Here is a 72089-nt window from a genome sequence, read left to right as displayed (position 1 = left end):
CAAGTGATACCTACAAGGACAGAGTATGCACAACACATGGCAGACTTCGTAATCAATCAAGTTGAAAATAAAATTGAAACAAGCCAGCAAGCAACAAGTCAAGTGATCTCAGATTCTCATGTTGATAACATATTTGTTGGACAAGTTTTTGCAAATAAAGAAACACTAAAAAATGCTGTCAGCCTACACTCCATAAGAAAAAACTAGCCCTTCAAGGTAAAGAGATCCTCCAAACTTGACTATAAGCTAATTTGCATCGCTGACAATTGCAAATGGAGTTTCTTGGCATCAAAACATGGGAAAACAAACATGTTCAAAATCAAAAAGATTCAACATTCTCATACATGCTCAATAGATGTCACATCTGTAGACCATCCTAATGCAACAAGCCACCTGATTGGGAGTGTAATAAGAACCAAATTTGTAAACCCAAAGAGAGACTATAGACCAAATGAAATAGTGGATGACATGACAGATAATTATAGTGTCTTCATATCTTACCAAAAAGCATGGAGGGCTAGAGAAAAAGCTATTGTAGATGCAAGACGCTGTCCACAATAATCGTACTCTGAAATACCAAGAATCTTATACATGATGGAAAAATTGGTTAGAAGACCAAAGGTAAACCCTAGCTTCCTTTATCTTTTTAGAATTGTAAGATAAAGTTAGTTTTGAGGTGTAAAATTCTAGGTTAAGTTCTCTATGAATTTGAGAGATTAAGAATTGTTTTTGGGGAGTTATTTATGGTTGATTTGTGTTGTTTTTGTTAGTTTATAACATTTGTTGTGTGAGCTAAGAAAGTTTGAGTTTAAGCACTCAAAGCTTGCTTAACAGTGTTATTTTTTATTCTAAAGTTTTGATGATGCAATTTTTGGTTGAATTATGTTCATTATGTTCTATATATGTGTTTTAAAAAAATTTATGTGATTTGGGGTAGATTTGAGTTAGAAAAATCGAGTTTTCGTATTTTTTGCTACGAAACAGTCTACTGTTTTTCTAGAAACTGTGAACCGTTTCCCTAGGCAAAATTCCAGGAAACGGTGAACCGTTTGGGGAACTGGTTACCCATATGGGGTATTTTTGGGTACCTTAATTTTTCGTATTTTCTCAATATTTAGGGTATTTCCATGCTATTTATAAATAAAAAAACTTCTTGTTTTAAGTTTAAGAATCCAAAAGTTAATTAGCGAGTCCCTTACCTATTTTGCATGATTGTGACTTAAGACCTCAGAATTGTTGAGTAGTATCTTCACTCAGATTTATTAGCACACCTAATTATGAAAGTGAGGTAAGATTAGTATAAATGATACACATATATACATGTTTGTCATGCATGTTTTGGGTAGTACGAACTAATTTTACCAACACTAGTACTTTCAGGATACTGAGTGCATGTGGTATAATGGTTGGTTGTGCTATCAGCAATTATGAACGAATCCAACCAACACTAGTACTTTTAGGGTACTGAGCATGTATGGCGATGGCTCGTGCTATTAATCCTACCAACACTAGTACTTTTGGGGTATTGAGTGCATATGGTATAGCGATTAGTCAGGTTACTAATCCTACCAACACTAGTACTTTTGGGATAATGAGTGCATATGGTATAGAGATTTGTTGTGCTACCTATCCTACCAACACTAGTACTTTCGAGGTACTTAGTGCATATGGTATAGCAATTGGTCGAGCAACCAACACTATCAACACTAGTACTTTTCGGGTACTAAGTGCATATGGTGTAACTGTTAGTTGTGCTTTGTCAAGAACTTCGAGACTCGTACTCATAGGATGTGGGTTGGGCTTGTGATTAGGTGTGTGGGCGCTAAAATTATAAGTCAGGTTACATGTTCATGATTTATGTTTTTCTTACTGATTTTGTCGATTCACAGTTATGTGCTTCATGTGTAGTTAAAGGCAAGACGAAAGCTAAGTAGCGGTGAGTCTAGAGCTCAATGAAGATTGCACATATCTAGATGGTTAGACTTGGAGTGTTTAGATCTTTTAAACATCATGGGCTTAGTTTTGTAAGTCGTTCAGCAACACTCTTGATACATTATATTTTGTTTGTATTTGAAAAATAGAACGGGATCTCGGAGTTTGTAAACTTTATATTTTGTATAGTTAGTAAAGTTTATATTTATGATAAAAGTTTTTGTTAATCACGTTTCTCATTAAATCTTTTGATTAGCAAAAGTTAACACAGTAATTTAGAAATTACTGTAGCACACCTAAGCTAGTAGAGCATTACGGTTAAGTTATTACATAAATAATTAACAGCAATAAAATTCATTACTTAGGTACTTTTATGTCACTAATTATTTTTCTTACATAAATTGAAAAATCGTGTTTTTGTAAATGTCAATTATATATACGAAAATATAAAACTGCATGCATCTGCAGAAGCAGAAAGTAATTCTGTTACTGCAGAAACCAGTTTTACAGTGACAAAACAGAACAGGCAGAATATAAACTATTTGCAGAAAAATAAATAACTTGACACAAGTGATTTATATGTGGTATCAGTGTTCTCCCAAACACTCCTAGTCCACGGGGTCACGCCCAGAGAATGAAATCAATTAATAAAGTATCAAAATTACAAAGACAATTGACTTAAACAAGTTTAGACTCCCTCTAAAGTATTGTCGCAATCCTTTGTAATCCACTTTATGAATCTGACTTCTTGAGACACCTTCAAGCCCGAACTCCCTTCGTCTTTGAAGTGTGAGTGCTTACTTCCTCCCGAAGTAAGGCTTCAACAAGTCTTCTCCCAAAGACCAAGTGCTTACTTCCTCCCGAAGTAAGGCTTTATCAAGTCTTCTCCCGAAGACCAATCTCTTGTTCAGTCAAGTAGTTCTTCACAACTTCTAGGACAGAGTAAGAACAGAAATAAACAACTAGAACCTAGATCAACAACTAGGCACTCACAAAACAAAGAAAACTCTCTTCTCTCAAATAAGATAAATGCAAAAAATGAATAATGGAAGAGCTGATTCGAATGGCTGCTCTCTAGGCTCTATTTATAGAATATAGAAGCCTTAGAGACAGTCACAAGATCGAATCTACAGCTGTACAAAAACTTTCCTAAGGAAACACGATCTGCAGCATCAGATTCGGATGCTGACGCAGCAGATCAGACCAGAAATGGGAAACTTGCTATAATCGGGTCCGATCCTCTATTAATGCTTGATTCTTGCCAAAAACAGATTAGATATTCTGATTGTCTCAAGATACAATCGAAATCAATAAGGAAAAGGAAATAATCAAAGTTTCCTTAAAAAAGATAACTTTCCATAAGAGAATTGCTTCTCTTACAAGAAGTTTCAAAACAAAGGAAAGTCCAGCTGAAAAGTGCAACTTTCCTAAGAAAGAAAAGAGCAACTACAAACCGAATAAACAAGGTAAGAAGGCGGTTATGAATGAAAAAGGATCTTACCATAAATAAAAAAATATTTTGTCAACTAACTTGACAAAAAAGGACTTTACAATCTCCCCCTTTGGCACTTTAGATGAACAAAATATTTTTTAACACAAAGTACCTGCAAGTTAAAGTTAGCAAGAGCAAATAACTATTCCCCTTGAGTAACACTGTCGAAAACCACAAATAACAAAATAATCAAGCTAACTTTCAAACCAAAGAAGGTCACAAGTACTAAACACAACTCCCCCTGGAAAAAGGGTCCAGAGTTGGTCCAAACAAGCAGTTAAAAATCAAAATATTACTCCCCCTTTTTGTTTATTTAAGGGCCAAAGATAAAAAAAAATAAGAAAATATAGTAATATGTCCAATCAAAAGCAAAGAAGAAAAAAAAAAGGAAAACTTAGTCTCTGTAAAGCTTGACCAAGGTGGACAACTGCTTTGACATCTCTTGCTGAATTTCCTCCATGGCAGCAAGACGATTGTTCACCAGCTGAACCTCATTCTTGACTTCTTGGATTTTTGCAGCAGCAGAACTCGAGCTTGCAGCAGCAGCAGCACCAATTGTAAGGACCGTCGGACACCATCTATTTCTCCATTGGAATGATATTGTCCGCTTTGGGCCAAGCCCTCATGGATTTGTTTTTGGGCACCTTCCCAAAATGCTTCTTTTGAAACACTCCATCAAAATACTCCGAGGGTTGGAATGTTGGTCCAGTGATTGAAGGCTCAAGTGTTTCATGAGATTGGGCCACATTTTTCTGAGAGGACAACACCTTTGTTGTCGAGTGAATTTCGCAACACCAAAATGTATTATTTAATTAATATAAAAGAGAGTTTTCAGGGAAATGACAAGTGCGAGTATTCGACCTAGAATGGCGAGTACTCGACTGGGAATGCAAGAACAAACAACAAGGCTGGAAAATGTAAATAAAACAAAGAATTATAGTGGTTCAGTCAGATTGTGATCTGCTTAGTCCACTGTAGCAAAGGATTCGTAGGTGCCATTTTCATGGTGGATCACCCCTTTATATACAAAGTAGGTGTCCAATCGGTTACACAAGGATTACATTCATTGTTAATCCATTATTTACATATTGAATGGCAATAATTAAACTCAAACAACGTTAACATCAATAAATGCGTAACAGTTACTAAGTTAATCAACGTATGCGTCTTCCGCATCTGCGAGTTGACTGTTCATGTTCCGCTTGTTGAGCTCGGGGGGTCGCCAGTACGTTTGGAACGTCTGCGCCCTTAGGTCGCCCCTCGTAGACATCGCATGTTTGAGCTGGTAGAACTTGGACATGCGAAATTATATCGGTTTGTTGGGGCTATTGGGTCGTTGGGACCAAATTGTATCATAGAGAGTTGGTCTCTATGTTTTCGCAGAAATATAGAGGGGATACTCGCACATGTTCTGACACACGCGAGTTGGATCTACCCTGCATAATGAGAATTACGATTATGCGATGCGACTTAGGTCGCACTCGCAGTATCTCGCTGGTTTTATCCTGGGCGAGGTCTAAAACTTCGAGAAGTCTCTCATGGACATTCCAGCTTTCATTGGAAATCTGAATACACGTGTCCTTTAAATAAGAGTCTGGTCTCGAGTTTCTAGGTGAGAAAAATCTCACTATAACACATGCCCCTAGTTTCGCGACGTGACAGGAGCGGTCACTGAGGGAAACTATTATTCGAGAGACAGGTGAAAGGTTGTCACGAGGAGGTGACCTTTTGGTTGTCCCATCGAGGGTTTCAAAAAATGACGGCTATAATTATTAGTAATTATTACCTTTATGGTGCCACGTCACGAAACTCTTCGGTTTTCGTGCAGGCGTGGCCATAGTTGGCCGTTAGATTGGGCGACCTTAGGCATATGGGCTGCCACGTGTCACAATCCCAATAAATAAGGGATATGGGTATTTAAACGCTTTGATACGAATCAAATTTCCCATTTTTCCCTCTTACTCTTAACTTCCCTCCATTACATACACTTCGAAAAATCCATTCCCAGATTTTCTACCATTTTCCACAACATCCTCAATCTCAGAGGTGATCGAAAGCAAACGCAGAAATCAGAACTAAAGGTTAGTTTCCAAATCACTGCATTTTCGTTTTCTGTTTTGGAGAAAATATGCTTTATTTTTTGGGTTTGGGTATTTTAAAGGCTTTTTTAGGAATGTATGCTAGTGGGTGTTTATAAGGCTATGTGTTTTAGGTAAGTAAACCTGGGTAAATTCATAGAATATGACCTGTAAACTGACACAACCGCACACAATTAATAGGCACTGTTTCACGTCTTGAATACTCGCGGATATTCGGATGAACAACTTGAATGTTCGTGGGTGTTTAGATGAACAGTTTGAATACTCGCATATTTCCAAGATTTATTTCCATTTGACTGTTAGCTAGATCTTTTAGGATTTTTATATGTCGCGGGCTGAGTTGCGAGGGTATTAATCGCTATTCCAAATGGTGGGTGTGTCACAGTATTCTAATGGCCATATACGCGGTTATATGCCCCTTGAGATACTGAGATACACCCAGCCATTTGTGACATGCGTTAATAGTCAGATGAGCGTACTCTTTGGTTGATAGGTAGTCTCGGAACGGTGGGGGTCTCCCAGTAACTTCAGGGTTATGCTCGAAAATGCATACCTCTTGAGTCACTGGGAAACTCCCAGCCGTTTCTGGAGGTATACTGCTTAGCCGAGGATGCGTGAATTACTTGCCCAAGATAGTTTTCTCTCTTCTCGCACATTGATGGGATGGTCAGTATTCGCAAGGAGGCTGACCATTCTGTCGAGTGCGATTTTATAATCTACTGCGGGTGAGATCACTTACTTTATTTTTCACACATCCATCACGCTGAAAAGATCTTCTATCTTTCAGATGAGCGATTTATCGGATAGCCAGCAGCTCGGCTCAGGAGGCCACGCATTTGACGGTGAGTCTGACCAGGAGAGGGACAGTTTTCTCCCCACGGATATTTCTGAAGTGGAGGCCGCTCAAATGGAATTGGGTCCGATGTCTTCTGTGGACATCGAGAGGATGGTGCAGGAACTCGCAGAACCTGGGACCATCGATATTCGGGACAGCAAGTCCACAGTTTCGGCACGCGACTATCTTATACATACGAGGCATGCTCCTGACATCGAGGTCGAGGAGATGGACGAGGAATGGACGACTCCAGCTCGCGAGTCTGGTGGGGAAGAGGAGGAGGCGGAAGGGAGTGGGACAGATTCGGTCAACGATTCCCAACTGAACGAGCCCTTCGCGTGCGAGGATTTAATCTCGAGGGTTGCCAAATCAGACTTCACCACCTTTGTGAGGTTGAATTTGCTGCGACTCGCGTTTCAGCGTCCTAAACCGTCTCAGAGAGCGCACCTTCCATTTACTAACCCTGCGATCATCCCCACGGAGGATGTGGTAGACCCATCCTTAGGTGTGGTGTATCAATCCCCTTTCACCCCTTCGTCGCGGCCATTCTCAGGCGATATGATGTGTCGCCCTTTCAGCTAACTCCCAACAGTTATCGCACTGTCCTAGCCTTCTATGCGATGTACATGGAGTACGTCCATAGGGCTCCCTCAGTAGAAAAATTCAGTTATTTCTACGACATAAAAAGCGTAGGTCTTCATAACGGCTTCTACTGCTTTAGCAAATGGGCGACTTCTGAAATCAACGGAGTTGAGGGAATGGTGTCGAACATGGGTGATTGGAAATCGAAGTGGTTTTACGTCTTTAAGGTTCCTGGGATTAGGACTGACTTTAATCGCAGACCCAGTATGTCGCGTATTTCTTGACTTAGACATTTTTTTTTTTTGCATTACTTTTGAAATCTTTCGCTTACTCGCTCTTTGTTGTCATCGCAGATAGACCAGCTCGACCAACCCTTGACGCGACTAGCAAGGAGACAGCTGAAATTCTCGGGAGTCTTCCGGTACAAGATCGCGACTGGCGATTATTGTGTACAACTGCAAAATTGCGAGAACATCAGCTGATTCCTGAGAACGCAAGTCTTCAAAGGGAACCAGTATACAAAGAACCATCCGAAAAGCAGCAAGAACGAATCGACAAGCGTCTTTCTAAACAAACTCCTCGACAAATTTCAGGTAATTCGTCTCTTGTTATAAACTAACAGGTAGGATTTTGACTTATACTTATCTTTCATTCATGTTCGCAGATATGACTTTTCTGAAGTCTGCCCCTGTCCTGAAGATCAAACCAAAGGGTGGAACAGCGACGACTTCGCCGGTTGTTGCCCAGAAGAGGAAGAGCGATGTAATGGCTTCACTTGTCGCAGACTCTTCCAAGAAGCTGGCCAAGACCACTCAGGACAAGGGGAAGAAAGTCGTCATTGATCCTCCTGTTCGAGCTCGCGACTTCCTGGCCATGCAGGAAAAGTTCCTGGCTGAGACCCCTTACGAGGATCTTGTTACGCGATCTGCTGAACTGGCCGCGCAGTCAATGGCTTTGTTCATAAAAGCTGCGGTGACTCCTTCGAAGGAAGCCGACTCGCTGAAGAGGCAGAACGCTCATTTTCAGGAGAATATAAAAAAGTTGAAGCAGGATGTGGCGAGAATGGAGAAAGAGCTCGAGGAACTCAGCAAGGCCAATGAGAAGAAGCTCGAAGAACTCAGCAGGGCGAAGGAACAGGCGGAGCACGAGGTCAAGAAGTCGCAGGCAATGATCGCGGAGATGGCTCGCGATTTGGAAGCTGAGAAAGAGAATGGGAAGAAGCAGTATGATCAGGCAGTGTCTGATTATATCTATACCACTCTTTCCAAAGTCCCAGACTTTGACTTCTCTCTTCTTGGAGCTGAAGCCGCTGAGATGGCCGAGGCTTTTTGCGCCATGTCGCCTACTCAGACTCAAGGTGGGGGAGGTAACCTTCTCGACGAGGTCGAGGGAGCACAAGCTGAAGAAGTCGAGAATGAGGTCATCAGCAAAGTCGCGGACGAGACTGCTCCGGATGAGACTACTCCTACTGCTCCAGATGCTTAGTTATCCTTATGTTGTTTCTTAATTTTACTTCTATCTCTTTTTTTTTTATATATGCGGTACAAGGGTACTCGCACTTATGTACTTGGACGAATTTACTTTTTGTTTTGGACAAATTTCTATCCTCGCGGGGATAGCTATCCTTTAATATTTACGCAGTACACGGGTACTCGCGATTTTTATATATATATTCGCGACTTTGATTACAGCTTGGTGTAATAAGTAGGAAAATTTGCAAAGCTCGTAAAATTTTTGAAAATTTAGCAAGTAATTTTATTCATATAATCAATAGTACATTCGGGCATATATCCCCCTATACTTAGGATTTTTCCTTGTTGAATGAAAAATATCTAAGTATAAGTACAAGAATGAACATAATCGAATAATGCGAATACTATTGATAATAAAATTTCAAGCTCTCGCTATTCAATGCTCGTGGAATCGCAGTTCCATCGAGTGTTGCGAGTCGATAAGTTGCATCACCAATTTGATCTGCGATAAGATATGGTCCTTCCCAATTATCCCCGAAAACCCCGTGCGACGGGATTTTGGTGTTTGGCATTACTCTTCTAAGGACCAAGTCTCCTGCTCGCAGGGCTTTTACCTTCACTTTGGAGTTAAAGTATCTTGCAGTTCGCTGTTGGTAAGCCGCATTTTGTAGGTGTGCTTTATCACGCTTTTCCTCCAAAAGGTCAAGGCAGAATAGTTGGTTCTCGTTGTTCTGCGAGATGTTAAAAATCTCCCTGCGAAGGGAACCTGCCCCAATTTCAACTGGCAACATGGCCTCGCACCCATAAGAAAGTGAGAAGGGTATTTTGCCAGTTGTAGACCAAGGGGTTGTATTATAAGACCATAGGACTTGCAATAACTCGTCTGGCCAAGCCCCTTTGCGATCTTCTAATTTTCCCTTTATGGTGTGTTTAATTATTTTATTAACGGCTTCAGTTTGTCCATTACTCTGCGGGTAAGCAACTGCGGAAAAGGCTTTTTTAATCCCCAAATCGTCGCATAGCTGTCGCATCTCTTTACAGTCAAACTGTTTTCCATTGTCTGAAATGAGTTTATGCGGAATGCCAAAACGACAAATGATGGAGGTGTAGACAAACTCGCGCAATTTCGTTGCAGTGATGGTTGCGAGTGCTTTGGCTTCAGCCCACTTTGTGAAGTAATCAACTGCGACTACAGCATATTTGACTCCGCCTTTTCCCTTGGGTAACTCGCCGATTAAATCAATTCCCCATATTGCAAAGGGCCAGGGACTTGTGATAGAATGGAGGTTACTCGGGGGCTGGTGTGTGTAAGTGGCTATTCGCTGACATCTATCACACCTTTTTACAAATGCGAGGGCATCTTGTCGCAATGTTGGCCAGTAATACCCTTGCCGCATAATTTTTAAGGCAAGGGAATTACCTCCGGTATGATTGCCACAAATCCCCTCGTGTACTTCACGCAGTATGTAACCGCAGTCTTCTCCACTGATACATTTGAGAAGTGGTTGGTTAAAGCTTCTGCGATACAACCTTTGATCATATATCACATATCGGGCTGCTCGCTGTCGCAATTTCCTCGCTTCTATTTTATCATCAGGTAGGAGCCCCCTTTCAAGGTATGCGAGGATAGGAGTCATCCAGGTAATCTCTTGAACATCATCGATCTCCATGATTGTTTTTCGATCTATGGTTGGGTGAGCCAATACATCAACCGGAATCACATCGAGTAATTCGGCTTCTCTAGTTGAGGCCAATCGGGCCAATGCGTCTGCGTGGGCATTTTGAGCACGCGGTACTCGAGACACAACTACATTTTTGAACTTCTGCATTATTTCACGAACGATGGCTAAGTATTTAACCAATCTTCCGCCTCTTGCTAGGTATTCTCCATTCACTTGGCATACCATGATTTGAGAGTCGCTAAAAGCCTGTAGATACTCGACTTTCATCTCGAGGGCCAGTTTCAAACCTGCGATTAAAGCCTCATACTCGGCTTCATTGTTAGATGCAGAGAATTCAAAACGTAAAGCAGCGTGTACCTTGAAATTATTGGGACTGATTAATAAGATCCCACTGCCAGAACCTTCGTTATTTGAGGCTCCATCGACGTACAATGTCCATACTTCTTTGTTTGCCATGACAATGTCATTTCTATCCTCTACAACCGCTACCTCGGTGCTTGGGAATTCAAGTATAAAATCTGCCAAGGCTTGCCCCTTGATCGCAGTTCTCGGTTTATACTTGATGTCGAACTGACTCAACTCCATCGCCCATTTTAACAATCTCCTCGATGCTTCTGGTTTCGCTAAGACCTGTCTTAAGGGGAAGTTTGTCAAAACTTCAATGCTGTGAGCCTGGAAATAAGGTCGCAATTTTCTTGAGGATATTATCAAGGCGAAGGCCAATTTTTCCATTTGAGGATAACGCGTCTCGGCGTCTAGTAATCGCTTACTAACGTAATATACCGGGTATTGGCGTCCTTGGTCCTCGCGTATTAGTACTGAACTAATCGCATATTCAGAGACGGCCAAATAGATAGACAAAACTTCTCCGGACAACGGCTTTGATAAGATTGGAGGTTGCCCCAAATGCGTTTTTAAAGCTTGGAAGGCCTGCTCGCATTTTTCGTTCCATTGAAACCTTTTGTTGCCTTTCAAAGTCTGGAAAAACTCTTTACACTTATCAGAGGATCTGGATATGAAGCGGTTTAAAGCCGCGACTTTACCTGTGAGGCTTTGAACCTCCTTAGGCTTAGTCGGTGATGGCATCTCTACCAATGCCCTGATCTTCACAGGATTGGCTTCTATTCCTCGCTGATTTACCATAAAACCAAGGAATTTCCCAGAGCCCACCCCAAAGACACATTTCAACGGATTTAGACGCATCTTGTATCGCCGCAATATGGCAAACATGGCCTGCAAGTGGGCAATATGATCCTCCGCATGTTGCGATTTTACGAGCATATCGTCAACATATACCTCCATTGTCTTTCCAATAAGATCTGCGAACATCATATTCACTAGCCTTTGATAAGTCGCACCTGCGTTTATTAAACCAAAAGGCATTACTTTATAACAGTATAATCCTCGATCAGTAATGAACGAGGTATGTTCTTGGTCTGGTTCATACATCGGGATTTGATTGTATCCCGAGTACGCATCCATGAAGCTCAAAAGCGCGTGACCTGCAGTGGCATCGACAAGCTGGTCAATGCTAGGAAGAGGAAAGCTGTCTGTGGGACAGGCTTTGTTTAGATCTGTAAAGTCAACGCATGTGCGCCATGAGCCATTAGGCTTTGGCACGAGTACTGGGTTAGCTAACCAGTTGGGGTAAAATGACTCCCGTATAAAGCCGCAGGCGAGGAGGCGGTCGACTTCTTCTTTCAGCGCTTGGTACCTCGCGGGGTCCATTTTGCGGCGCTTTTGTCGGACACCTCGCACTTTGGGGTCAATGTTCAAGCGATGACACATGACCTGTGGAGATATCCCGACCATATCTGAATGTTTCCAGGCAAAAATATCAAGATTTCTCTTTAGAAAGGTCGTTAATTGTTCTCGCAACTGTATGTTTAATTTAGAACCAATTTTTAAAACCTTGTTATTATCTATAGGATCTATAGGTACCTTGATTGTGTCTTCCGCGGCTTGGGCTGCGGCGGTGTGATCGAGGATTCTTGGATCCAAGTCTGGTTCGTCCATGTGCGGCACCTCCTCGATCCTGAGGATCTCCTGGCGAGGTGGTGGTGCATCCAAAAGGTGGATAACATTTACCGTCCTTTTTTCTGCAAGTTTGACAGCTGCGTTATAACATTCTCGAGAGTCGGATTGGACTCCCCGCACTGAACCTACTCCAGCGGGAGTAGGGAACTTCATCGTCAGATGATAGATCGAGGTTATGATCTTCATCTCCTTCAGAATTGGTCGACCAATTACGGCGTTATATGCTGAGTACTAGTCGATTACTGCGAAGTCGGCCATCGACTTGGGCATTCTTGGGGCGATTCCCAAAGTGATTGGGAGCTTGATCATTCCTTTAATTGCTATGACATCTCCCGAAAAGCCATAGATGCTTGATGTCATAGGTCGCAAATCCTTCTCTTGCAACCCCATTTGCTTGAAGGCTTGGAAATTCAGCAAATTCACTGAACTCCCATTGTCTACCAGTATACGATGGACATTGTCTCCACCAATATTGGCGACTATCACCAGTGCATCAGAGTGCGGGTGATGGACCCATCTCGCGTCGCTCTCCATAAAGATGATGTCGTCGCATTCTTTCTTAAAGAGCTTCTCAGGCCGTTCACCAAGATTGTTCACATTGGTTAACGGCCTTTCCTTGGCTTCTCTGGCATACCTTTCTTGCGATTTGCGAGAGTCGCCTGCGATGTGTGGTCCTCCGATTATAGTTAAGATATTGCGAGGTGTTCTGGAGCCACTCGCGTTTTGGGTTTCTCCTTTGCCATCCGCTTGGGGATGACCTTCCTCGCTTCTTTTATACTTGTCGAACTTCCCTCTTCGGATCAGTTCCTCTATTTCATCCTGCAAGACCCAACATTCAAGAGTAGTATGACCAATGTCCTTGTGGTACTTACAGAATTTTTTAGGATCCCTACGGTCGTGGTTTCCCCTAATGGGGGGCGGCTTCTTGAAGACCCCGTTTCTTTCCTCAATCGCATAGATATGGTCTCGAGGTACGGCAAGTTCAGTATAGTTGACGAAGCGAGGTCCTCCCTTCCTTTTCGGCGAGGACTCCTTCTTTGGGGGTGACTTAGCCAACTTCGGGCTTCGCTGTCTGCGCGGGCTACGTCTTCTCGGGCTTCGGCCCCTGGAATTCTTCCCTCGCGGGCTGCGAGAGCGTGACCGCGGTATGGGTGACCGACGTTTGTCCTTCCCCTTTTCTAACTCTGCTAGAGAGTTCTCGATTCTCTTGTGAGGTTCGGCCATGGCGAAGAACTCTACTAAGGACTCCGGCCTTCGAGCTTGTAGTTCCTTCCAGAAGTCGGTCCTTGGCAAAATACCTGTAATCAACATACAAACAAGCGAAGACTCGGGGGCCTTCTCGACCTTTGTTACTTCTGCGTTAAAACTCTTGAAATAGTCTTGTAAAGACTCACCAGGTTCTTGTTTGATGTTGGCCAAAGTCGTATAGGGTGGCCTATACGTCATTGTGGCCTGGAAATGTGTGAGGAATAAGTCGACGAAGTTTTCCCACGTCGATATCGATGCCTCAGGTAATTGGGTGAACCAATCATGAGCATTTTCCTCGAGTGTTGCCGCAAGAATGCGGCACTTCGCAAGTTGCGGTACCTGGTCCACTTCCATTATAGTATTGAACTTTTCTAAATAATCTATTGGGTTAGAAGTACCTTTATATTTGAGGGATTCGGATAAACGAAACCCTTTTGGAAGTTGGGCCTGTCGCACCTCTGCAGTAAAAGGCGAAGTGCCATGCAGCTTGTATATAGGCTTGCGCTGCTGCTCGAGCATCTTCAAAGCTTGCAGAAGCATGCTTTGGTTAATTCCTCCTGTCGCAGGGGCTGGAGTCGCTGCGACTGCGGGGCTCGCAACCACTGCGGCAAGGTTTGCTGGATATTAATCCCAGTAGTCGCGATCGGTGCGATAGGCGGGTTATTACCTGCGTTGACACCCTGATCATCCACATGGGGATCACGGAGCGTCTCAGTGTTATGTGGGCCGCGGGAGCGTGCCCTGAAAACTGCGTTAAGATGATCACGCAGGTCACCTCGGTGTACTTGATAACGTCCTCCCTGTTGTGTCTGTACAGAGCCGGACCTCGTATACCTGCTCGGAGTGCGGCCATGCGACGACGAAGAGGCTGACTCTGCGTCGTTGTCTCTCGATGGACGACTGCGAGGATTGCGGCGCTCAGGATCCTCGTCGATTTGTGCGCTCTGGTTAGGAAACCTTGCAGATTGATCTCTTGACATTGGGTGATTCAAGTCCAGAGCTTCAGTGTCAGCTCTTCGTTCCCTGCGTACACGGTTAGTATGACGTCTGGAAACTGTTACCTGAGGGTTTTCGTTGCGAATGGCAGGAACTCGAGGAGGGCGTCGAGCTCGACTCTGTCCGTCTACCTCGGCTTGTAGTGCCCGCAATTGATCCTGAATTGCAGCATATTGATCGGTGGTGAGCTGGACCATTCCCTCGGATACTACCGCCGGGGTGACGGGGGCAAAATGCATGGTTGCTGGTGGTGTGGACGTGTCTCCGACTTGAGGACCAGTCGTTTCTGGGAATAGGTTGAGAGGTCTGATGTTGCTCCTCCCTACTCCGCCATTGATGACATCTACAGGTGGCACTCCAGCTCCAGGCAGTGGTACACTCATCATTCCAATATTGATGGATCCGTTGTTAGCTCCGTTAGCGTGATTTCCAACCATGATGAATAGTGTTCTTTAAAGTGAATGAAATCTTTCAGTCGAATTCCCACAGACGGCGCCAAATGTTGTCGAGTGAATTTCGCAACACCAAAATGTATTATTTAATTAATATAAAAGAGAGTTTTCAGGGAAATGACAAGTGCGAGTATTCGACCTAGAATGGCGAGTACTCGACTGGGAATGCAAGAACAAACAACAAGGCTGGAAAATGTAAATAAAACAAAGAATTATAGTGGTTCAGTCAGATTGTGATCTGCTTAGTCCACTGTAGCAAAGGATTCGTAGGTGTCATTTTCATGGTGGATCACCCCTTTATATACAAAGTAGGTGTCCAATCGGTTACACAAGGATTACATTCATTGTTAATCCATTATTTACATATTGAATGGCAATAATTAAACTCAAACAACGTTAACATCAATAAATGCGTAACAGTTACTAAGTTAATCAACGTATGCGTCTTCCGCATCTGCGAGTTGACTGTTCATGTTCCGCTTGTTGAGCTCGGGGGGTCGCCAGTACGTTTGGAACGTCTGCGCCCTTAGGTAATCGCCCCTCGTAGACATCGCATGTTTGAGCTGGTAGAACTTGGACATGCGAAATTATATCGGTTTGTTGGGGCTATTGGGTCGTTGGGACCAAATTGTATCATAGAGAGTTGGTCTCTATGTTTTCGCGGAAATATAGAGGGGATACTCGCACATGTTCTGACACACGCGAGTTGGATCTACCCTGCATAATGAGAATTACGATTATGCAATGCGACTTAGGTCGCACTCGCAGTATCTCGCTGGTTTTATCCTGGGCGAGGTCTAAAACTTCGAGAAGTCTCTCATGGACATTCCAGCTTTCATTGGAAATCTGAATACACGTGTCCTTTAAATAAGAGTCTGGTCTCGAGTTTTTAGGTGAGAGAAATCTCACTATAACAACCTTAAAGATTAAATTTGGAAACACAAGCTTAAAAGTTGGCTTTTTACCTCTTCGAACTGAGACAATTTGGTTAAATGTGGGAGGCCAAGTCAGTGGATGCTCCAGAGGTGATACGGTATCTTGAGAGACCACAGTCTTGTTGGAGTTTGGAACCCAATTGCTAAGAGCAAATCGCATGAGAGATGCATGAGCAAAGGTAAGATGTGTAATTCGAAGACTCTCCCCCGATTTCAATTCAAACCGTGCACCAGTGATTTCAGAGAGCATCAATTCTCGATCCATAGACATAATGGCATTTGAGACATTCTTTGGAAGTTGCAAGGCTTGAGAAATGTCTTTTTCAGAAAAAGAAAACCAATGTCCCCTAACATACACTTTTCGAAAGAGTCTAGAATTCTCATCAAGAAAATCATCAGTGAGGTTAGCATAGAAATCTTTGACAATGTTTGCAATGTACCCATTGAAACCAGTGAGAGTGTTTTCCCATTGATGGAATTGAATGAACTTGACAATTCCATATACCCGATGAGCATGCAAATCGTAATTCCTCTCACTCTCAAACTTTCAGGTTGCATACAAATTCCAACCACGCTCATTATCACGATAGTAAAATTGAGGACAATAGGAAAGAGATGTAGGAATGTTACCATGAGATGATTCCTTCATGGGCTGCTTGCCTTTGGCAGCAGCAGAAGCCTTGGCTGCTGAAGAAGATCGAGCAGGAGTTGGAGCAGATTTGGTCAAAGGAGGCTCTGGCTCGAGTTCAGTTTCCTCACTGTCTGAGGAAACTCCAATGTCCTCTGGAATCTCCTTCTCAGAATGGAGAGAAACAGATTTGTCAGAGGAGACTTCCACTGGTTCTTCTTCCTCTGAGCTCAAAGAAACCGAAGGTGGATTCGTCTTAAGCTTCTTCTTGGCTGGAGGCGCTGGCTTGTCACGACTTCGAGATGATCAAAGTCCCTTCTCGACAGAAGCTTGCTGGGCACGAGTGCGAGTAGAAGGACCAGTTGGGGTAGAGGTAGGAACTGATGCAGCAGGTGGAGGAGATTCCTTCGAAGATGAAGACGATGAAGTCCAATTTTTGTACGGACGCACAGATTTTCGAGCTACTTGCTTAGGAAGTCGTTTTGGCTTCTCGGGCTGAGATTCACGCTGAGGAAGCGATGAATCTCCTGTTTTTGCAGCAGCAGGAGGCACGCTAGAAGCAGCAGGAGGTGCATTTGAAGGGGTTGCATCGGTTTCCACCATCTTTTTGGGATGCCCTAGGTTCTTTGTTCTCACCATTTTGATCTGAAAGAGACAAAGAACAGCAAACAAACAAGAGAGACAAAGAAATAGATTCGGGTAGGTGGTGAGAATAAATGACAAAAGTTGGTTTAAATAAACATGGGAGAATTGAGCAAAAAGGAAACCAATTTCAAAAAAATTGAGTAACCACCAGCCCACGACTACAAAAGGAAACCACCAACTCTCTTGCAATTCCTTTCCCCTTTTTTTTCAAAAAATAAAGGGAAACTAGAAATACCACATTATTTCTAAAAATAAGACAATCTTTCAAGATTCAAACTCATTACCATATAAAAGATCAATCTTTAAATGGAAACATATCAAAATAAATCAAGAAAGAATAAATATTGATACTTACTAATTAAGCACACAATTTCCTTAGCCCATGAATCAAGTCACCAACGCCTCCCTCTCTTTATTTTTTTTTTAAAGAACCGAAAATCAAATATGTACAATAAATATGAGGAATTCTAAATTAAGCAATTTAATCAAAAATCATTACAAATGACAAAAATACATGTTATGTTTCCAAAAGAGAAAATCTAATTAGTATCTCAAGAACAAATCATACTTAATTGATGTTGAGGAAAAAGATATGCATGTTACTAAAAGTTGTGAACCAGGATTTTTAATTTATTTTAGTAGAGGAGACTTACAAATTTGAACACACTTGTCAGACATAAGTGTGTGCAGTGAAAATAGGATCATTGTCCTTGGCAAGATTTTTCATTTTTGCCTTTTTCAAATTGATCCCACAACTGGATGCTATCACACCATACTGAAGGTAGCCCTTTTCTATGGTAGTGCATCCTCATCATAGTTGCTAATTACAATGTTCCAGCTTACTCAAAAGATGGCTTTCACACCTCAGTATGGGTAGCTCTATTCCAGCAAGGGGCCTGACAAGCAACTGAAACAAAAATCGCTCAACCCTGTATAGGATCATTATTTAATCCAGACACAAATAAAAAGTAACATGAACTTTTTAACTCAACTTCAAAAAGTATGATAAGAATGAGATCCTAACTAATTATAATCCAAAAGCATAAACATAATTTGTCAAATTAGAATGAAAGAAGATTAAATGCTAGTAAAGAAAAACTTAACAATATTGTACAAAAATATGAACAAGAGAGATTAGACAATGCAAACTCCCAAAGACTTTCTGAGGGAGTCAAAGCAACTTGAGTCTAGGGCCTTGGTGAAAATATCAGCTAATTGTTTTTCAGTATCAACATATTCTAATTGCAAAGATTTATTTTCAACAAGTTCCCTGATAAAGTGATGCCTTATATCAATGTGTTTTGTTCTAGAATGTTGAACAGGATTTTTGGAAATATTTATGGCACTAGTGTTATCACAAAAAATAGTTAAAACACCCAATTCAAATCCATAATCAATCAACATTTATTTTAACCATAGCAATTGAGTACAACAACTGCCAGCAGTAATTTACTCAGCTTCGGCTGTGGACAATGAAATGGAATTTTGTTTCTTGCTATGCCAAGATACTAGATTATTTCCAAGAAAGAAACAACCTCCACTTGTGCTCTTTCGATCATTAGCATTGCCTGCCCAATCTGCATCACTAAAACAAGCAAAGTTAGAATTAGTATCTTTAGAATACCAAATTCCTTAATCAAGAGTACTATTAACATATCGAATAATCCTTTTTACAGCTGATACATGAGATTCCATATGATTACTTTGATATCTAGCACAAACCCCCCACACTGTAACAAATATCTGGACGACTAGCAGTTACAATAGACTTCCAATCATACTACGATAAAGTGTAGTGTCTACCTTTACTCCATTCTCATCTTTTGTCAATTTCAATGTGGTGCTCATTGGAGTACTTACCTGCTTAGCCGACTCAAGACCAAACTTCTTGACAAGGTTCTTAGCATACTTACTTTGAGATACAAATGTACCTCCTTCCATTTGTCTAACTTGTAGACCCAAAAAGAAAGTAAGCTCACCAACCATGCTCATTTCAAATTCACTTTTCATTTGACCAACAAAAACATGCACTTCATGGTTAGATGTAGAACCAAAAACTATATCATCAACATAAATTTGAGCAATGATAAAATCAGATTTTATATGCTTGATGAAAAGAGTTTTATCTACACTACCTCTTTGATAATCATGAGAAAGTAAAAATTGAGTTAACCTTTCATACCAAGCACGAGGAGCTTGTTTCAGACCATACAAAGCTTTTTCAAGCTTGTACACATGGTCTGGAAATTGAGGATCTTCGAATCCTTTTGGTTGCTCAACATTAACTTCCTCACTCAAAATACCATTTAGGAATGCAGATTTTACATCCATTTGAAACAATTTGATATCCAAAATACAAGCAACACAAAAGTAAACGAATTGATTCTAATCTTGCAACAGGAGCAAAAGTTTCATCAAAATCAATACCTTCTACCTGTGTGTATCCTTGTGCCACCAATCTGGCCTTGTTTCTCACAATTGTAGCGAACTCATCACTTTTATTTTTAAAGATCCACTTTGCTCCAATTATATTGATACCTTTTGGTCTTCGGACCAAAATCCAAACCTTGTTGCGAACAAATTGGTTGAGTTCTTCTTGCATTGCATTGAGCCATTCTTCAAAAGTCATGGCTTCTTTCACATTTTTCGGTTCATATTGAGAAACAAAACAAAGAAAGCTAATCAAATTAACATACCTTCTTTGGGTTACCATGCTTTCTTCAAGATTTCCAAGAATGAGATCTTTTGGATGATTCAGTTTAACTATGGTGCTTGGTTCCTTCTGGATAGAATCAGTGATGATGTTTGGATGTGTCAAGATAGACGGTTCTGGTTCTCCAGTCTCAGTTGCAGCAGCAGATTCGTCATTTGCATCATCAGAATTGGGTTCTGCTACATCAGGATCTACTTTTGCTGCTTCTGGAGAAGTATCCATAAAACTATCTATCTTGGCTTCTGTAGAAAACTCTGAAAAATCTTTAAAATCATCAACAACCACATTAGCTGATTCCAAAACAGTTTGAGTTCTCATGTTGTAAACACTATAAGCTCTACTGTTTAAGGAATATCCAATAAAAACACCAACATCACTTTTAGCATCAAATTTACCAATATGCTCACGATCTCTATAAACATAGCACACACATCCAAAAACATGAAAATGACTTACATTGGGGCATTTACCTTTCCAGATTTCATAAGATGTATTTGAGGTACCTGGATGAATAAACACTCTATTATTATATAGCAAGTTGTGTTAATAGCTTCAGCCCATAAACGCTTTGTCAACTTCTTGCTATTTAACATCACCCTTGCCATTTCCTGCAATGTTCGATTCTTCCTCTCAACAACTCCATTTTGTTGAGGAGTTTTGGGAGCTGAAAATTCATGAGTTATACCTGTAGACTTACAAAAATCATCATACACAAAATTTTCAAACTCCTTACCATGATCACTTCATATTCGAACAATTTTCCCAATATTACAACCTTTTTCAACTCTTAATCTCAAACAAAGAGTTTTAAAAGCATCAAAAGTGTCAGACTTTTCTCTTAAAAAATCTACCCAAGTGAAACGAGAGAAATTATCAACACAAACAAAAATATATCGTTTACCATTTAAACTTTAAACTTGAATTGGACCCATAAGGTCCATGTGAAGCAATTCCAATACTTTTGAGGTATTGATATCAGACACAGGTTTGTGAGTGATTTTTAATTGCTTACCAAGTTGACATGGTTCACACTTACCAACACTTTCTTTACCAAGCTTGGGTAGGCCTCGAACAATACCTGCATTTGACAATTTTTTTAGGTTTTCATAATTAATATGCCCAAGCTTGGCATGCCATAAATCCGTGGTGTTGTTGATGGCTGAATGACAAGTAAACATAGGAGTTAGGGTATAACAGTTATCATTGGATCGAAATCCTTGCAAGATACATTCATTATCATCATTAAGTACATAATAATGATCACTGTCAAATGAGACAGTATACCCTTGATCACAAATTTGACTTATGCTAAGTAAATTAGCCCTTAGTCCTTCAACTAACATCACATTTTTCAGTTTAGGTAACCCTTCAAAATTTAGAGTTCCCATACCAACGACTTTTCCAGCTAAGCCATTGCCAAAAGTGACTTCTCCACATTGCATAGGCCAAATATTAGTCAAAAAGTCCTTGTCACCTGTCATATGTCTAGAGCAACCACTGTCAAAATACCACATTTGAGATGCAGCACTTTTATTAGAAAAATCAACTAGACAATTTTTCTTAACCCATATTTGTTTCAAACCTTTATGTTTCTTTTGTGATTTTTCCAAATTATCAAAATAATTGGTTTTAAACATATATTTTAACGTGAAACATTTAGATCTGATATGTCCTTTTCTACCACAGAAATGACAAATAGGAACAAATCGTTTTACCTGAGATCTTACTCTTTTTGTAAATCCTAGAGATTTTGCGGCAGCAGAAACTGTTTCTGCTACGACAGGTTGTGAGACTGTTGCAGCAGATTTCACATTTGTTGCATCAGGAAAATTCGTTGGAACACTAGATTTTACAAACTTCGTGATTCCAGAACTTTCCATACCATTTGATCCAATGCCAGCAAAACCTCTTTGTCCTGCATTCTGAGCTTTTTCAAAAATAGAAGATCCAGGGTTAAGCATTTGAACATTTTTCTTAAAATTTTCAAGTTCCTTCTTTAAGAGAATAATTTTTTCATCTTTAGCACAAAAATTTGTCTCATAATCTTTTATTTGTAATTCACACATTTCAATTTGATGAGACAATTTTTTATTCAATTTATTCAACTCTCTATTTTCAGAAGTAACCTGAATCCATTTTTCATACATGACTTTGTATGATTCAGCTAGAGACTCTTCACAGATCTCAGAATCATCAGAATCTGATTCTTCTTGTTTAGTGGTATTATTCAAACATACCAATCTAGCTTTCACCTGTGAATCACACAACACATTAGTCATAACAGAAGTTAGGGCAACATTCTCAGAATTATCTTCATCACTCTCGGTTTCATCATCACTCCAAGTAACATTGAAACTTTTCTTATTCTTTTTCAAAGTGTTTGCACACTCAGATTGAATATGCCCAAAACCTTCACATTCCCTGCACTGAATTCCCTTTTTGTTAGAAACAGATGGTTTAATAAGAGTATTGCCCTTTGAAAATTTCGAAATATTCTTTTTATTTCCCATCTTTTTCATATAATTCTGAAAATTCTTTGTTAATAAAGCAATTTCATCATCACATTCACTATCAGAATTTTCATTATCAACAACTTTTAAAGCGATACTTTTACCTTTATCAGCAATGGATTTGGGTTTGTCCTTTTGTTTAATTTATTGATTTAATTCAAAAGTACGCAAGGAACACATTAATTCTTCTACCTTCATTGTGCTAAAATCTTTAGCTTCCTCCATTGCCAAAAGCTTAGTATCGAACCTCTCTGGAAGAACTCTAACAATTTTTCTCACAAGACAAAATCATCAAGTTTTTCACCAAGAGCAAAATATTCATTAGCATATCAGATAATTTTTCATAGAATTCAGTTAAGGTTTCATTATCTGACATCCTAAGCTCATCAAATTTAGTTTGAAGCATAATAAATCTAGAGCGCTTAACATCAGAAGTTCCCTCAAACTGAGTTTGAAGGATCTCCCAAGCTTCTTTGGCAGAAACACAAGATGTTATAAGTTTAATATAACCTTCACCTACACCATTAAATATAGCATGCAAAGCTTTGCTATTGTAGGAAGAAAGTTTATCATCTTCAATAGACCATTCCAGTTCAGATTTTATAGTAGTATTACCTGAAGAATCTGTCTCAACTGGAAGAGACCAACCTGATAGAACCATCCTCCAAGCTTTCTCATCTTGAGATTTGATGAAGGCCCTCATTCTAACTTTCCAATAAGGATAGCTAGAATCATTAAGCAACGGTGGTCTAGAAATAGAACTTCCTTCTGCAAAAAATGACATTTTAATACAAAAACGTTATAGGACCACACTAAGAGTTTAGTGTCCCACTCTGATACCAAATGAAAAACCGTGTTTTTGCAAATGTCAATTATATATACGAAAATATAAAACTGTATGCATCTGCAGAAGCAGAAAGTAATTCTGTTACTGCAGATACCAGTTTTGCAGTGACAAAACAGAACATGCAGAATATAAAATATTTGCAGAAAAATAAATAACTTGACACAAGAGATTTATACGTGGTATCAGTGTTCTCCCGAACACTCCTAGTCCACGGGACCACGCCCAGAGAATGAAATCAATTAATAAAGTATCAAAATTACAAAGACAATTGACTTAAACAAGTTTAGACTCCCTCTAAAGTATTGTCGCAATCCTTTGTAATCCACTTTATGAATCTGACTTCTTGAAACACCTTCAAGCCCGAACTCCCTTCGTCTTTGAAGTGTGAATGCTTACTTCCTCCCAAAGTAAGGCTTCAACAAGTCTTCTCCCGAAGACCAAGTGCTTACTTCCTCCCGAAGTAAGGCTTTATCAAGTCTTCTCCCGAAGACCAATCTCTTGTTCAGTCAAGTAGTTCTTCACAACCTCTAGGATAGAGTAAGAACAGAAATAAACAACTAGAACCTAGATCAACAATAGGCTCTCACAAAACAAAGAAAACTCTCTTCTCTCAAATAAGATAAATGCAAAAAATGAATAATGGAAGAGCTGATTCGAATGGCTGCTCTCTAGGCTCTATTTATAGAACATAGAAGCCTTAGAGACAGTCACAAGATCGAATCTACAGCTGTACAAAAACTTTCCTAAGAAAACACGATCTGCAGCATCAGATTCGGATGCTGACGCAGCAGATCAGACCAGAAACGAGAAACTTGCTATAATCGGGTTCGATCCTCTATTAATGCTTGATTCCTGCCAAAAACAGATTAGATATTCTGATTGTATCAAGATACAATCGAAATCAATAAGGAAAAGGCAATAATCAAAGTTTCCTTAGAAAAGACAACTTTTCATAAGAGAATTGCTTCTCTTACAAGAAGTTTCCAAACAAAGGAAAGTCCAGCTAAAAAGTGTAACTTTCCTAAGAAAGAAAAGAGCAACTACAAACCGAATAAACAAGGTAAGAAATCGGTTATGAATGCAAAATGATCTTACCATAAATAAAAAAAATATTTTGTCAACTAACTTACCAAAAAATGACTTTACATAAATAATTAACTATAATAAATGATACTACATAATAAAGTACACAATTAATTTTTACGCATTTATCCTTTTTTTATTATTTTTTGAACTTATAAGTGTGATTTGTGCACTTACAAATTTAGTTCATATTTTAAGTGAAATGCAATTCGAATAGAGCTCCTCTAAGTATGTAAAAACTAGTTTATGGTGTATAACAATTAACAAGATTTTATTCCAATCTAAAAACCCTATATAGCCCTATGCATGTGACATTCTCTTCAATTTTCTTTTATTGACTAACTTTACAGCTTAATTTACGCCAGATTGCTCTGTTTTGGTTTCATACCCACAAGTGGGTCACACTCTATTCTTTTTCCTTACCCAAAAGTTAGATGATTAAATGATTTGATCAATAATAATAATAAGCTTGGTTTCTTTATGCTATGCATGTCATATGTCTTTATAACATAAAAAGGCCACATGGGAATGCTAGCAAAATTAGCTGTGAGACAACCCATTTCTAATCTATGAGAATGGAATTTCAGATATTTTATAATATAACAAAAGATTGATATGGTGTTGTCCTATTTGATATGATGACTTCAGATTGATTTTCACGGAAATTTGATAAAATATTAATCTATTAGGTTTAATTTTTTTTTTTCTAAATTAAAGCTAACTAATATTTACTAATTAGGCCAAATTTTTATCTATTCCCTAAATTACCTTTCCTATTTTTCAACACACTTCCGCCTCTCTCTTCCTCTACTCTCTCTCGCTCTCTTCTCGGACCGAAGGACTACCACCAACCCAACCCCTAACATCACACATCTCGGACTCTATCACCAACCCACAACCATCACGGCATCTCGAACTCTCTCTCCAATTCACGACCACTGCAGCCAGACCATCGCAATGTTAGAAGTAAGATTTTGGGCCCTCTCTTTTTCATTTCATTTCATTGTATTTTTGAGTTAAAATGTATGAGTTTATTGATTTAGAATTTAAATGTATGATGAATCTCTGTGATCTGTGAGTTTATGTAAGACTTAGAATTGAGTTTGGTTGGATCTGTATTTTGGGCAAAAAAAATTGGTTTTTACGCCAAGTTTGATGCTTTTCTATTGTTGAAATGAGTAAAAGTTGAAGACTTAGGTCCGACGTAGGCCCGATGTAGGTTCGATAGTGGCCCAATGCTACCCATTTTTTATTTTTATGTTATTGTACATAAAAAATGGGTACCATCAGACCACTATCGAACCTACGTCTTCAACATTTTCTCATTTCAACAATAGAATGACATTGGGCCTTCATTAAACCATATCTTACATTTATGGGTAGCATCGGGCCACCATCAAACCTATGTCTTCAACCTTTATTCATTTCAACAATAGAAAGGCATCGGGCCTGCATCAGACCACCATCGAACATTCATCCCTAACATCTAGATTACACTACTATCGTACCCACTATTGAACCACTATCGTACGCCATCGAACCATATACAAAAAAATCACAGAAAATACAAATTTCACCAACACTCAATTGTTTACCAAACAATAAATAAAAATACAAAGAAATCACATATCGTTTGTCTGTTCGTTCAACGGTGGTGGTTGTGGGTCGTGGGTCGTGGGTTGTGGGTTATCGAACACGCACTAGAAAGAACCAGAGAGAGGGGGAGGGCCATGGGTCTTGGTCACGAGAGAGAGAGAGAGAGAGAGAGAGAGAGAGAGAGAGAGAGAGAGAGAGAGAGAGAGAGAGAGAGAGAGAGAGAGAGAGAGAGAGAGAGAGAGAGAGAGAGAGGGTTGTAGATGGTGGTCACTGAAGTTCGACGGTAGTTTTGGTGACATAGTTTGGTAAGAACCAGAGAAAGGGAAAGAGAGGAAAATAGAGAGAGTTTGGAGAAATAATTTCGAAATGTGAGATAATTTGGGATTTATAGAAAAATAAATACACAATTATGGACTGTCAATACAGTGAAATTTAAGAGTGTTAATTATAACTTCCTATTATAATTTCTTAGTCAACCTCCATGTTCGAAATTACATGCCTGAATATTTTTTTCATAGCGGTATTTGTTATACTTACAGTTCATCTTTATAAATTTTAAAAAAATCAGAATAATTTACAGTATCAGAAACATAATTCTTAATATTTGAAATATTTCAAAAAATTATTGGGATGTTGTGAGTATAACGAGCACCTTTATGAAAAAAAAATTTTAAAAAAAATATTCCAATATATTTTCGGACACAAAAATTATAATAAGAGATTGACGGTAACTTCAATATGAACACATGAATCAAAACCTACCCTACTACTAAGCTCAATGTTCACTGTCAAAAACGACAAGTCGTTTTTTATTTTAAAAGACAGTACAGTGAAGTTTAAGATCAAAGTCTAATATTATCCCATTAAATAAAATAAAGATATAAGAAAGAACGTACAATTATGAACCGACTCATATTCTTTGTCTGGAAGAACAAAAATCATGGCACGATTTTATTGTCTATCACGCATTCACGTGGGTTACACCTTCATTGTTATTATTATTTGTTTTAATATATTTTCTCATTTAAAAATTAAAAAAAAAACTGGTGAACATGCACATCAGCACCATAACCGTTACTTTTGGTCAAAGTTGAACATATAGTACATTATATACCAATCGTTATGAAGTTTGTTGAGTGGTACCATTATTTATTATTATTTTCTATTTTACGTGAAAAACTATGTTATGGTTTTACCACTAAATAATAATATTGCATCTAAATGTATCGATAAAAAACTATTTGATTAATCCAATAAAAGTTAATAATGTAACGTAATGCACACTGATTAAATTAGATTAGATTAAGTGGGCTAAAAAACAAAAACGAGACAGTCATGTCATGTTACCAAGAAGGGTTAAAAAAGAAAGAAGACTGCAACAATTGGAAATAGTCCATGCTGATTCTGATATCAAAATGTGATCTTAACCAATACAAATAATGTTGTCCCAATCCAACATAGGAGGCCCCTACAATACAAATTCACGTTAAAACTTTTCAAAAAGCTTCCCACATTGATCACTTTCCGGTTCATTTTAAGCACCGTTCATAGCACCATCAGCATGGACTGTGTTTCCATCTTCAAGTATTTTCCCGTTGACTTGAGTTCGTTGCCTCTGCACGCAATCAAAATATCCACAGTAAACAACAGTTCGGAAGAACAAAAGGAAAAGAGTTCAGAATTCGCTCATAAGAATTGTAATAATATTCAAATTCAACATACCCAATCAGCAGGGTCCCCCGAATTCCCGTTTAAGAGTTTGTGGTTCTCCTCTTTGGTTCTTCCGTCCTTATCCTTGGCGGTCAGTGGCAGTAACAGAGATGCACCTCCACTCCGATCAGGCAATTCTGTGTCGACAAGTAACATAGATCAGTCAGCCAAGGCTCAATTTTTTTTATACCCTCAAAAGCAAAACAGAAAGCAAAAGATTATTATCTCACCTGGTAACTTTTTGTCAATAAAGAATACAACCAAGTTGACAGTATACCTGCAGAAGAAAATAATAATAATAAGTTTTACATGAATACAAAAAGCTCGAAAAGCGTAAGAAAGAACCGAGTTAACATAGTACACTGAATTATAATGTTCATACCAAGCAACAACAACATCAACTGTATAATGTTTGCGTGACGCCACAATCAAAAAGCTCTGGATGACGGCAAGTAACCAAGCAAGCTGCTTTATACACCTGCAACAAAGTGCAATCAAACGAGCACTAAGAAACGAGTCCAACAAGAAATGCAACATTTTGTTTAACAAATAAGCATATCAACTAATATATTATTACCTGCGAGTTCCGTATTTCTGATAGGTGAGCACAAAGACCAGAGTAAAGATCATGTGAGATGAAAATATCAAATCACCACAGCCATATATAACGCCTCGAGGAACTGGCACAAGTGAAAAGACGAGTAAGCATATAATACTTTAAAACCAAACAACAATTCCGGAACTAAGAAAAGGGTGTAGCTCACAATTTAACAAGAAGACTTCAAAAGCACTATTGGGAGGAGGCAGCCTGGCAAGCTTTGAACCCTACAATACAAGAGACGGCACATCAATGAGTTACCTCTTGTGTTAAATAAATATGCATCTAAAACCAGAAACTTCATTCCCGTTACAATGTATACAACCAATCCAACATACCTCTCGACAATGGTAATTTGGACCAGGAAGCTGGGTTGAATAGAATGTTAAAACTCGGAGAATTTGAGAAGCCTGTGGCAGAAATGTAAAAAAGCCATCAGAAAATTTTGAGGATGGATTCTTCAAATATAAACTATACAGAAATTAATCTTTTAATTTATATCTGTACCCAAACACACACAGACAAAGAACAATAAAACTGCTTCATCAGATAAACTATCCAACACATGCAAACAAGCTTCAGTGAAATCAATTAACTCAAATAATTTTTGGTGTAACAGAGTTAAATGATTATTTAAAACTGAAGCTAAAAACTCAAACAGCATTATTAACATGTATTAGAATATCATATCATGAATCAAATGCTACTTCTAAACTGGTCTGATTTTAAATTGAACCATCTCAATAGAAATCTTCTACAAAAAATATAAGAAAACTGAATTAATTTCCCAAAGGCGTCACTTACAACTAAGAAAGCTAGAACCCTGCACCATACAAGAACTGTGTAGATCTTTTTGCTCTTGAAAATGAAAGGATGGAAAGTCCACTGCAACAGCACAAAACATAATATCAGAAAAAATTAGCTAAAGTATGAACTTTACTGGAAGTTATTGAATAAACACTATCTTTTATTCAAAAAAAAAAAGACTGAGGAAAGGCAGCTGGCGACTCAATATTTATAGGCATGCCTAAGATTACTTAAACATGTCTCCCTGACAAGACAAAATAAGCTAATAGAAGCATATAAAGTGAAACTGAAATCAAAAGTAACATTGAATACAAGAAGAGAATAAACCTTACCAAGAAAAATGACAGAAAGATAAAGCTGAACAAAGTCTCACTGATATATGCTTTGTCTAACCCAAGCTCCTGTATACACCAAAATTCAAAATGAGAAAATATTTTTCTGCTGTGAAGGTGTTTTATACTAACCCGGTTACTAAAAACAGAAACTACTGACAGTGTTGAGACACTCACATACATCAATACAGAGATGGTAAGAAACAAAAAACATATAATCGATCGATACATACAGGTAGTACTATGAAGCCCACATCCTGAAGTGTTGGCCCCGGTCTATGTATATAATGAACTCCACGGGCAGCCAGACCATGTATGTACTGTGGACAAAAATAAATTTAGACATAAGACACAAATATTGATTTAGCAATACCAGAAGAAAGCAAGAAGAACACAATAAAATAAATGTCAACGTATTAAAATAAAAGTACTTATACATTACAATCATAAAAACTCTTAACAAATATCAATTGATTAGAGACTGATGTAATATCACACTAGTGGCATCACATTGAACGACGCGTAACAAGGTGGGAAAATTTGAGAAGTAAATCAGTGAGGGAATCTACCATCCAGAATGTGAAGGCCATTAATTATGTAAACGTGGCAATTTACGTGACATGATGATAGTAACTTTATCTTTGTCCAAAAGCATAGATCTTCTCTCAAACTCAAAGTACTACTACGTAACAAACCATGATTATAACCCTTCAACAAAACCTACTTTAGAAATTTTGTAGACAAAAAGCCCACAATTTTCATGTGAAATGGCAAGATTGCTAGTCCTGCGTATCATGCAATCTCTGACAAACACAAACCAAAACTTGAACAAAAAAACAACCCAATTTATACCAGCTTCAAAGACAATCCTAATCAAGTATTTTCTGACACAAATTACACAATGACCAGAAGACTCTAGCTTTCAAGTAGGCTAGCCAACCCTCCACCTCTGACTTCTCACAACCAAAACATTCAGGAATACAAAATATATTATTAGCTAAATTAGAGATAAGATGAAAAATGAACCTGACAAACAAGTCCCCCTAGAAGATATTTCCAATTCTCGGTAAGAAGATTGAGCTCTGTGGCTGTCTCTGCGCAAATTCTCTTCCATAGCTTCACAAACAAAAACGAAAATCAATAAAAGAAGAGAACCCCAAATCAATCACAAGCACCAAAGAGCAGAAAACAAAACTTTAAGCCTACAATGAAAATAAAGAAGAAGAAGAAGAAAACCTCAAATCCCTTCCAAAGGATAGAAAAGACCAACCTTTGACGACTCGCGACCAATGTAAAACGACATCTTCTCCTTCCTCTTCTTTTTCGTGTATTAAGTGTAACCACCACTTCCATATTACTTCATAACCAAACTCTTTCTACGGTCAACATCGCTCATCACCAAATTCTCACTAATATCTTTACCCAACCGAAAAAAAAGAAACGAAAAAGATAAAAGAAAACCCACCGAAATCAATCAATCACGAGATCTGATCAAAGCCCACTTAGCGATTAAGATCAAAGAAATCGAAGAGAGAGTTTGAAAGAACAAAAAAGGTAAGAAACTAAGAAAAGGGTGTTTGAGTATAGGTACAGAAACGCGTTACTATGAAGAATCAAAAAATCAAACCGTCGATACACAGAAAATGATGAAAAGGGGTTTATCTGAATCTGTTTCTCCCTGTGAAAAAATGATTCTTGGCTTTTGAAGAAGTTGAGTTTAGACGCGAGTTGAACACGGACGAAGCAGTTGAGAATTGGGATTTAAATAAAATTTGTATAGAAAAAAATTAAAATAAAAAAGTTAATTTATTTATTTATTGTTTTGCGAATAAATGACGATATGAGAGAAAGATCGCCGCTTTGCCTTATTATGCCAACGCGAGCCTTACGCGAACCCTTTCTTTAATTTTCTTGTTCTTCTTATGCTTTTTTTGCCAGGAAATTGAGTGTGACAGCGAGTCTGGAGAGAGAAACAAAGAAAGAAGAGTGAGAAAATAGAAACCAAAAATAAAAACAAAACTAAATAATTAATTAAGAAAACAATATAACTAAATAAATAAATAATAAGATAAGTCTATACTACATCGTTAAGAGATGCATTAAAAAAAACTAATTTCTTAAATTTTAAATAATTTATGATAACAAAAATAATGTTCAAATATATTGCACGCCATATATCTATTTGGATTTTATTTTTTATATGGTAAATTATTTAAAAATTTTGAAAAAAATTACATTTTAGATAGTTAAAAACTTAGGTGGCGTTTGGTTGGAGGTAATGAAATGGAATGGAATGGAAAAGAAATAATTTTCATTCCATTCCTTTGTTTGGTTGCATTTTGAAGTATTGGAATGGCATTCCAATGGAATGTTCTTTCCACCATTTTGGTAGAATGGCTATTCCATTTTAAAAAGGAAGGAATGACCATTCCAATGTAACAAGAAAAAAAACTTAATTATTTTTTTATTAATTTTTTTTATCCATTTTAAATTTTATTCCATTCCATTCCTATTCCCATTCCCATTCCTATTCCTATATTTTTATTCCTCTCAACCAAACGCCTAGGGTTTTTTTTATTTTTACACTTTAAAATAGTTTTTTTTTTTAATTTTTACGGAATATTACATAGAAACTCCTATTGCAACGAGCGCTGCAACTTAAATCGTAACAAAAAATCGTATAGAAATTCCTATTTCAACTAGCGCTGCAACCACTTTAGAAACCTAAACCGTAAATTTGAAAAAAAAAAAAAAATTAAAAAACAGTATATAGAGTAATTCCCCTAAAATTTTTGGATTCAATTAGTTTTTTTCTAAATTCAATTTTACTAACGTGATGCATGTACTAAATCATCTCAAAACTCAAAAAAATTGATATATGTTTTTTTAATAAGATATAGTATTTTTTTTTTTGTTTTTTGAAATTTTCACATTAGATAATAGTATTTTAATTGTTTGAAAAAATAATTTTTTCTTTTTTGAACAATAAACTTATATTGAAGGTAACTAATAGTTTATAGGTGTTGGGTTCAAATACATGACCTCTCTCTTTTTCCCTTTCCTCTCTCACCACTAAGCTAACCTTAGTGGCTTATACTACCGATTAATGTTAATTCAAGAAGTTTTTTTTTTCAACTAATATTATTACGTAATATAATATGATTTATTTGATTCGTATATACTTAGATCATGTTTAATGGTTATACCAATTTGATGATAAATCTACATCAATTTAGTATAAAAAAATTTAATTTTTAGGGCAACTCCAATAATAAATATTAAATTAATATTCCAATCACAACACTAAAAGTTACACTAAAATCATATTTTTCTTATTATATTATTTTATTAAATTATAAATAAATACAAATAATAAATATACAAAAAAGTTTAAGTATAAATATAATATTTAAATATTAAAAACTAATAAAAAAATATTTTGTGTAATCTATAGTGTCACACTAATAATAGTGGAACACTATAGATAATGTTATAAATACGGTAAGTTTTAAAGTGTGGTTGGGATAAATTTAGTGTAAAATCTCATTAAACTTGACATTTTAGTATTTTATTGGAGTTGCAGTTAGTACAACAACTCCAATGATTTACACTAAATATTCTACCAAATAAATATATTTTACTTAAAAGATCTTGCATTTTATATAATAATATTAATTATCCAAAATTGCTAATTTATTAAATAATTGTAAAAAATTATATCATAATTACTAGTAAGAATTTAAACTCTTGAAATAATTTAATAAAATAAAATATTTATTTAAATTAAATTAGTATATAATAAAAAAGGGATTATTTCACAAAAATAATAAAAAAAATTATAAAAATACGGTTGTACAGAATTTTGAATATTTTTACGATTTTTTTAATTTTATTTACAGAAAATACAATCTTTTTATGTTGTACTCTTGTTAATTTATTGTTGATTTTGTGTTATTTTTTGTTGTTGTTTTGATATTGTTTAAATATTATTTTCATGTTATTTTTATGTAATTGTCTTGTTTTTTCTGTTGTTTCTATAAAAAAATCGTAAAAATATTAAAAAAAAAATCTTAAAGTGTAAAAGTATAATTTTATGTAATTATCCCAATAAAAAATATATATCTTAGTCTATAAACTTTTTTTATAGAGAGAATTTAAACTCTTTTTTTCACAAATATTAATGTAAACATTTTTTTCAATATGAAACTCTTATGTAAACATTTGGTTAAACACATTGTATGTGTTAAGGGGTTCAAAATGCTATGATTTATTCTCTTACATGCTTAACTGGTTCTAAGGTATATGGGACCTAAGGCAAAATAAAATTTCGGAACCCTATATATCTAATTTAATTATTATCAAAATGATATTTCTAATGCTAGTGTAATGGTAAAGCTTTAAAAAAAAATCCTTAAAAGCTCCAAGATTCAATCTTTCATAGCTACACATTAAAAACAATTTTAAAAAAATAAACAATTAGGGATTAAGGATTGATCCCTTGACCTCTCTAGTTATACTATTTACCACTACATCAAATAATATTTGTTATATTTTTTTCTTATTTAATATTTTATCTATATATTAATAATTTTTTTTTCACAATTTCAGAGCCCTAAGCGGTTGGCAGGGGCGGAGCTAGGACTAAATATTAGGGGGGGCCAATAACAAGCAACATGTGCAAAAATAAAGCTTTATGTTTATAAATTTTAGTGACCAATGTCTCCATTTCAAGATAGTCTTGACTATATTCATTAGAAATGACAATTTTACCCAAAAATCTATTTACCCGTGGGTACCCTACCTGTATGTGTATGGTATTACGATATTACCTGTTGAATTAGGGTAGGTGTAAGGGTATGAAAATATGTACCTGATACATGTATAAGGTTGGGTACTGGTATATGTGTACCCTTCCTTGTTATCCTACCCTATCCTACTCGATTATATATTTATATTTATATTTACTTTTTTTTTAAAAAAAAAAAATAGTTATAAAGATTGATTTTAACTAATATTTTTTTTAAAAAAAAATTAAAATTTATGTTTTATTATTCATATTAAAATATTATTTTTTTTACTCTTTTGAAATGCAATCACATACATTTCTATATATTGATTTTGCTTTGACTTTTCAAAGTATTTTTTTTTTTATTGTTTGTAGCTATGTATATTAGTTGTAATTGTATATCAATTACTATGTATGATTTGTAAAAAATAAGGGGGGGCCACGGCCACTATAACCCCATGTGTACATCTGCCCCTGGCGGTTGGGGCCCGAGGCGCACGCCTAGCTCGCCTACTCTCCGGCCCAGTTCTCAAATTTAATGGCTTTGGTATACCAGCTTGTCTCTAATTCTTGACTGTTTTGTATCAAACTTTTGGTTTTTGGTTTTTTGCCTTTTAATAGAATTCTCATTTGACATTTGGTTCAAAAAATTAAAAAAAAAAAAAAATAGAAGAGTAGAAGAATTTACTCTCACTCAAATTTATGTATTTTTGTCACGTCAAAAAAAAATATGTATTTTGTTATTTAAAAATTGTGCTATTATATTTTAAGAAAAAAATGTGTTATTTGTAATGTTACTATGTTTTCGAGCCATCGATTTTGAATTCGAGCCATCAACCGAAATTTGGTTTTTTTTCCTTAAAAAAAAATAAAAGTCAATTTAGTTAGTCCGGCTCGGCCTGCGAAAAATGGAAGTTTGAACTTGAATAGTATCGGATTAAATTATATAATTTATTATTTCAACTCTATCAAAAAAAAATATTATTTGAATAGAATTACATTAGTACCCGCAGTTTAGTGAAGAAAGTAGAGGATAGAATGGGAATTTCACTAGTCACGGGCTTATCGGCTCGAGAAACGAGGATAACTGACTCCCTCACCCTCTTCCTTCCCTCGTCTGATCTTTTAAAATTTTGAATTATAACAAAAAAGAAAGAAGGCGTGATTGTGTACAGTGGGGTACAGGGGAATCTCGAAGTCCGACGATGAGTATTACTATAATATTTACAACTATGACACAATTTTCAGTTTCTACTTTCTGACTGCCCAATCATGGGACCAACTCTTAAACGTGTCATCATATTCTTCTTTTATCATTATTATTGTGAAAAGTTCAATTTTATACATTTTTCTTTTCTTTTTCTTTTTTTCTTTAAATGAAATTTCCTAAACTTTCCTTGTTATATTATTAATTATTTATTTAAATGATATTATTCATTATTTATCATATAGTGGGTATTTTTTTTGAGTGAAAATACTTGTTATTATAAATTTAGCCAGAAGAGAGTCGTTTACAATTTTAACTAAGTCGTGAACTGTCTTATTAGCAGTACGCTTGACATAAGTAACATTTTATATTAAGGAAAAAGACAAAAGACTAATAACATCTACAATCAAGTTTGAAAAAGAGGAAATTGAATTCAAGGGAGCTCTAATGCATTTGAAACTATCAGTACGTCTGTTTCCACATGCTTAATTGGTCATTGTTGATGAAGGGCCCAATTTGAGCTAAAGAAAAGCGCTTTAGCCTCTATTTCGTGAGACAAATAGTTGCCAAGTATTGGCATTGAGAGAGCAGCAACTACATGTCCATTCGCGTCCCTAACAACAGTACCAAGACCAGTAATATTTGTCGAGACATTGACAACCACATCAACATTCAGCTTTAAAAAAACCAGCAGCAGGCGGATTCCAAGTGACTAGAGCTGTAGCAGCGACTGTTGGTTGTGGATGAGCAACAGGGGCAGCAGCTTGATATTTCTGGTTTGTTGCACGATAGTTTTCAAGATATGCAGCATCAAAAGAGGCGATAACTTCAACTGGTTTAGCATGTTGCCATGTACAACTTTGTTTCTCTCAGTCCAAATTGACCAAAGTGTGCAAGAAAATTGTTCCATCTCAACCTTAGAGTAAATAGATGGTAGATGGAATAAATAGCCACATTTTTGCATTGAGAAGCAAGCTTGCCAATCAATGACCATATTTAAAGATCTCCAAACTGTCTTTGCATATTTACAACTAAAGAGAGCATGACCAATTGTTTCCCAAGCTTGTCAACAACAGAACATGTCGAATCAGTGATGATTTTCCTTCGAATAAGGGAAGTAGCAACATGTAATGCATCATGGATGACTCGCCAGGCAAAAATCTTCACTTTTAGAGGAAGTTGAAAGGATCAGAAGAATGTTCACCATGAGGAGGCTGAAGTAGAACTCGAGCTTTGATCAGATTCTTCAAGAGATGTAGCTAGGTGGTAGCCAGTTTGAATAGTGTAAATCCCCAACGTATGATGATGCCAAATTAGTGTGTCATTATTGCTGAAATAACTAAGGGGTAATGTTAAGATTCTGTCCACATCAAGAAGGGAAAATACTTGCTACAGCAAGGTAAGATCCCATTGCCTTTCTTGTGTTATGAAATTAGCCACAACACAATTTGAAAGACCAAAGTAACAAATAGGTAGAAAATTAGTGTGGCCTGGAATCCATGGATCAAAGTTGCACCTAATTGATCTTCCCTCGCCTACTTTCCATCTCAAACCTTCCATTAAAAGCTCTTTACACCAATGAATTCTTTGCCATGTTAAAGAGGGAGAATGACCAATATTTGCTTCAAGGAACGAGTTGTGAGGAAAGTATCTGCTCTTAAGCAACTTCCCAAGGAGGGAGTTGAGTTTCTCAACGAGACGCCAAGCTTGTTTTGCTAAAAGGGCTTGATTAAAATGGATAAAAGAACGAAAACCCATACATCTTTCACCTTTAGTTTTACAAAGTAAGTTCCATGAGCGCCAATGAATTTTAGAGCCATTTTTGTGTTGGATTTTGTGTCCTAAATAAAACTCATTTCAATATAATCAGATTTATTAATTAATAAAAAAAAAAATCAGAAATTGCATTTATGTTGCATGCTTCACATGATTTATTTCATGATTATGTTTAATGTATAAATTCTATTAAGTCCAGAACATATATAAATATGTATATATTTGTTCATAATTATAATGTTGTCAGCACAGTAGAATATAATCATGATTATATGTTCAAAAATTTAATTCCCATAATTTGTCAGTTCACTGGATTTCGACTGGCATGATAATCGACGATAAGGTATACTTACACCTAAGATAAGTGTTATGTCCTTTCCAGGAAATTGGCAAAGTTTACCAGTATCGGATGTATGGAGTATACATTGGAAGGGACCGACATTGATCTTGGATAAGATATCATAAACTTATCGTTATATTTTTCTAAGTCAATATCAATGGTTGATCTTAGGTCTATGGATCTTAATCTTGATATGGTCAGGTTCAACTTAGTTGTATTATTTATGTTCTTCAAGTTGTTCGTGGATGCTAACCTATGGTTCTAGCTGATATTTATATCTTGAGAACATGGTAGTTCAATTGAGCGGGAGTGCTAATCATAGATATGGAATACATAGCTTCTATAAGTATGTGGAAGTGAAATGATAATTTCCTTCGAGCTTGGCTGAATAGAAATAAATGATTGAGATCTCATTTCAGTAATTATATTAGTTTACTGAAATATCATTTATAGGTAGCTAAGTGTTTTAAGGATAAAATACATTGAAGGGTAGAACGGTAAATTTGTCCCTTTTCGATGTAGATAATCTATAGAGGATCTTTGACTATTAGGATTGTAACAGTGGATAATCATAATGTATCTATATCATGGTACATATAGAGCTTTCTATATAATTGAGAGTGTTATTCAATTCTAAATCTATAGTGGCGCAAGGCGGAATTAATAAGTTAAAAAATTTACTTGGTGAATTCTAGATCTACTTATTGAAAGCTCGGTTATATAGGCCCATGGTCCCTTCACTAGTTGAGATAATACTATTTGTAGACTCAGTTAATTGATTTTAATTAATTAATTTTAATTCTAAAACTAAATTATGTCTTATTTAAGAATTTTCACTAAGTAAGGGCTTAATTGTCAAGAAAAGAGGTTTTGGGGTCAATTTATTAATTAAGAGACTTTGTATGGTCTAATTAATAAATTATATAAATGAAAATTTTATTTGATAATTAATTATAATTATTAAATAAATAGTTTTGGCATTTATAGGATTGAATTGGAAAATATGGTATTATTGAAAGAAGAATAAGTGGTTGAAAAAGTGGCAAAATTGTAACTAGAGATTGGTCCATTACATGGCCGGCCCTAGTATTGATTTTTGCCCAATATTTTATTCTCTTTTAATCCATATAATTCAGCCGTAAGCCCTAGTTGAAACACTATAAAAGGAACATGATGCTCTCACTCATCCACTTTTGACAATTTGACTATTGCCATCAACCTAGATGAGAGAGTTCCTTCCTTAGTGATTTCACCTCCTTCATTGTTCTTCCCCATTTGAAACCTTGAGTGAAAGAGTGTCATGCCCACACATAGCAAGTCAAGTACTCAATCATAGTGAGTAAAACGGTAGTAACCAAACCCAAAGGAGAGAAAAAGATCCAAGTTCAGATTTTGATAATGCTCTGCTATAGAAAGGAATCAAGGGCTAAAGATCTTTAACGGAACGAGTCATTATATTCCGCTGCAATCAATGTAAGATTTTCTTAACCCTTATGTGTTTATTTCATTGTTTTAGAGATATTCATATTTAAGATGTTAATCCACATACTTGTTAGTAAATCTAGATTCTAATAAAATATTCCTAACATTTCGTTCATACCCCACCAAAAGTTAGCCATCATTGATTCAAATTACTTACAGAAGTAGACTAGAAGTCGAAAACAACTCATAGCATAAGTAGGAATGGATTGCACCACAGCTTTTTGAAGGACTTCTCGACCACCAGCTGAGAAAGTCTTTTCACTCCGTGTGTACATAAGTTTCCATATATTTTCTTATATGTTGATAAAGAGTTCCTTCTTGTATCTTCTTGAATATGATGGCAGACCCAAGTATTTTTTTATGACAATCCCGGATTGGTATGGAAAGATGCCAATGAAAGAAGACTTGAGCCGCCAAAAATGTGTTAGGGGAGAAAGACATGACAAATTTATCGGGTTGAGGACTTGGCCAGAAGCTCGATGATAAATATCCAGAACTCTTTTAATAGCAAGGCACGAGCTTTCATTTGCTTGACAAAAAAGAAGACTATCATCAGCAAAGAGTAAGTGAGAGATTGGTGGTGCTTGCCTTGTAAGTTTGAATCCATGGAGCTGACCAATATTTTGTTCATGATGTAGTAGCCTCGATAAACCTTTTGAACAAATTAGAAACAGGTATGGAGACAAGGGGCAGCCTTGTCTTAAACCTCTAGTTGGGACCAAATGACCAGTGACTTCCCCATTGATGAGAAAAGAAAAACTATTTGTTGTAATGCAACCCATAGTGAGTGAAATCCAATGATTAGCAAACCCCATTTTCCTCATAACTTCTTCAATGAATCTCCATTCAACTCTGTCAAAAGCTTTGCTCATGTCAAGCTTTAAAGATACAATGCCATGATGACTTGAGGCTTTATTTTTTATTGCATGAACCAACTCAAATACCGCCAAAATGTTGTCAATTATCAATCGATTCGGCAAAAAAGCATTTTGCATTTCGGAAATAACTAGTGGAAGAACCTCTTTGAATCTTGCCAAGAGCCCTAGCCAAAACAGAGAATTTACTAAGGAAAGGTAACTGGTAAATTTGGACCCAAAAAGGAGTATAGATCAGATCCTCCTTTGAGATATTTTGTAGAACATCTGGCGCAAATTGAACAATAAGATGATTTTGGAAGTGCCATGGTTCTTTATTCAGGACTCTACGCTTATCTCATTCGCAGCCAAAAGCAATGTGGAATAAGTCATTTTTGTAATCAGTAATTGTAACGAAAACTGACCCTTCCACTGACCCGACATTTGGTCATAAAAACTAGGCTTGTACACTGCTTTTTCAGTAAGAACACGAGCCAAGAGAATGTGGCTCGATTGTGAAGGACATGAATGGTTTGGGATATCAGGCAGTACAATGATTGAGCTTTTCTCATTAGTGAGGGAAAGGGTGGAATTCAAAGTGCTCATCAGTGGTTCCATAAAAGCTTTGGAGGAGGCAATGGGAGTAAGTCGATGAAGACATGAAAGGAGAAGAAATCAGATTGGAAAAGTAATAGGGTCACATGGGCGGGAACAGATGTATAAGAAAAAATTTAAAAAAAAAAAACTGGAAAATATGGAGGAAGATGAAAGAGATGGTTAAGTGCAATGGAAGTTGGAAGAAAAAAACAGTTAAAAAGAAAAACTGATACATACCCAAAAACAGGCACATTTAATTGCTTATAGTGGGTGCTTGCTATGAAGGCTTCAATATAATGTGATTAATAAGAATATTATGAAGAAAAATATAATTGTGTGTAAATTTATTCTTGTGTTTAATTATTCATGGGAAAATTTAATTAGATTGGAAATTTAAGTGTAGGACAGCATTTTTGTAAATTTCTCAATGTATTAGTATAAAAATAATCTTCTCTTTATTTTCAATATATTTGTAATATTTCTACAATATATTATATCGAGAGTTATTTTTAACAAGCCACATATTATTTAATATTATTATAAATTGAGAAATAAAAATATTAATTATTTTTAGTTTGTATATAATAAATAGTTAAATATTCAAATATAATTAATTTATTTATATTTACTTTTTGAGCTTGATATTTTAATTTTTCTATGAATCACAACTCGAAAGAAATAAGATATTGTTAATATTTAGGACCACAAAGTGGAATTCCTCATACATTTAGAATTAGGTGGAATTATAGATAACATGGGTGGTTTACCACAGCGAGTCAGTGACTAGTCTTTTATAAACAAAACTATGCACTGTCTTGACTTACTAGTCAGTTTTGACACCATAAAATATATAATATAATATACTTTATTATTTTTTTTTAAAAAAAAAGCTTTATTATATGTTTATTTTAATTAAATTAAATAAACTATGTACACTCCCATATATACACCTATCACATTAGCCAAAAAAAACTTCCAAACCTAATATTTTCGGATGCATTAATATACTAATAGGGGTGTTTATTGGATCACATCTAATGTTTTTATGCCTATCGAGATCCGATTCAATCATATATTGGATATAGATTTTACTATCGGATCCGATCCAATCAATTTCAGTCATCTAATCGATTCAACATCCATTGGATGTTGGATTAGACCGGTTCTATCCATTGGATATATTTTATATATATTTATTGGTTTAATTTGGGTTTATCCAATATTTTAGACCTAGTATTTTTTTGATCAGATCAGATCCATCCAATATTTTAGGTCCAGTATGTATTGGATTGGACTAGATCTATCCAATCCAAGAAAAAAAGAATAAAATTTTAATGTTAATTTTCATATATACATATAGATTTGACGTATTTTCATCTATACATATAGACTTGACGTATAACAATATAAAATCTAATTACTTATCTAAACTAAATGACAATACAATTTAGTTCGATTGGATGTTGGATGTATTGGATTTTTAGACACCCATCCACCATCCGATCCGATCCAATTGGATATTTAAAAATAACATCCAATCTGATCCGATCACAATTAGATATTCAATGTTTGGCGGTCAATTGTAATTAGATCGGTCAGTTCTCATTAGATTGGATCGATTTATGCACACCCCTACATGCTAGTATCAAATTCAAATGTTTTGCACCTTGTTTGGAATATTAATTCTATATTTATGTAGACAATTTTTAAAGGATTTAAAAATAAATAAATGTTGACCACACAAAATTTTTATTATCAGTAATGTTATAATACTTTTATGAGTAATAATACATAAAATATTACATTTAGTCATATAAAAATAGGTATATTTTAAAGAATATAGAAATAAAAATAAAAATTAAAACAAATAAAGTAAAGAGGATATATAATGTAATTGTCTAATTTATTTGAGCTAATATTTTAAATTGGACTAAATAAGTAATCTAACTAAATAAGCCCAATAAACAATTTATTTGGTAAGGAGTTCGAAATTGAAAAATGCTCCTTTTTTATACATAAACTAAATTTACTTTCAAATAAAATTTAATTCAAATAAACCTCTTTTTATAAGTATCATACCCAAATTATCTTTATACCCTCACATAGCTAAGGCATAATTTCTAACATAATAGATTTGTGTTATTTGAAGATAGATGTGTAGGTTTGTGGGAAAGATAAGGTAAAATTTCAATTAGAGAAGAATGAAAACTATTGTGAAGTGATAGGGGTAAACTTAGTAGAATGATTGAAAAAAGAGGTAAACAATAGATTTTGAAAATAGTGTAAAAATTAAAGGCATCAATTTAAAAGAGGAATGTAGTGTAATTTTTTCTATTTGGTATGAGCTTTGTAATGTGTAATGCCTAATAATAAACTTAATTAGGATTTATGGGGCTCTAATTAACATGGATTTTTATAAAAAATACTGGATTTTGGGCAAAAATTTACAATTTTACTATCACACGGAATTTTTTACAAAAATACTGTCTTTTATAAAACAACCATAAACCAACAAAACAGAGTAATTAAAACAATAGTGGAACAGCTAAAAAACAACCGTGAAAACTTAACACAGTACACAGTATAAAACTTACACACTATTTTTGAAAAAAAAAAAATCCCCTCACATTAAAGAAGTAAAAAAGTTAGAAATTTTAATATATGATGTGAAAATTCCTAATTAATTTGCTATATACGTAAGGGTTTGGTGGCTAATCTCAATTACCCTTTTCCTTCATTCCCATCAATTGAGAGAGAACTTATAAAGAAAAGATTAGTCTCTAGAAGACCATATAGGGTTAGTTTGGCATAATTTTTGGAAAAGCTGTAATAAAAATGTGTTTGGTAAACAATCAAAAAAATAACTTTTTGAAGAATTTATGAATAAGCTACAGCTAAAAGCTAAAGCTGGTACAATAACTCAACTTTTAGAAAAAGTTGTTTTGATTAAGAGAATATAATAAATTTATTTGTACTAAAACTATATTTACTTATTTATTATATATTAAAAAGAATAAAAAAAATATTTAAAATAAATTAATTATAATAAAATAAATAATAATTAAATCTCTTATTTTTTTTTTTAAAAAAATTATATTTTATTTTAACATTAAGAAATGATATCAACTCAGAATTTTTCTTATATACTTAAGTTTTAATTTTTTTTATTTACATTTGATAAAATATAATATAAAAATATTAAAATTTATTTTTTATCAAATACATATAAAATTTAATTTTAAAAAAATAATTAAAAATATATAGAAAATAAAAATGTTATATAAAATAAGTTTTTATATATTTATAATTATAATAAACTAGATTATAATATTATTATTATCATTATAATAGATCTTAACAACTCACAGTACTTTGAAATTTATAATTTACCAAACGCTCAATTCAGTTTTTTTTACAGTTTTTCTGCAGCTGTTTTTTTTTTCACTGCATAACTACAGCTGCTTTTTCCCACAGCACAGCTATACCAAACTGGCTCATACTTATAATCTCATCTCACATCAAATATTATAAATCATTTATGTCTTTCTTATTGATTCATAAATTAATCTTGATAATCTAACATGAGTTTAACATCCATAAATATCTTAGATCTATTTTCTAACAGCATAAAGATTTTTTTTAAACGATTATGTCCACATATCATTACTCATTTATGTATTATCATTTTCTTTGTAGCCTTCTAATATATATAAGTATATTCGCTATAGTACTAATGTCAAACACTAAATATATATATATATATATATATATATTTTATAAAAAGGTGCTCTATATAAAGAAAATAAATAATTTAAATCCTATATTTTAAATATTTATATAAACACATAATATGTCATTTTCATTGTGTAGACCATAACTACTAATTTTATAAAATCGAGTTGAATAACACAAATATATCATTCATACAATTAATTAGCCATATATTACATAAATATATTGTTTTCTAAGAAAATTCTTCACATTTATTGATAGAAGTCATAAAGTATAATAGAGAAATTATCTAAGTGAATTTCTTTTAATTAAGAGTGATTTTGAGACATTTATTAAGACGCTGAAAGAAATCTGAAACTTTTTAGTTAGAAGATTAGTAACTATGTGTATTAATGTAAACATCTTTCTATTTTTTTGTTAAGTTGTAATTTTTCGTTTGTTTTGAAAGTTTGTAATTTTGCGAATGTAATTAAGTGGACTTTTATCTATTGGTATGATTGAGCTTTCTTCAATATCAAATAATATCATTTGTAATGATTGTCTAACTTTGATTTTATTCTATAAATGCTTATTTTCAAAATTAGAAAAAAAAAATAGTACTAAACCTACCTGTGGGAGAAGGAACAACAAATAACAAATATACCAGAAGATAAATTAAAAACATAAGAAAATATAAATTCTACACCATTTTGTGAATTTTCTTTACAAAACAAACAAGCATACTACTAGTCTACTAGGAGCGAAACCTTTTATTCCGGTTATTAAATGCCTTTAGTCCTGTTTTTAAAGGCATATTTGCTCGTTTATTTCATGTAAAGTATAGTACTTAACCAAACATGACAGGAATGCCCATAAAAAAAAAATCACAAACTCCTCAATCGACCTGGCATGAGATTTGCAAGAGTACTCGTATATGTTTAAAATGTCTACAAGTGCAACTATCATGTTCATGTTGTAAGACCATCTACAATTTTTATAACAATTAACTGATAATCAATATATTATATATAATTTATTACCCCCAATACCAATAATTCAAATTATTATTGAAATTACATGTTACTAGTGATAATAATGTTGATCTACTTGGTCAAATTATTATAAAAGGTTTGACTCTATAGCACACCAACATTTAAAATTTCATACATATGATTAATAAGATGGCCTACCATAAATGCTGTTCATCTTAGCAAGTTTGACAAAAACGAACAAAATCCGTACAAATCAACAAACTTAAAAAGCAAGATAACTTTTTTACTTTTATTTTTTTTTTTAAAAAAAAAAAAAAAATTATTCATGTTATTATTTTAAATTTCAAAACAATCTTTCTGGGAAAGAATATCATCTCATAAATAGGGTAGACTTATTTTTGAAGTGTGATCAACAAAAATTGAAGTTTTGATCAAAGTGATGTTGACAAAATGTAGTTGTAGTTGACAAAATCCAAATTGAAGCTTCTAGTAATACTTTTCTTCTTGTTTTCGATAGTTATTAGAATGTTTTGGAAGCTAGGATTATTACAATTAGGAACAAACTGAAAGCATAAAATGTTTAAATTGGGTTCTGTCAAGGAAGTTTCTTTTCGAAACATGACAATATCATATGAGGTCCTTGTTCAAACATGTACACCAACCAAAATGTCTTTTTTTTTTTTTTTGAAGAGAACCAAAATGTCTTCTAGTTCTTATTAAAGAAATGGATTATTTCATAAATACACAAAAATAATAAAAAAAAATTACGAAAATACGGTTATACAAAATTTTAAATATTTTTACAATTTTTATAATTTTATTTACAGAATATATACGATATTTTATATTGTACTTTTGTTAATTTGTTGTTAATATATTATGTTTTGTTTTTGTTTAAATGTTGTTTGGATGTTCTGTTACTTTTATGTAAGTTTTTAGTTGTTTTTGTATTGTTTTCATAAAAAATTGTAAAAATATAAAATAAAATCAAAAGTGAATTTTTTTTTTTGTACAAAAAATAGTATTCCATGTAATTATTCTTTAATGAAAAGACACATTTCATTAGAATAACCCAAATGTAACTCAATCCAGCCCAGTCAATAATTGATTCATAAATTCCTTCACTATTTTGATTTTGTTAAATGACCAATACATATCTTCGAACTAGTTTGATGTTACGTGTAATGTACGTATTTAGTAATGTTTAATTAAATAATGTTAAATGCAATGTACATATCAAATTTTTTTAATTAGGTAATATATTTTTATTTTTTAACTTTTGAAATAAGATTTGAGATTTTGATCTTTGAGAATTATTTTTAGCTATTGCGGCTACATTGGTGTACTCTTTAGATGTAATTATGTATATACATATTTTATATATACAATAAAAGAATAAATTTCATTATTATACGTTCTTTATATTAATTTATACATATAAGAATTATATTATAAAATATTTTTGACAAAATTTGAATTTGATTAAAGAATTAATTACTTTTAAAATATATTATATATATAAAATATAAACATATATTAAAAATAATAGTGATAGATACAATAGTCTTAATTTATAATTAGGAGAGTGTGGTTACGTGTACAAATTATTAGATGTATATATATCATTAATTATTTTTAAAATAAAATTTTTTCGTAAAATTAAAATTTAAATATATATCTTTTATATATATGTGATTATATATAAATGTAATTTTTATTTTTAAATATATACAATTAAATTATTTTTTTTATATATAAAATATCTATAATTTTTATTTTTAAATACATATAATAATATTATAAAATTAATAAAGAATATTCTGTTAAATAATTGAGATACTCTGTTAAAGTTAACGTAGAAAGTTAAAAAAAATCCCACTAAACAAAGAATTTTGTTAAGTATCCAGACTTTATATAGAATAGATGTTATTTATGTTTAAGAGATATTACTAGTTTGTTATCTCTCTAATTTTCAAGTACTCTTGAAACCGTGCTTGATGTTTCTAGTACTTGTAATAAAGGCTGCTAAATGGTTTCATTAGGGGTGACATTGGGTGGATTTTATTGGATTTCGAGTTTTTGGGTTCGGGTGTAGAATTAGTAACCTGAACCCACCCGTTTGTGTGACTGGTTTTTTGAGTTTTGGGTGGAGGTGGGTCGGGTTTGGGTTGAATCGGGTCCAGATAAGTTTTGACTAGATTGGGCTTGATCTTTTTTTTTTTAGAAAAATATCATTTTTATACACTTTCTCATGAAAATAAAACAAAAAAATGAAAAGAAAATAAAATAAAAGAAGAATAAAAAAAATGATATATCATTGTTTAGAATTATTTTTTTCTTTTTCTTTTTTTTTTTGTTTTAAGTTTATGTTTTCAGAAAATATGTAAAAAATTATAAAAAATAAAAAAATTATATATATTTGAATTTTGGGTGGGTTCGGGTGTAATCCGATTTTTTTAGGTTTTGGATTAGTAAAATTCGAACTCGGCCGGTGATGAACCAGGTGTAACCCAAACTCGGTTTACTAAAATTGAAACCTATTTTTTTTTCCTTAGAGTTTTTTAGGTTTTAGACAGGGTAGGTTTTGGGTGTAAATGTACACCAGTTCCGTATATTAATAAAATTTGCACTTTACTTTACGTAGATGAGTAATTTGGTTAAAATATCTTTGCATATAATTAAGGATTAATAATAATAATAAATGTATCATGAATGTTAGTATGTAATGTTATTCATATCTTATACTGAGATTGAAAAGGAAAAAAAAAAAACAAATTAAGAGAATACACTTATTTACTCCTTCTTATCCTTATCATTTATTTAAATATCTAATTATATTTCTCTTTTTTTTTGTATTTCAATTTATAGAAATGCTAAAAGGTGGTATTGGTGCCAAGCATCTTCTTACGTGTCAATATCACTATTGGTCTAATTAAGTATCGGGTCTCATATAGTTTAATATAATAGTTTTTAGGAGTATCACTAGTCAATCACAAAGCAACACGTCTAAGGGTGCTAGGCACAACAACAATGCTCTATTCTATTAGAGATGAACTAAATAACTTAAGTATATTGAGTAATTTGACCCCAATATCGGTATGGTTTATATTTATTTAAGCATTCAAGCGTATCACGTCAGTGAACACTGGTATGTTTGTTTCAAAAAAGAGAAAATTGGTATATTACTTAGCCCAAAAAAAAAAGTGATACCTGAACATTTATCACACTATTTTGTAGTTGAGATTTTTACATAACGTACTTCAAATTGAACCTTTTTTTATAATTTATTCTTTTTTTTACAGGTTTTCTACTTGTATTTTCTTTTCTGGAAAACAACGCTATTATTATGTAGCAACAACGTGAAAACAATAAAAAAATAAATATCTGTATTTTTGTAAAAAAAAAGTAAAAATTCGTAAAAATATTAGAAGAAAAATGTAAAATGTATTTTTGTAAACTTTCTGTTATATTTTCGTATCTTTATATATTAAAAGTGCCTATCTAACAGCATTTCTTGGTTTAACAGAATATACTTAAAAATAAAAGAATATTCTGTTAAATTTAACGATTAGGTTTGATCTCCCGTTAACAAATAAACCCAATAATTAAACCCAAAAAAATTAAACAATCTTTTAACTCAAAAAAATAAAAAATATATATATATATATATAAAATAAAACTACTGTCGTGATGAAACTAATTCCCCTCAAATTACGATTCCATTCATTAGATTCGTTAACTCAAAAAAAAAAAAACACATATAAAAAATAAAACTTTACAATCGTGATGAAACTAATTCCCCTCAAATTACGATTCCATTCAAATCAGCAATTTTACTGGGATGAGATGCAACCAACATCGGTAGAAAAAGAATTCCAAAAGGGAAATTTGATTTTCTATACTTAGAAAATCAAAATTTTTTTTCCCTAAACCAAAAATTTAAAACCTAAAAAAACTATTCCTTTTTTTTTTCAAAACCCCAAAAATACCCCCCTCACAATATTCTCTCTCTCTCTGCATCATCTCTCTCTCCCTCTATCTCACCCCAACCGCCCACCCTCACCCGAACCACCCTCACCCACCCACGTCAACCCCAACGCCGATCACCACCCTCACCCCCGTCGACCACGACCCCAACCCCTCCGACCCCAACCCCAACCCGAAAGAGCAACCCCAGTCCGACCCCAACCCGTCCGACCGTCTCTGAAACTTTTTTTTTTTTTCCTGCGATTTGAGAGAGGGAAGAAGACAGAGGTCCGATGGTCGGACCTTGGGGTCCGATGGGTCCGACCAATCGGACCCATCGGACCCCAAGGTCCGACCGTCTTTTAATTTTTTTTTTTTTTGCGATTTGAGAGAGAGAGGAAGAAAGAGGTCCGATGGTCGGACCTTGGGGTCCGATGGGTCCGATGGTCGGACCCATCGGACCCCAAGGTCCGACCGTCTTTTAAATTTTTTTTTTCCTGCGATTTGAGAGAGAGAGGGAAAGAGAGAGGTCCGATGGTCGGACCTTGGGGTCCGATAGGTCCGATTGGTCGGACCCCATCGGACCCCATGGTCCGACCATCGGACCTGGGGTGTGGGATTCTTGGGACCGGCCGAGATAGAGAGAGAAAGAGAGATGCTGTGAGAGTTTGGGGGTATTTTTGGGGTTTTGAAAAAAAAGTATAGTTTTTTTAGGGTTTAAATTATTGGTTTAAAAATCAAATTTTTTGATTTTCTAAGTATAGAAAATCAAATTTCCCTTCCAAAATAATACGAATGTTTCTGCTATATGACATCCGACAAGAACCGAACCATGCCTCGTCTTCGTTCAACGCAGAGAACCCCGTGAATGGAAATTCGGCACCAGTGTCTGCTCCTGATAGTTCCGGCGCTTGTATGGCCATGAAGCACAACCCGGGTATAGCCATGGATTGGACCCAAGAGGAACAGACTGTTATTGAAGAAGGCCTTGCCAATTGAGTATTATCTCGATATGTTGTTTTGTTCAATTGTTTGAAATTTCTTCTTGTTTTGATTCTTGAGCTTTCTAACTAGGTTTTTTAATGAATTATTTTGGCTTCTCCATTATTGAATTTTTGTGTTAGGGTAATTTGAATTTGTGCTAACTCGGTGTATTAAAATATGGGTTTTTGGTTTTGACAGTAATAAAATTGTTATGTACAGTTGAACAAGATATATCTCCAAATTTGGAATTAATGCTTTGTAATTGGGAAATTTAGGTGGGTTGTGATATTTTGTTTCCTTTCTATATTATGGCTACGAGTGGGCCTTTGAATAGCAATGCTCTTTTTGCTCTCAGTTAGACCTAAACCCAGTAAACTTTTTCATTCCATTTATTCAGAACATCTTTTTAAGAACACAAACCAAATTATGTTCTGTTTCTATTCTCAGTGTCAACTTCTAAAGAATGAGTGTCCTGACAAATTTAAACATTCATCTTGGTTTGTGCCACAAAAGTTTCATCTATTATGATTTCTGTTATTTCTGCTATATTGACTCGTCGGATGTCATATGTGGTTATTATTAATAAATTTAATACCATCAATTATATTTTGATGAAAAGCATTATCATTATTTATTTTAAAATTATATATGAAATTGAAAAAAAAATTATAACCATAATTAAAACCTAAAATAAAACTTAGTATACGTGACAGGTCATGTAATATCTACCTAGTATATATATATATATATATATATCTATTCTATATATAGTATGCCTATATAACTAAATTCTTGGTTTATGAGAAATTCGGGTGTGACTTTTTATTTATATTTAATAAAATAATAAAATATTATTTATATATAATAAAATAATAAAATAAAAATTTAAACTGATATTTGATATTTGAACTGATATTATTTATATATATACAATATTATATATTGTTCTCATGTGATATTATTTAAACCATAAATTTACTATCCTATTTTGAATTTAATTAAAACCAATAAAATATATATGCCTAATCTTGTACGTTCTCATTTTTTCTAATTTTTTTTTTATTAAAGTTAATTATTTTAAATAAATAAAAATTCATAATAAAAATCTAATTTCTAAATTTTCTCTATTACTATACTATTTTGAATTTAATTAACAACAATAAAATATATGTACGTATATTTTTCATTTTTTTAATATAAATTTTCTATATACATATATATTTATACAACAAAAAAAATAGAGATAAAAAATAGTAGTGAAGAGATCCAAAAAATTTCACATAAGCTTCAAATACACTCTAAAAAAATTATCATTTATAATTCTATGTGTAACTAATTTATTTGTTTATTTGGATGATTTTAGTCTATATATCTCAAATTATACTTTTTAATTTTTATAATTCGGTTATAGCAAGTAAGAATATTTGGGTTGATGTAATCATAACAGTATATATATATTGTCCATTTGATTTTGTTTTAAGTTTAGATTTTACAATTGTATTTGAATACTTAGCTATATATATATGTGGATCTTGAGTTTATCGGGTTAATTTGTTGAAAATATATGTTTACTGATTTGCTCAAAATAAATATACATAAACACATGTGAATCCAAATATACATAAACACATATATTTTGTTGAATCTATCATGGAGTGCTATGAGATTGATGAGAGGCTTCAAGAGAAGAATGATATTAAGATAAATTTGGAGAGCATTGCTTTGTTATAATATTATTTGGAAGCTATCATATTTCTTGTTTTTTATATTCTTTCTTTCATATGTCCAGTTATATGCCTGCTACCCTTATTCTTTATAATTTTATTATTACCGGCTCGAGTTAAGTTTTCATAGTAAGTGTGTAGCATTATTATTTTTTAAATATATTTCAAGCTAATCTCCATTCTCCTCTTTTTTTTTTCTGCAAATTTTAAATTTGACTTTTCACTATTGATTTTCAAATAACCCTACACACTAATTAAAATTAGTTTTTAAATCATTTTAAATTATATGATTATTTATTAAATTTTTCTTAATTAAATTATAGAACACATAACATAAAACTAAATATACGTGCCTTGCACGTAACTTTCTTCTAGTTTATTAAAACATGCCTGAAGTTTTCATCTCAAGTAAGGAAGCCCATACCCACTTATCTAGTTTGGCCCATTTAATACAAATAAGCCCAGCCCAATCGGAGGTTCAACAAACTACCAATCATTTTCTCCCGACAGAAGATAAGCCACTAACTTTCCTGTCAAGACGAGACCTTGATCGTGCAAAGTCCTAAATCCCAATAAAAAGTTAAACCCTAATTTTGTCCTCTAAATCTGGGCTGCTTACATTGATCATGGCGCTTCATGGGTCTATCTTCTGTTGCAAAGTGAGTTCTCTTTTCTTGCACATTTTTCGCTGTAATTGAATTCAAACTATTACGCTTTCAAAATTAATCTCCTCAGTCTTATATGAATTCTCTCTCTTTTGTGTGGTTGTTTGACAAATAATTATCGATTTTAAGTATATGAAGTCTCAAACGTGTATCAAATTTGGTAATTCTTATCACAATGCTGAAGTTGTTTTTCTTTTTTGTTTTTTACTCTTATATGTTGAGCATCATCTATTTGTTCAAATTAGGATCGTCCATGTTCTTGCTTGATTTGATCATGCGTGTATATTCGGTATTGACATTGATAGGTTATTCTGCTAATTTGGAAGGTGGGTTAATTTTTTTTTTTGTGTAGGATACATGATAAGCTGCAGTTTTTTCTCAAACTCATATTGATTTGCAAGATTACATGAACAAAACAGGGTCCTTTTTGCCCTTTTCATTATCAAGTGTCAATTGGTGCTTATTTGGTTTCACTTTGACATTTTATTTATAGGGAAATGTTTTTTCCATGGAACTTACAACTACGCCGCGTTTAGGCATTAAGAGTTTGAGAAAGCTAGTTTGTCTTTCAACTTTTCGGAAGCAATCCAGTTATGTAGCTGCTGAACACTATGGAAGAAGGCATAAATTCCAGCTTTGTCATGGTGATTCTCATCTCAATATGCGAAATGGTAGTTCCAGTAAGTCTTTTTGCTTGTCATTCTATATGTATGATATCTATGTTTTTAGTAAGTTTTACTGTAATGTTGATTGCGTTACTATGATATGTGCATTTATTTCCCTGCAAGTGTCTTGATAATATTCCACTTTTGAACACTACTAAATCTGTAATCTTCAGTGCAGCAATCTTGATTCAGAATTCACGTCGTCTTTCGTTGAGATCATGCCAAGTTAAAGGGGAGAATGTAGAAGGAAGCTCAAGTGGTGAGAGCCTCATACTTGATGTCGAAACTTTGGAGCGGGATCTGAGTATTGCGATTGCTGAGGAGAACTATGCCAAAGCAGCAAAAATTAGGGACAGCCTTAAACTTCTCCAAGAGGACAGCAAAACTTCAGTACTGGCTGCAAATGCTCGATTTTACGATGCATTCAGATGCGGAGATCTTGCCATGATGCAAACCCTTTGGGCAAAGGGTGATGAGGTTTGTTGTGTGCACCCAGGTCCTAGGGGAATATCTGGTTATGATGATGTAATGACCAGTTGGGAATATGTATGGGCAAACTATGAATTTCCTCTGTTTATTGAGCTAAAAGATATTAAAGTTCATGTTAGAGGTGATATGGGCTATGTTACGTGCGTGGAATTGGTTAAGACAAAAGGTAGCAGTTGGGGGGGACAGTTTGTGACAAACGTGTTCGAGAGGATTGATGGTCACTGGTTTATCTCTATTCACCATGCTTCACCTATTGAGTTGTAAAGTTTTCAGTTTTGGTACAATGTCCAATACTTATTTTTCACCTATTGTCAACTCCACAGCTAATAAACCCTAATCCATATTAGCTTCTTTGCCCAGCCAAGTGAAAAATAAAATATTGTAATCCTTTTATCTCCACCTTACTATGGAATAGCAGGAACTTCAATGAGCCACTTGGGAGGTGCTTCACTTCATAATTAAAAACTAAAAAATTGTTTTATGCTCTCATTTATGAAAACACAATCTTGAAAACGAAAGACAATATCAAACACTCCTTTTGTCGTCACTCTAATCGTTAAATCAAGGCCAATATATCTATGGACACTATAAAGGGTTTTTTTTTTCCTTAATAGGTTTTTTAGATCTAAAACTTACATTTTTTTTGTGAAAGAATAAAACTTACATTTTTATCTTAGGATGGAAAAATAAACAAAAAAAGAAAGTGGTTTTTTTTTTTTTAAAAAAAAATACGGACTGAACAAAATAGTTTACTTCTTCCTTTTTCTCTTTCGTTTCCAGGCGCACCAAAATTTTTCCATCTCCTCCATTTTTGTTTTCAACTAAGGCACAATTTCAGGTCTGAAAAAAATCGTACAAGCTGTGTAATGAGAAGAATGCAATCGTAAAGCGAAAATTGTACAAGATTGATGATGAGCTTGTCTTCTTCTTCTATGAAGTTTTTACGTTTGAGGTCAGGTCTGAAGTAATTAATCCAACGAAGCCTACAACTTTTGACACACCTTAGGTAGTGAGCGCCAACAACTGTCCCCGTGAGTTTTATGTATGCAATAAGTCGATCATCTTCTTCTTTACTCCAAGCTCCTTTATTTGTATTGAGCAGGAGAAGCATAATTACAGATCAGAAAAAATTAGTTTTTTTTTTTTTTTTTAAAAAATAAAATAAAAATAATTTCTCTTCTCTTTTATTCTTTTTTCTTTATTTTTGCTTTTTAGCAAGAGCGGTAAGAAATCTGGTGGCCTTATTTTTTGTGTTGCTGAAACATTAAGGTCGATCCTTGGGAGGACTTAGGAGTCTGATTTCATAGGCTTTTGATGAGAGAGAGAGAGAGAGAGAGAGAGAGAGAGAGAGAGAGAGAGAGAGAGAGAGAGAGAGAGAGAGAGAGAGAGAGAGAGAGAGAGAGAGAGAGAGAGAGAGAGAGGATTTGAAAATATATAGATTTAAAAAAATTTAAATCTAAAAATGCATTATATTTGAGCAAGGGAAGACACGTTATTTAAATTTTTTTAGATTTGAACTAATTGTTGACAGTAAAACCGTGGTCTATGATATTATAGGCGACGATTTTAAACCGTGGCTTATACTATAGGTCACAGTGTAAAACCGTCAGTAATTCTCCTTTAAAAAATCCGCAATTTTTAAGGCACCCTTAAAAATCGTCGAGAATACCTCACGAGTGTTTAAAACTGTTAGAAATACCTAATTTTTCCCGACACTTTTAAACACTCAATTTGTTAGCAACGATCTCCAAAAAAAATATTTTTAGGACCGTCGAGAATAGTAGTTTTTGTAGTAGTGGTTTTCTGGGATAGTGGGATGGTACAAGGAAGAAGGTGGAGATGAAGGATGGTACTGGTCGGCAATAAGCATCCACTACCGAGAAGGGTAGGTTGCAAATCTTAGAAGTTTGTAATTTTTATTATATAATGTTTTTTCATCTTTAATAAAAAAATTTTACGATGTGAATTAACTAAGGAAACCAATTTCACGCAATATCCATTATGTGTGAACACATTAGCAAACACAGAATCACAATTCTCTTTTGTAGCTACCCAAACAATAGTGTGCAACAATGTGATAATGAAAGAAAATGACAATCACTCAGTACACTCAGATGTACAAGAACCTGACAATAATACAACAACAACAACTAAACAACTTTTATCTGCTTTAAGGAGGGGATCAATTTCAAAAGATATTATTTTGGTTGATGTAAGAATTTCCATTGGATTTAGAAAAAAAAATCTCGCCCATGAGCAACCCAAGGATCCACCCAAATTTTTGTATCCTTTCCATCAGAAATCATTTTGTAGTCTCCTTTTCGTAATGTCTTGTTAGCCTTTACCACATTCTTTTAGAACCAGGAATCAGAGTCCTTGTAGTTACAATGAAGGAGATTTTTACCCCAAAGGTACTTAGCCTCCAAAATCTTGCAACAAAGGGATTGGCTCTCGGTTAGCAAATTCCATCCTCATTTAGTCAGAAAGGCTTGATTCATTTCTTTGGTTTTTTAAATAACCCAACTTGCCACAAGATTTAGGAATGCATAGTTTGTCCCACGCCTTGAGGTTGAGTCCATGATTCCCTTTCTCACAACTCCACTAGAAATCACGCACCATTGCATCAATTCTAGCCACAAGATGACTAGAAAGCTTGGTAGTTTGCATGTAATACATAGGCATGGAAAGACCTAAATAAAGAGATAAGGTGTAAGGAAATTACCTTGGCGAATTCCATAAGATGGATAAATTCTCCCTACTTAGCCCCCATTGAGACAATCATTAAGAGTAGTAGTAGAGATACACTGGTTGGTCCAGTTGCGAAATAACTCAAGGCCCCAAAACTCTCAAGAACAAAATTAATGAATTTCCAGCTAAGCTTGTCATATGCCTTAACAAGATCAATCTTAATGGCAAAACAACCTTCTTTACCTTTTTTCCTCTTGAATGAGTGAATAACTTCTTGGACAATAATATTGTTATCTTGAATATTTTGGCCAAGAACAAAAGTTGCTTGAGTCGGGCCAATCAATCTAGGAAGGATTGGCTTGGTTTTATTTGCAATAATCTTAGAAATGACCTTGTACATAACATTTTAAAGAGAAATAGGCCTAAACTGACTCATCCTCTTGGGATTCATGACTTTAGGAATGAGCACCAAATCGGTAGCGTTGACAGCCTTATGCATATTTCCAGTCCTGAAGAAATTAGACAGTTCATCACAGAAGTCACCACCCACCGAATCCTAGTAATGCCTGAAAAAGAGAACTAACATCCCATCCAGACCAACGACTTTATTTCTTCCCATGGTAAAAAGAGTATTTCTTATTTCATCATCAGCCAGAAACATGACAAGATCTTCCTGCTCATCTATCGAAAGACGGTCATGAATGAGGCCCTCAAAATTGGGCACCTGAGACAAGTTGTTACTCGAAAAAATTCCACTCCAAAAATCCATGAATTCTTTCCTAATTAAGTGACGCCTAGTAACCCACACATCATTCCTATCCAACATACTCTCAATAGCATTATGTCTTCCTTTAATGGTATCAGACAAAAAGAAGAATTTGGAACATTGATCTCCATCTTTTAGCCACGAGATGCAGGCTCTTTGTTTTCAGTAAAGAGCTTTCCTTTCCGAAGCTTGGTTAATGGAACCATGAACCTCACACTCCTCTTTCCAATCTCTAGTACCCACATGCAACTTCTGTAGGTGATTAAGAACATGTTTGGCATTATAATCTATTTCTTAGTTTCAAAAAAGTATTTTTAAAAATGAGAACAAAAAATTATTTTAAAAGTTTTCAAAACACAAGTCGAGTTTGGCCAATGTTTTCAAAAATAATTTTTATTTTTTAATTTATTTTATTTTTTGAAAAACACTTCAATACTTTGATACCCCGATATGAATAAGACCCGAACAGGACCTAAACCCCGGACCTAGACCCAAACACTAACCCCGGCCCCAGACTCGAAAACAAGTTGGGACTGGACCCGGACCCGAACCCTAACCCGTACCCAGATTCAAATCTGGACCCAACCCCAGCCCAAACCTTGGACCAGAATCCAAACTCGACCCGGACCTCGGACCAAGACCTGGAGCCAAACCCTAGACCCAGACCCCGAACCCAAAATTCGAGCTCCGAACCCAGCCCTAAACTCGGACCTGGATCCGGACACGACCCTAGACCCGGCCCTTGATTGGGCGCGAACCCAGTCCTAGCCTTGGCCCTGGCTCGACCCTAGATCTCATCCCGAACCCAGACCCGACCCTAGACTCGGACCCTTGACCCAAAATCGGATCCCGACCACGAACTCGAACCCTAAACTTGGAACCTGGACCCCAAACCTAGATCTGGACACGGCCTCGGACCCGGACTCAGCCCAAACTCGAACCTTGACACGGACCTGGCCGAACCTCGAACGCAGATCTGAATCTTGACTCAGACTCATACCTAGACCTAGCTGCAGACCTCGGCCCGAACTCAGACCCAAACCCGAACCTGGCCCGGACCCCAGACCCGAACCCAGCCCCAAACTCAGCCCTGACTCGGACTTGGATTCGGACTCGACCCGACCCTAGACCTAGGCCCGAACCCGAACTCGGACCCCGACCCTGGACCCGGACCCTACCCGTCCCCGGGCTCTAGCCCGACGCGGACTGAAAATGAGGAGAGAGAAAATAATGAAAGAGAAAATGATTAGAGAAAAAAATAATGAGAGAGAATGATGAGCGAGAAAATGAGGAGAGGGAAACTAATGTGAGAAAATAAAGAGAGATAGTGATGAGAGAGAAAAAAATGTGAGAAAGTGATGAGAGAGAACTTATGAGAAAATAATGAGAGAGAAAATAATGTGAAAAATGATGAGTGAGAAAGTGATGAGAGAGAAGGAGGAGAGAGAAAGTGATGAGAGAGAAAATACTATGAAAAAATGATTAGTATAATAATGTGAGATAAAGTGGAAGAAAAATATTAACTAAAAGTGAATTGTTTTATAAAACATAAAATATTATTTTGTTATTCTTAAAATTCTTATTTTTTTGTAACTTTATTTTTAAAAATGATTTTCAAAAAACGAGGCCAAACACGCTTAGTTATTTTAAAAAAATAATTTTTTATTTTTTAAAAATAAATAATATTTTTGTAATTATGATACTAAATATCACTATAGTTTTATAAAAAGAATTGAATAATTATATGATTGTAATAAGAGAGTGGAGATTAAAAAAATAAATAGAAAATATTTGGGGGCCCAAAATTATGATTTTAGGTGCACATAAAGGGGTATATAGAGAATTTAGACCGAAGTGACTGGTTCCAAGTCACCAAGTTTGCAATGGTCAGATCACGTATACAACTGTAGTGGTGCACATGCTAAATAGACAAACTTTAATGTAGGATATAGTATATATAATAAAATATACTAATAATATTATCCAAAATAACTTATATATCTAATTAAATATATAAAAATAACAATTAAATTTATGTAGAATGTAGGACTGGTCTAAGCATAGGCGGGTTTACCGTATTTAGGGCTTACATTTTTTTGAGATCAAAATAAAAAATAAAAAGTTTTATTAAATTTTTATTTAAGTAAAATTAAATGTCTAGTAAACAATAAATATTTATAGTTTAGTTGGTTGAGGTGTATAATATATTATATAATGTTATGTGTTTGAATTCTATGACACTCATTTTCAATAACTTTTTTATATATATTTTTTAGAGTGAGTGTCCAAAAATATAACTCTCCTTAGGCCTATATATTCTCAAAGCTAACCCTAATATCATGCTAATAAAGCTAGGGAAATTTCACTTTTTGGCCTTAATAATACAAGCCATATCAAAATTTATACCCTCCCTTAATTTGTACAAATTTAGTCCATTAATTACATGAACTTCCCATTTTACCCTTTTTTTCCAAAAAAAAAAAAATAAAATAGCTAAAATCTGAAATTGATCTTTCTCTCTCTTCCCTCTCTCTCGTGCACCACTCTCTCTCTCTAGAAAAAACTGAAAAATTTATCAAAAAAATTCCCTCTGTCCGTCCCACTCTCTCGTCCCTCTCTTTCTTCCCTCTTGAATGGTTGTTTTCTCGGTGGGTGTTGGTGGAAAACCGAAGCACAACCCAATATCACTCAAGAATCTTACACCATTATAATGGGTAAGTTGTGTTTTAAGTATTTTGTTTGACTTTATGTAGTTTAAAATTGTTATATGTGTGTTATTTGTTGGAACTGCTGTTTTTTGGTCTGAAATTGTTGAGATCGCGTATCCGGTTTTCGATCGAATGCAGGTTTTCCAGTGTTATCGATGATATATCGATAATTTGTCGATGGTTTGTCGATGATTACAAAAGGAAAGGTCAGTGACGACCATTATCAACGTTATGTCGACATAATGTCGACGTTATGTCGACATTAAGCAACAAACATATTATTTACAATTTGTCGACATTTTGTCGATAGTTGTCGACAGCATGTCGACAACAAGCATTTATCTTTTTTTAGAAGTTGTCGATATTTTGTCGACACCATGTCGACAAAATATTGATGCAAATGAAAAAAAGCCGTAAATAACATAACATAACATTAAAATAACATAAAATAAAAGGGAAATTTCATTAAAATAAGAAAAAACATAACATAAAAAAATATTAAAAAAAACAGAAAATAAAGTTCATAAAAAAAAACAAACATTAAATAAAACTCACCACAAGCCATAACATAACAAATTATTTTTTTTTAAATTCTTTGGCTTGTGGGTGAGCCTTGCAATACTTGCATAATGTTCAAGGCTTCACCGGTTTACCGTTAAAGATGCCTAGTTTGCAACGACGACATCCTTCGGGGAACCCTGGTGGTGGAGCCGGCCATACACCAGTTTTGCAAAAATGTGCTTCAAGTTGCCTGAACCTGAACTCGTTCCCACATCGTTCTCTTTCGAAAGCTCTTTGGGCGTCAAAAACTTTCTGCATTTCAGGAGTAATTATGCCAACATCAGGCTCCTGCTTCAGCTCTTCAGGAGTTAAGATGGGGAATTTGCCTTTGTTCTTTCTTGGGACCATATTTAGAACTTAAGAGTAAGAGAGAAGTAGAAGACAAGAGCACTTATGAATAAGAAAGGGATTTGCTTTTATAGAGCAGTAAATATGTTGGGAATGTAGAAAAATTTAATGGTCATTAAATGTGTAACTGTACAGGTAAAACGCATGAAATGGTGTATTTGTCGACTGAATGTCGATACTATGTCGATATGATGTCGACAACATGCCAATTTAGTGACACTGCTAACTTATTTGTTGATACCATGTCGACGTCATGTCGATAGCTTGTCGATAGGACACGTGTCTGACATGCAACGTGTCAGTTGGGAAGGGTTGTTGGGAACGTAGGTAAAATTTATTAACATTAAATGTGTAACCGTAAAACACGAAACGCATGCACTGTGTGTTTGTCGATTGAATGTCGATGGTATGTCGATGTTATATCGATGGCGAGCATGCTTAGTGTGGTTGTCGACGTTATGTCGATATTATGTCGACACAATATCGATAATTAGTGCCATAATTTCTGCTGTTGTGATTATCGACATTATGTCGATTGATATCGATGGGATGTCGATTTTTATTTTTTTTTTGGTGTTTTTTCCTTTACTCACCTTGTTTTTTGGGTTTGCAATTGCAGGAGAGAAAGTGTTCCTTGTTGTATCGTACGATGGTGTTTGGTTATGTGAGAATTATAATTGGATCTACAAAGCAAATAGCAGCTTGACGTTGACAGTTACAACTGAGACAACCCTACAAGAACTGCGACAAATTTTATATGAAGAGTTGGAAGTTGATCCGGTAGCGTATGATTTAAAGTTGGAGATTTGTTCCTTGTACATGAAGGGAAAAATGGTTGCGCCAGAGGTTATTAAGAGAGAACGCCAACTGAGAACGTTCTTAGAGATGAGGGCAACAATGTCAAATACAGAGTTTATGCCATTATTCGTGACCAAGGTGAGAAAAATTGGGAATTCGGAGCCTACGTCGCCTACTAATCCTCTCCCTCGAAGTGTGGTAGGGTCTTGCGTTCCCGAAACAGATGTTGGGATTGGTGTGAATGAGGAGGTTCCGACCAATTTAGAGGTTCCGACCAATTTAGAGGTTCTGACCAATGTAGGGCAAGAACAAGAAGCGACAGGATTTCATCAGTTTGAAGAGTTCGATACACCCTTCTACAATAACGATCCTATTGTAGATTTGAATATGGACGATGAACATGATTTGGCAGTCGATGAAGCCGTAGCGGGACCATCGTTGAGGTTAGAGTGTGTACCGAGTAACCAAGGTACACAGCGAGAACGACAACCTCATAGTGAAAATCGCACTACACCTGGAACTAGCAGTAGTCGACAAGGCAGAACTGAAGAACATGCTCGTCATGCAACCTTCTCAACGTTCTCCTCTTTTGAAGTTTGTACCAAGTTCAAAGCTCCCATGTGGACAAAGAAAGATATAATGGAAAATCATGAGCTAACTACTTGTTTACAAAGTAAGGAAGCAGGGGTGATAGAGCTTGATAATTTTTATGAAAACAAGGAAGAACTGAGATAAGTAGTGGGTAGGTTTGCACTTAATAACAATTTCGAGTGGATGGTGAAGAAGTCATCCCCTGATGTGTTGTACGTTACATGCAAGGCTCCAGATTGTAAATGGAGATTGAGGGGGAGGAAGAAGATGCATTCTGACAACTTTGAGGTCACTGTATTTCACAATGAACACACATGTAACTTGAATGCGAGACGTTCAGATCACCGTCAAGCAGCACCATGGGTAGTTGACCACCTTATTAAGGGGAAGTACACCCAAGATGGAACTAAGTACAAGGCTAAAGACATACAGAGGGACATGTTTGACAACTATAGTATTAGTATGAGTTATGTGAAGGCGTGGAGGTGCAGGGAGATGGGACTTACGTATGCTAGGGGTACGCCTGAGTTTTCATACATGAAGCTTCCTGGGTACTTGTACATGCTGGAATAGAAGAATCCAGGTACCATTACTAACTTGTACTTAGAGGATGAGCGGTTCAAGTACTGTTTTATATCACTCGGTGCATGTAGAAGGGGCTTTTCTTTTTGTCGTCCTGTTTTGAGTATCGATGACACCTTCTTGAAGACGAAGTACGGCGGTATAATGTTAGTTGCTGTGGCATACGATGCGAACAACCAATTGTTGCCGGTTGCTTATGGTATCGTTGACAGTGAGAATAACGACTCCTGGACGTATTTCTTACAGAAGTTGAGGGTAGCAATTGGCGTGGTTGAGAACTTAGTGTTTGTGTCAGATAGGCATCAAAGCATTGATCATGCTGTTGAACTCGTTTTTCCCGAAGCAGTCCACTGTGCATGCTATCACCACATTGTTATGAACGTGAACGCCAAATTCAAGACTGATACTTTTCACAACCAAATATATAATGTTGCTTACGCATGGTCGAAGACTGAATGCGATAGAGAGTTCGAGAAGCTTAGAAAGATGAATCCGGCCATTGCTGCATATGTGGAGAGTATAGGGTTTGAGAAGTGGGCTCACCCTTATTGTTTGGGGGATAGATACAACATCATGACGAGCAACGCTGCTGAAAGCTTCAATAGTGTCACAGAAGAGTTCAGGAAATATCCAATAACTACTTTGGTTGATTTTATCAGGTTCACACTCCAATCGTGGTTCGCTGATCGCCTCGAAAATGCTGACAAATGTACCACCCCTTTGGCCACGCTCTTTGAAAAAAACTTGGCAAAAATTCATGAAAATGCAAGGTACAGGCGCGTCCAACGAAATGGAGCCAATTTGTATAACGTTGGTAGGGGACCTAACGGTGAAAGAGGTGGTGATGTGAATCTAGGTGAAAGAACATGCACCTGCGGCGTGTTCACGTTATTGAAACTCCCTTGCCTTCATGCATGTGCCGCGGCATTGAAAACGAACACAAGTGTGTACACGCTTTGCTCACCTTATTATTCAAAAGAAACGTGGAGGAAGATTTACGATGATACCATCAATCTTGCTGGTGACGAGGATGATTGGGTTCTCCCAGAACACATCAAGAATATGAAAGTTGGGGTACCTGTGGAAAAGAAGCCTGTAGGTCGTCCAAGAAAAAGCAACGCTGGAAGAAGACGGGAGAACCGTTTCCCGTCTGGTGATAAAAAAGGTTCTGTACCACGAAACTGCAGCCGCTGTGGCAGTTCAGGCCACAACAGAGCAACATGCAAAGCCCGCATTTGAGGCGTCCTGTACTTATTCGTTGTAATAACATTTTTTCTATTGGGAAATTTGATATATTGTAATGATGCATATTTTGTCATAGTTATTTTTGTTGAGGTTGAATATTTTTCAAATATATTTTTAGGTTTAATAGTTATTTTTGTTGAATAATATCGATATTTTATATTTGAAACCACGAATAATTATCAAAATTTGAACGAAGAGAAAGTCTATATATACATAACTGTAATGTTAATTACACAAAATATACAATGTCTCAATAATTACACATATAATCAGCCGACATTTTGGTAAAATAAATCAACACACCACCGTTGACGAAACATAGCTATCCGGCCTGGCGTCACATCGGTCAATCCACGTTGCATCATGAGATGCTCCACATACTCAATGCAATAGACGCCACAATCACCACTAAATGCAAAATAAAATGTAAAGTCAGTCTAACGTAAAACATATTTTAATACTATAGTACTTTTTTATCGCTATGTACCTGGTTGTTGACTTCGGAACTAAGTCGTGAGTGGCTCGAGTCGAGTGCATTTTTGGAAGCACCGTGATGTCCTTGTTAGTTAACGCCATAATCTGGTTGTTATGTGGAAATTCCCCGGTTGCAAGGATTAGCGAGGGCAGCAGTTCTCCTCAAGTCTTCAGGATGGGTTCCATGGCGGTCCAATGACAGACGCTGGAATCACAGTCGTAGACATTAATTTTCCACAGCTCTATGTCGACTTCAAGTGTGACCCAGTGCCTTGCCTCGGGAAGGTTCAGAACGAAGTAAATAAACTCGTTACCCCTCCATCTCTCAAAGACTTGGGACTGTAATTACAGAGAACAACGAAACAATTAACAAACCATAATAATCCTCCCAAACAATTAACATTTAAAATCTTACTAAAACAATACCTTATGAACCCCTCTGCAGTAGTCCAGGATATAATCCTCCCACACAAAGTTTCTCCTCGGACCCTTGTGGCTCGTCCATGCACTGCTGATCATGCTGGTCACGAATGTGGAGAGAATGACACCCTTCTGAGGAAATGTCAGTGGATAGTCGGTGCGTCGCCTCCTCAGCATATGCATTGCTGCATCTATATGCTGCATATAAAGGAAAATGTCAGTTAGACAAAAAACTATATTAATTGCACATAAAGTTGTAAAGTGAAGTAATATTATAAAATACTTTACTTACGTGATCTGTAAGCCATTCCTTTGGTGTGAGCATTATCCAAAAGAATCCTGGACCGTAATCACCACTTCTCAAATCCCAAAGTCGGTGGTTCGGAATGAGTCCAACACACCACTTTCGGAAAGTGGTTAACAATTTCTCATCCGGTGGCTCCAGGGGATCAAAAGTCGAAGATGGCCTATGTCTCCTCTTCATCTCCGTATAGTCACCGAACCATACAGGAGGCTTTCTCTTCCTCTTCCGACTCTTAACCACTGCAGGTTGTGCCTCTATCGACAGAATCTCACCCTGCGACTCGGTGTCATGTACATGGATAACAGGTTGTGCCTCGATCGGAGTCGCTGGAGCTCCCTCATAAGGATCGTAATCGTCGGGGAAGACCTCCTCCTCTTCTACTGGCGGTGAAGCAGCTGGTGGTGGGGTAGATGGATCTGCTGGGGCCTCCGGTGCTGAAGCTGTCGTTGGCGGACGATTCAACATGGCCAATATGTCTCTGAGCTGCTCCATAATTACGTTCTGACCACCCTTCAGCTCTACATGGCTGGTCTCGTATGCCTTCTTCAGCTCGACATGAGCAGCATACAGACCCTAAGTGTCAGCCTCGATCCTATCCAACCTCGCCACTAAATCAGTGTACTCGGCACCCCGAACGCCTGATGAAGATGGTGCACTGGCCGAGGTTCCGAACCGGCGTCCGAAAAAATATATATAAAAAAAATACGGTAAGCATACGATAATTCCACAATGTAACAAATATCACAAAACAAAAACAATAAAAAATAAAGACATAAAAAAAAAGTTCCAAAAATTGGTACCTGAGTGTCTGTTTCCTGAGTGTCTGGGACCTGAGTCTCTGGTACCTGACTACCTGCCTCAGCCTCTGTGTCATCCACACCATCATCATCCAGGTTCTCCACACCATCGTAAGATATGGTCCTCACAAATGCCTCCTCCTCTGTCCGTGGAAGTAGCCACTTCACCACTTCAAGATTCTGTTTATGGTTCAAAAAATATCAAAATAAAACCATTTAGTATTTATTACAAGCATTTATGTTAAATAATTATTCTGAACATAAGTGAAAATCATACCCGTCTAGAAAATAATGCGCTGACGTCTTTCTTCCCAATATCGCCTTTGCTCGTCCAGCTAAGCATCCTGGGGAACCGAATCCCGTGGTTCGTGCCATACCTCTTCCCAACCTCCAAAATGGCCTCGTACGCCCAATATTGTACTGCAGGTGCGAAGCCATATGCTGTGTATTTGCACTCGTGCTAAACATCCGAACTCAGCTTCTTCTCGTAGTTGGCCTTCTGTTTCAACATGTCTTTTTGAAGCGAGTGCATGAGTCTGGCGAATGAGTGCTTCCCCCAAGGAATCCGGAAGAAGAACTCGAGGTCTTCCACATATCTAAGTATGTGAGGCGTAATCAGCGCGTTTGCCTCGCGGCCCAGAAGCACTGACTCCACAAACAAGCACAAGCCGAGCTTGTCCAAGTCTTCCGGGTTCTGACAGTTTGTGAACCTATCTTGGAGTGCTTCTGTCTTCACACTATCAGACCGGTTGAAATATTTGTTGATCAATGGGTCTGACCTTGAGCGAGCGACCTGCGCAGCCTTCTCCTCTTCTGTTGGCCCCGAGGAGAAGTCCAGGCCTGTAATGAGTGCAAACTCCAGCACTCCGAATCCGACCTCCTTCCGACCAACGTAAAACCGCATCCTCAACTCCTCTTGAGCATCCACTTTCATTTTGTGGAGCATCAGCTGGTGAAATAACACCGAGGAGAATGTCAAGGGTACGACATTCCAAAAGCTGCCGAAACGGCTTTCCTTCGCCGTGTTATTCAGATTGAACTCCTCAAACCGAGCTTTGATTTTTGCAAAAATTCCGGTGCCTCTATATGTCACGCGGCCAGTAAAATGCTCGGGTGCTGGAATTATGAGTCTGGGAGCCATCTGAAAAAACAAAAAACAAATCAATATAACTGCCAAAAAAATTAAAAAATGGTCGACATAACGTCGACATCATGTCGATATTCAGTCGACATTATCAAACAGTTAGTAAACAAATAATTTGGTCGACAAACTGTCGATATACTGTCGACATGTTGTCGACATTATCACAAAAGCAGTAACAAAATAATTTTGTCGACAGCATATCGACAAACTGTCGACATCCTGTCGACATACAAAGAAACCTGGACTATATTTGCAGTAAACAAAAATCGTCGACATAAGGTCGACATCATGTCGACATGCGATCGACATTATCAAACATATATCAACTACATAACAATTCAATCAACTGGTCGACAAGATATCGACATAAGGTCGATATGCTATCGACATTATAGACCTGCACTTTTATTCCAAAAAAGGTCGACATCCTATCGATACACCAACGATATCCTATCGACATACACTAACAACACAGACAATTCTAATGGTCAAACAACTTTCAATCTTGTCGACATTATATCGATAACCTATCGATATGTCATCGATAACTTGTTTGAACAATAAAACACTACTGATTAACATGCAGAAAAACAAGCACAAGTTCGTATACACAACCTAAAACAATCTAATCAGAATAACATACACAAATTCCCATCCAAATCTATGAAAATTCTATTTTTTAATAAGAAAAAAACTTACCTTTGACTGTTCGTGGTTTTGGTGGCTACGACCTCTGTTCTGTTTCGACGAACACGGACCTTGGTGGTGGCGACAGTTCGTGGTGGTTTCTTTGAAAATTTGTTGGGTTCCAATGTCGGCCGTGGGTGTGGGTGGGTTGGGTTCCAATGTCGAGAGCAATAGACAGAGAGAAAGAGAGAAAGAGAACAGTAGATAGAGAGAGGGTTGGGTCAGGGTCGTGGGTGGGTGGTCGGAGTGGGGTCGTGGTCGTGGACTGCGTTGTTGGGTCGTTGGGTCGTCGTCGTGGGGCAGCGTTCAAATAGCAAACGACAGAGAGAGAAAGAGAGAGGGAAAGAGAGGGAAAGACGGAAAGAGAGAGAGAGAATAGGAAAAATTAAATTTGAGGGGTATTTTGGGTAGAAATGAGTAATAGTGGAATTGTTTTGTACAAATTAATGGAGGGTATAAATTTTGATATGGGGTATTTTATTAGGGTCAAATAGTAAAATTTCCCTAAAGCTATATATGTATAATATTTGATTCAATTTCATATTTTTCTCCTCATCTTATCCAATCTATTTAGGGTGCCTTTGGGATTGCTTTTAAAAAAACTAGAAGCACTTTTTAGAAAAGCTATCATTCAAAATATATTTGACAAAATAAAAAAAAACTAGCTTTTTTAAGAATTTAATAAAAAATTTAACTTCTTGCTAAAGTTGGCCAACACAAACTTTGAGAAATCAGCTTGTACGGGAAGCTATTTTGTTGGTTTAATATATATTTCACTTGACAAAGTTACTTTCATTCTAATTATAAAATTCCATTTTTACCATTTTATTTTAGGATTCTTTTTCTCCCCAATATATCTTTCTCTATCATCCTTCCAATCTCATCGCCAGCATACGTTGCACAAATCATCGATCGTCCACGCCGACTACCGTAATTCATTTTCGCTAATTCACCTTCCTACTCCCAGTCTCAAGTAACTTCCATTTTACATTTCCTTTTTTCTACAATTTTATATCTATTGTGTCTACTATTTTCTTCTTCCTCTCTTTACACATATATATAAATTGTATTGTTTTCTCCCTTTATATAATATAAAAATTATATATATATATATTTATATATAACAAGTCTTTTGAGCAATTATAATTTATTTACTTCATATTTTTTTCTACAAGTTCAATGCAAGTTATTCTAAGTTGATGTCCTCTTAAAAAATTATCCTGAATTTGCTGCAGCGGCCCAGTCAAAAAGAGTTAGAAATTGTTTCAATGATTTAGTGAAGGATTTTGGCAACGAGGGAATCATTGGGTTCACAACATGAAACTGTGAATCATTTCAAAATATTAAATGTTGTTGGGTCATTTACTATAAATTAATTAGAAAAATTAATATGAGGAAGAGCGTCGACGTTTGGTTTTAACAATCGTTGGAAGAGAGAGAGAGAGTGAGAGTGAAAGTATATAATTATAAGGGTAAATAGTGTGATAAATACTTAAGGTTTTAAGTTTGTAAGCGGTATAAACCCAATATTTATTTTTAGCGGCATAAGTACCTAATGTTTGTAAAATTGTAATTTTCCTGTAGTTTTGTCTGTATAAACTCTGTTTTGGATTTATTAAATGAATATTTGGAAGTAACTGATACTACATATTTCTGTCTAAACCGAATAATAAAGAATCTAGACTTTATATGTGATCTGTTTAAGAAATAACAGAGTTTGTATTGACGAAATTAGAGAAAAATTACAGTTTTACAAACATTAGGGTACTTATGCCGCTAAAAATAAACACTAAGATTATGCCACTTACAAACTTAAAACTTAGGTACTTATACTGCTATTTACCCTAAATAATAATTGGAGAGAGGAACGGACCCACATCAATAATTAAGCTAGATTGCACAATCCCACTCAGATCACGTTGTGTTTTTTTTTGTACTGTAAATCCTGGTCTTCTACTTATTGGAGTGAGTCTTGGAAACAGAGCGGCGCCATTTCTAATCCAATCTTATCAGAGAAGAGAGAGAGAAACAGAAATGGATTTATCAGAGTTGAAGAAGGTAGTGGAAGAGGTAGAGATGGTAGATGGTCACACACACAATATTGTGTCCCTTGATTCTTCATTCCCTTTCCTCGGTGGCTTCTTTGAAGCTCATCACGCTCATTCTTTCACTCATACTCATGTTGTTCAATCTCTCTGCCTCAAGGTACCACTAACTAACTCTTTACTCTTTTATATTTTATCTCATTTATATATTATGTGTATCTATATATTTATACAATATCACCTAGCATAATCTGTAATGCATTATCTTCATCAGTCTTAGTAAATGTGATAGAGAGACTAGCTCAAATAGTCATAAGTGTATGAATGTGTGTTGAAAGTTTTGGGTTCGTGTCCCAAATAAAACATGGATGTAATATATAAACGATTAAATAAAATAGTAACTGTGATACAGATTGTCCACAGCTCCAAATCTTGTGTCCCATTTATTATCTTTCTCTGACTCTAACAAATAAAAACATTACAAATCAACTAAAATGCCACATTCTCTTTAATAGTTTAATACATACTTCGCTATTAATGTAACCGTTTTCTTCTAATTCTTTTGTTTTTTTTTTTCTAAAAATATTTTTTAAAAAATAAAATTATTAGTTTGATTTCAGATATTTTATTTATGAAAATAAATTATCTTTTCAATTTATATATAGATATATAACCTAAATATATACTTTTTCTTTTTCAACTATATTATCCTTTACATATCTTTTTATGGCATAATTACATAAGATATTATTTTTTGTATAAAAAATTACATTTTTACGTTTAAAGTTTTTTTTTTCATAGTTTTCACTAAAACAACACGAAAACAATAAGAAAACTGCATAAAAATAATATTTAAATAATATCAAAACAACAACAAAAAATAACACACAGAAAAAATCAACAACAGTACAACATGAAAATACCGTATTTTCTGCAAATAAAATCAAAAAAATCGTAAAAATATTTAAAATTCTATGAAACCGTATTTTTGTAATTTTTTTGTTGTTTTTATGTATATGTGAATAATCCCTATTTATATATATATGGGTACACTCTTAATGGGTATTACCCATGAATGGGTAAAATTAATTTTTTTTTGAGTTTTTATGCTTAATTTTTCTATCTAATTAAAAAAATCTCTCATTTTTACATCATATGGGCTGAGATTGTTCCATCGGTAAAAAAAAAATTTAAAAAGTGTTTTTTAGCAAGAAAAATAAGGAAAGAAAAAGTTGAGTTTGAGTTAAATATTTTTGTATGAATATATTTTTGATTTAGTGTAAAAAGAGATATTTTTTGATATATTTTTTTAATTAAGTAGTTAAATTAAGCATAGAAATTTAAATTTGTGATTTCATTATTCGTTATTAGATCAAAATTCGATAGTTTGATATTTTTAAAATTAATATTCATAGTTAAATTTGTTTAGTATAATACCCATTAAGAAGTATTCGATATATATATATATATAAATTAAGAAAGTGATATTCACTTTCTAAAAAAAAAAATGAAATTCAATTTTTTTTTTTTAAACAAAAGTGGAAAATGCCCCCCGAATTATTGAGATTGTTGGATTTAAGGACTTTTGTCCAATTTTAGTAAAAAAAGTCTAAACATAGATGAAAGTTCAAGAGGCATGATTTAGTACATGTAAAAGTTCGAGGGACATGATTTTGTAGATATCAAAATCTAGGGAGTATAAACAATCACTGAATTAGCAAAATTGAATGAAATTAGACAAAAGTCCTTAAATCTAACAATCTCAATAGTTCAGGGGGAATTTTTAACGGCCAAAAAAGTTCAAGGGGCATAATTTAGTACATGTTAAAGTTTACGAGACAAAAATCCTAATTAGCCATATAATAATAAAAATAAGAATAAATACTATTTTGAATTCTGTGTTTTGCAAATGTTATTAATTTGATCATTTATTTTGTTAAATAATAAAATAAACCCTATATTTTCTAAAATGATAAAAATGGCACTCTGAGCTCAATTTTTAACAATTTTATTTTTTAATATAACCAACTTTAAGATAATTTTTAACACGAACAGATTTAGAAAATGTATTCAGTTTTGTTATAACATTTTTAGATCAGATTGTTATTAAGTTTTATTTTAACAAAAAATTAGTTCAGGATCCTATTTGTACAATTTAAGAAAATACATAGTCCATTTTATTATTTAACAAAACAGAGAATCTAATTAGTAACTTTTACAGGGTCTAAAATAATATTTACCCTAAAAATAATAACTTTTGCCACTTTTGTTAGCATGCTCTGATACCAAGTTGCTTGAACTTAAAACAAGATGTTAAATTTTAAGTAACATTTTAATAATGCATGGATTTTTTGAGCTCACTTGTTATTATATGGCAGAAAAATTTAAAGGATATAGCTGAACTTTACGGATGTGAAAATTCATTACGTGGCATTGAAGAATATCGCAAGGTGAATGGGTTG

The 72089-nt window shown here is 35.1% G+C and overlaps 4 protein-coding genes across 7 annotated transcripts in view; 2 read left to right on the top strand and 2 right to left on the bottom strand.

Moving 5' to 3' along the window:
• Nucleotides 1-27068: 27068 nt before the first annotated feature.
• On the bottom strand, nt 27069-31276 carry LOC115697449 (phosphatidylinositol:ceramide inositolphosphotransferase 1). 2 transcript variants are annotated; one of them, XM_030624460.2, is made up of 12 exons: nt 30502-31276; nt 30258-30347; nt 29465-29551; nt 29232-29300; nt 28897-28977; nt 28431-28502; nt 28259-28319; nt 28072-28174; nt 27877-27972; nt 27725-27771; nt 27507-27631; nt 27069-27399 (listed from the first exon to the last, which is right to left on the bottom strand). In XM_030624460.2, the coding sequence occupies exons 1-12, from the start codon at nt 30532-30534 to the stop codon at nt 27319-27321; spliced, it is 945 nt and encodes a 314-aa protein (XP_030480320.1). In that variant the 5' UTR covers nt 30535-31276; the 3' UTR covers nt 27069-27318. The 2 variants fall into 2 exon arrangements, with proteins under 2 accessions (XP_030480320.1, XP_060957796.1); XM_061101813.1 differs by having other exon boundaries at nt 30468-31240.
• A 20874-nt stretch (nt 31277-52150) lies between these two features.
• On the top strand, nt 52151-53868 carry LOC115698173 (uncharacterized). 2 transcript variants are annotated; one of them, XM_030625357.2, is made up of 3 exons: nt 52151-52309; nt 52809-52986; nt 53159-53868. In XM_030625357.2, exons 1-3 carry the CDS (start codon nt 52277-52279, stop codon nt 53731-53733), a joined length of 786 nt encoding a protein of 261 aa, XP_030481217.1. In that variant the 5' UTR covers nt 52151-52276; the 3' UTR covers nt 53734-53868. The 2 variants fall into 2 exon arrangements, with proteins under 2 accessions (XP_030481217.1, XP_030481216.1); XM_030625356.2 differs by having other exon boundaries at nt 52809-52995.
• A 10024-nt stretch (nt 53869-63892) lies between these two features.
• On the bottom strand, nt 63893-65566 carry LOC133029127 (uncharacterized). Of its 2 annotated transcripts, none has more exons than XM_061101598.1 (2): nt 64244-65566; nt 63893-64164 (listed from the first exon to the last, which is right to left on the bottom strand). In XM_061101598.1, exon 1 carries the CDS (start codon nt 65444-65446, stop codon nt 64889-64891), a length of 558 nt encoding a protein of 185 aa, XP_060957581.1. In that variant the 5' UTR covers nt 65447-65566; the 3' UTR covers nt 63893-64164; nt 64244-64888. The 2 variants fall into 2 exon arrangements, with proteins under 2 accessions (XP_060957581.1, XP_060957582.1); XM_061101599.1 differs by having other exon boundaries at nt 63893-64569; nt 64657-65566.
• Nucleotides 65567-69522: 3956 nt separating this feature from the next.
• LOC115697005 (protein fluG) overlaps nt 69523-72089 on the top strand; it is an 11948-nt gene continuing 9381 nt past the window's right edge. The window contains exons 1-2 of the mRNA XM_061101812.1: nt 69523-69787; nt 72006-72089. The exon at nt 72006-72089 is cut by the window's right edge and continues 171 nt beyond it. Of these exons, the coding sequence (XP_060957795.1) occupies nt 69617-69787; nt 72006-72089 (255 nt within the window). The 5' untranslated portion in view covers nt 69523-69616. The remainder of the gene's footprint in view (nt 69788-72005) is intronic.

The sequence above is a fragment of the Cannabis sativa genome, chromosome 7 (assembly GCF_029168945.1).
Source record: "Cannabis sativa cultivar Pink pepper isolate KNU-18-1 chromosome 7, ASM2916894v1, whole genome shotgun sequence".
Taxonomy (NCBI): Eukaryota; Viridiplantae; Streptophyta; class Magnoliopsida; order Rosales; family Cannabaceae; genus Cannabis; species Cannabis sativa.
Note: the sequence above shows the minus strand (reverse complement) of the source record. Positions and strands in the feature narration are given on the sequence as shown.

Coding starts and splice junctions, on each gene's coding strand:
- LOC115697449 (XM_061101813.1), bottom strand. CDS start 30,584: ATGGAAGTGGTGGTTACACTTAATACACGAAAAAGAAGAGGAAGGAGA. Junction 29,301..29,464: donor TGGGCTTCATAGTACTACCT/GTATGTATCGAT, acceptor TGGTGTATACAG/GAGCTTGGGTTAGACAAAGC. Junction 27,973..28,071: donor CAGAAATACGGAACTCGCAG/GTAATAATATAT, acceptor ACTTTGTTGCAG/GTGTATAAAGCAGCTTGCTT.
- LOC115698173 (XM_030625356.2), top strand. CDS start 52,277: ATGGCGCTTCATGGGTCTATCTTCTGTTGCAAA. Junction 52,310..52,808: donor GGTCTATCTTCTGTTGCAAA/GTGAGTTCTCTT, acceptor TTTTATTTATAG/GGAAATGTTTTTTCCATGGA. Junction 52,996..53,158: donor TATGCGAAATGGTAGTTCCA/GTAAGTCTTTTT, acceptor TCTTCAGTGCAG/CAATCTTGATTCAGAATTCA.
- LOC133029127 (XM_061101598.1), bottom strand. CDS start 65,446: ATGGAGCAGCTCAGAGACATATTGGCCATGTTGAATCGTCCGCCAACG.